Below are 72089 nucleotides of genomic sequence, written 5' to 3' on the forward strand. Positions count from 1 at the left end.
GATGTTGGAAGAAGCAGAGATGCGTCGCCTGGAGGAGCAGCTGCGAGCGCTCAAGTCTGCTCAGACACATGAGACGTACAGACAGATACAACACAACGAATATGTATGTATACATTTCTGACCAATTGAATTCGCCAAAATGGCGAAGCGACCGCTCCCCAGACATCTACAATTACTGTAACTAATCAAAATACTGTAACTTGACTTTTAAATAACTATCAAATTTATTTTATTCTAAATCTAGAATTATACGTAATAGATATGAAAAGATTTTTTTAAAAGTTAGTAATTTACAATTTTCAGATGAAAGAACATTCATCGGAATATGAGAAGAAAAGAGCCATGCTCCAGAATGAGATAGAGAAGGAGAAGAGAACTCTCCTCAGATCTACGTCACACAAACCTGTCAGCAGTGTGTCACGTGACATCACACAAACCTCACACAGCGACAATATTTCCAAACTACCATTTTACTATCAAAATAAAACAAATAAACCTCCATATTCAATTAATATTCCGGAAAATTCAATATTTTCACAAAACTACGACATCGAAAGTTATTTAAGAAAAAATCTAAATCCAAGTCGAGAAAGTCTCATTTCAAATAACTTGAGAGAATTAAGAGCTGAAAATACACAACATATAATCAAAGACAACAAAAATACTAAAGACAATTTCACAGAACAATATTCAAGAGATGATTACACAGAAAATAAAAATACCCGAGAAAAATACACAGTAAATAAAAATACACGAGAATCTTACACAGATAATAAAAACAACAATGTTATAATCGAAAAAGCTTTAATCCATACACAACCTAAACGTAACAAAGAGGATACTTTACCAATACCAGTATTAAAACATTCACCAATAAAAATATCAAATGATATTAACCAAAATACAGAATTAAGCAAAGAAATGCAAATTGTAGACGACAAATGGAAAATTCCCGCCGTACAAAAGAATATATTAAAAACATTACCAAAAGAAGATGGTAAAAATATTAATATATTAACACAATTAGGTTCAATAAGACGACAGTTACAACTGGAACAACTTAAACTTGATAATATGATTGCGAAGGATGATGATGTCTGACTATTCTGTTGTTTGGGTCATTTCAATGTGTAAAAAACAAAGATATATAACCTATGGATCAATCCGAGGCAAATACTGGGGCAAAAAATGAGGCAAAAAAGACTGTAGGAGGCAATTTTTGGGGCAAATTTCCTCATTTTGGTTCCAGAGATGTCAAAATTGTATCTATAGGTTATATATCTATGGGTAAGATGTTAAAAGATTGGAAAGGATTTGCTGGTCAAAGTACAAAATGGCGTTTTTTTTTCTATTTTACAGATTAATAAGACAGTAAATTAATTAAATATTCATTTTTGAAGTCAATTATGTGAAAAATTACACAAATATTATTTATTATGGTTTTAAATAAGTCTAAATAGCGATTTAAAAGCTTTATTGTGTTTAAAAAATGTTTAATTTTGTTTTAAAACTGATATTGAAGAGAAATGTAACGTCCAGTATGAAAATGTATGACAGATGAAGATGAAATGGCGCAAATAATAAAAAAAATATTCCTTCCAAATATTGGCCTAAATTGCTTCTAGGATTTAAATAGTAAAAATTAGTGGCTTGAAAATGTTGCCTTATTAAAAAAATAATAATTTTAGTCAAACGCTTTTTGTATAAAATTGTAGTCAATTAAAAAGTAGTCAGAAATATAAAAAAATAAGAAAGAGTAAATAAAAACATTTCTCTATTCCTATAAATATTAGAAAATTTTATATTCCAATAATCAAGCTTATCTTAATGAAAAATACAGATTAAAATTAGAAAATTTTAGCTTTGTTAGTAAAAAACTAAATTCAAACATTTCCCGCGCAATATGCTTATCGTATAGATTAAAAATAATCTTGTCTATGGAAACTTATTGTACAGATTCTTAATTTTTATTTAAAAGTTAATCTATCTGTCAATCTTATTCCTTTTTTAAATTTTGCAATATTTATACAAAATACAAAAAAAGCCTATTGTCTTAATAAAATTAAATTAAATTGGCGATATTTAAAAAAAAATTAGAAATTCTATTCTTAAAATCTATTTTCTTGTAGATTTTCAATATTGAATTACCTAAATTCTGTTTTAAATTTGTATGTTTTTTATTATTAATTTCATTATTTGATGTAATAGTTAATGTCTTTATGAAACTTTATGTTACCAAAGTTGTTCACTATTAGTTTATTGTTAATAATTATTTTATTGCACGTTGTTTGTAAGAACAAAAAGCATGTTGTGATGATATTTTTAAGTTTTTTTATGTTAATATTTTGTAATAAAATTTTAATAATTTCATTATTAGTTAATAAATTTATTATTTCTGATTTTATTACGTTTTTTTAATTTTTCCTTTTTTATGCATTTTTTATTATTTTAATAATTAATAATTTATTAATAAAGAAGTACATTGTCTAGCGAAAGCTAGTCAAATTGTACATTGCGATGGTTAATAAAATCTTTTTTTATTTAAAATCTTAAATGTAAAAATTGATTTAGTAAGAGAGAGATACAAACTATTTTGATGAAAAATCGATTTCTTGTTAATCACTCTCTTACAATTATTAATATAATAGAGAAAAACCTACTTATTGTAAAGTATAAAAAAAATGTTGGTTGTAATAAGTCGATCTTATTTTATGTAGGTTAACTTTTTCTTAGAAAATAATTAATAAAACTCAACTATGGAAGTGTCATGTTCGTGAGAAAAGGAAAAGACTGTAATAAGGGTAAGAGAAAAGAGCTTGGGAAGAGAAAGTGAGATTTTCGATAGGATAACCTAACCTAGTTTTTTTACACGCTTCTTTTGATGTATGCCAAATTATATAATATAAATGGCTTGCCTAGAAAACATGTAGATTTCAATGTAGTTATATTTTAATTAGACGATAATAGAGGTATTGTAGTTACTACAATAAAATTTCAGATATCATTTTGTTTTTTATTACCATGATATACAAAATGAAAAATGCTTCATATCTCTTTGGACAGAAATATGACTAAGTAAGGACTGGTCAGTGGAATAAAGACAAACAACTGCATCATATTTTTTATTAAATCACATTTTTTTTTGTTAATATTTATAGAAACTTTTTATACACTCATGTACATTTATCCTAGGCCAATTATCATAAACATACTTTACCTGTTTGTTAAAAAAAAAACAAATTTCTCATACAAATAAATCAAGAGAAAATTTAAAAAAATCATTTGCGTTACTTTTACATACAAAGTTCAAAGGTAATATAATGTATTGTACATTTCTCATACAGATACAAATTCTAGAACTTGACAAAAAAAATAAAAAAAAACAATACTAGATTTTTTTTCCAGCGACTTCACCCGCGTGGAATAAAAAATCTAGTAATAAACATAGCCTTTAATCAGCGATAAAGCTCTTTAATGGCAAAATAATTAAGAGATCCAGTACTTTTAAATTAAATCGAACAAATCATTTCTTTCTACAATTAAATATTTGAAATAAGGTTTTCTAAATAGAAATTATATTCTTTGGTAGTTTGTATGTACTTTATTATTTACATTGGATTTATGTATTTATTAATGGAACTCGTAAATATTAAGAAATGTCGAGTTGAATTCTAACCTAAAAATCTTTAAAGCGTTTTGGCGCTTAAAAGGTTATCAGTGTTTTAAAATAACTTTAATTAACATCAAGAGGTGAGGTGGTTGACTATGGCCTAGTCACCCTTCACTTAGGGTAGGCTCCGAGCCCCTCACTGGGGACGTATAGTGAGCTGATGATGATGATGAACATCAAGACTATTTATTCAAGTTTATAGAAATACCTAAATTTGATTATTTTGTACACATTCCGAATATAACAAACATATCTCATTATTAAAGCAAAAACTCAAAAATCCGTTCGGTCTTCAACAATTTTGTCCATAAACTCAGTTTTAAACATCAAAAATTATTAAGACCTTCTGAATTTGTACAGATTAAATAAATAAAAGTCCAAAAAGACCAAAGACCATAGATAACTATGGTTTAATCTATTTTGGTCTGATATAAAATATCTATGGGAAGAGCTGACACGAAATTTTCTTAAAATATTTGGAAAAAATACCTTATTTTTCCAAGAATTTTTTATAACAAGAAAATTAAAAAAAAATCTCAAATTTGTCTTTTAAATTGTATCTGTAATTTTAAAAACTATCAAACCAAAAATGTTTAAAAAAAGTATTTATGAAAAAAAAAATTCCAATACCATAACAATGGGCAATCTTCAAAAACCTTTAAAGTTCTATATCACAAGGTAACAACACATTCTATACACAAAAAAAAAATTAACACTTTCAATGCCACGATTTTTTCATAACACCTCAACTGGGCAATTAATGTGTTAATGTTTTAAAAATTGTTCTAATGTAGGTCCATTTCTGCCTAAAGGATCTTTGGGGAACATAATCATATCTCCAACCCAAGTAAATGGCAATAATCTGTTTTCAATAACGAAACGCCATCTTGGATTCTCAGAAAGCAAGTCTCTGTAGTTGTCACATGATACTATGACACCATCAAACGCGGCCGCGCACTGCACTATGTATCTGTTGACAATATATATAATTACTAGCTGAAACCCGCGACTCCGTCCGCGCGGAATTAACAAAAAAATAGTCTATGTGTTCTTCCAGACTTTGTTCCATATCAGTCTTTCCCAAAGTGGGCGACAACGCCCCCTTGTGGGCGCTGCAGGTCTCAAGTTGCGGGTTATATTAAAAATTTTGTTTAGAATTCTCCGTTAATGTACATATATAGGTCACAATAATTAATTAATTTAATTTGAAGTTATAGTGGTTTTTAAATATGTGAAAATATGGGGGCGTTAAAAAAATATTTATTCTCAAAGTGGGCAGTAGACAAAATAAGTTTGGGAACCACTGTTCTATATGTATGTTAAATTTCAGTGACATACATGCAGCTGTTCCGCAGATGTTAAACAAACATCCAACTACTAGGCAAATTATTTCATCTTAATTTATAAATAACTAGCTTAATAAATAATAGACTATGTGTACTTTCGGACTATGTTCTAGATTTATGTAAAATTTCATCAAGATCCATTCAGCCATTCCGGAGATACCTTCTAACAAACATCCATAAATTAGTAAGATTGACATCGGCTGGTTAGATTGTTTGCCGTTGAGCCGATCGACCTACCAAACAATTTGATGATTGGCCCAAACGGAAAAAATCCTTTTTAAACTTAATAACTATGAAGGCAATTTTGAACTGAACTGTAATTTACAATTTCATGTATTATCATTCAAAAATATATCAACATACATATTTTACTAATATTATAAATGCGAATGTTTGGATGTATGGATGTTTGTTAGAAAGTATCTCCGGAACGGCTGCATAGATCTTGATGAAATTTGACATAGACGTAGAACATAGTCTGGTAGAACACATAGGCTACTTATTTAATTATTTGTAAATTCACGAACAGAATCGAAGGTAACAGCTAGTCATTTATAAATGGAGATGAAATTTTTTGCTTAAAAGTTTTCTTGTGGTAGTTAGAAATCTATGTTAAGAATTTTTTACACAATTTTTTTTTTATCCTGGAATAATTTATCTATATTTACATATAGTATATATTTACCTGTCATCATATGAAGTTATCATCTTGCCCTGTATCTCTCTGGAAGGTGTGTACACCACCAGACCACTCCGCTCCAGACTGTCCAATAACCTCGGCTCAGTGCTCTTACCAAACTTACATCTGAGAATAAATTAATCTAAATTAACTTAAGAAAACTATAAGGCAGGGTAGAGGAACTTATAGGAGAAGATAAATTAGAAATATCCTTCCCCCTGTTCTTCAAAACTGCCACAAAAAACTTTTTGTTACCTGTATTGGGTACAGATCAAAGTTTTTAATTAATAAAAAGCCCGGTGTGTACAATATAATAAAGATTGGCCACTAATCTACTAACTTACTAATATTATAAATGCATATGTTTAGATGGATGATTGTTTGAAGCTATCTCCGGAACAGCTCAACAGATCTCGATGAAATTTGGCATAACATAGTCTGGAACGACACATAGGCAACTCACTAAGTTTTTTTTTAATTCTGCGCGGACAGAGTTGAGGGCAACAGCTAGTATTAATGTACAGTTCAACCTGGATAAGGGAGAGTTCAAGGAAACTATATTTTTTTGCTTATGGAGGTCAACTATTGGGTCCGGAGATTGACTTTTGCTTATATAGGTTTCTTGCTTACTCAGGTTCTTTGGTTTTTGTTTAGGATTTCAGATTGTTATATAAATTAAAGTATTAATATAATTTACCTGAACCGTGGTACAAAAGCTGTAACATCATGCCCCCGTTTCGTGAAATATTCTATACATATCTGTAGACCTTTCACTGAAAACTTCCTGCCCATTGTATGCCTACAATTTAAAATATATCAAAGAAAAAAAACGCATATCTATCATCATCAGCTCACTATACATCCCCACCCAGGAGCTCGGAGCCTACCCTAAGTTAAGGCAAAGCATATCTATAACTTGTATTATAAAGTTTTTAGGCCTGAATTTTTAAATCTTGTTTTATCTAGCTTTTGCTAGGAAAAAGCGTATTTTTGTTTTATATTTTTATTTTATGTCAGTATTGCTTAAAAATCTGTGAAATAGTGCTTTCTAATAATGTTAGTTTATTAATCACTCAGTTACATTATAATGGTTACTGAAATAGGTGCTTAGTGTAGATTTTCACACTAAGGCTACAAGACACCAATAAACACTATCTAAAAACTTCCAAGTATGACAGTAAACGTCTATTCCAAGTAAAATAAACATTTAGTGCGTTTTTCACTATCTATGTTATTCCTGCTGAGAACTTATTCGTCAAATAAATTCATCATTAGTATGTATATCATCAGCTCACTATACGTCTCCACTGAGGGGCTCGGAGCCTACCCTATATTACGGGTGACTATTAGTATGTAAAAATTTCCAAATCAGTCTAGAAATGCGAGGAACGTATTAGTTAATTTATTTGTTAGATATTTATCCAGCACTTTATTTGGTATATCATAGTATTAAATGAACACTTACTGCATAGCAACATTACTTCCATCAATAATAATTCTTCGTAGACCTTTTCTATTCTTTAAATCCTTCTCGGGATTGTAAATGTTACTTCCGATACTATTCCTTGATTTTGATTGGCCGAGAATCACTTCTTTGATATACGCATCTTCTACAGTTTCTGTTGCCCTGGTACTTTGTGCCTGAAATTAAGTGACATTTTTATTATTTATCAAAATTGTCAAATTAAGTTTTCATTGCTGAAACGACACTATAAAATATATCCATCCTTGTCATTTTCTTTGATAAAAATGAGATAGCTACATGTTTTTATACAGCAAAGACTCATCATCAACCTGCCCTTATCCCTATGGAGGGTCAGCACAGTATGTACGCTTCCATTCATCACAGCCGTCATATCTAAATCTACCCCTTTTTTATGCATATCCTCTTTCACACAATCCATCCATACTTTCTTTGGCATTCCTCTACCTTTGTAGCCTTTTTTTACAGCGAAGACTGACAAAAGGTCAAAGGTCAAAAATATGGCCTTATCTTGTAACTTGTCTAAAAGTTAGTTGAGTGCAAATGTTTGGATGGATGTTTCTTTGAAGGTTTCTCGAGAATGGCTTTATAGATCTCGGTGGAATTTGGCAGATATAGAATATAGTCTGGAGAAACACATAAGCTATGATATCAGTTTTATTTTAATTCCGCACACATGCTACAGCTAGTAATATCATATATCATGTCTTTTAATAGTAAGAAGAGATACATACCTGAATATTAAGATTTTTTTGACTTTGTTGGACATCACATCCGTTGAATACAGTTTGCATTATCATTTCTAATAATTTCCCTCTCTCTTGACAGTTCATCTTTGATATACCTTTTACATATTTCTGCATTTGTTTACTTTGTGTATTCTTTTGCATATTCAGTACTGTTACCTCTGAATCATCACTCATCGAGAGACTAACATCACTTATAGATGTAAAATTTAGTTTATCTGATGAATTAACTAAATCTATAACTGTATTTGTATTCTGTTGTGTACTTTCTCCTGTTAAATCTATTGTTAAAAAGGAATTCTGATTTATATCTTTAGTTAAATTAACATCTGTGTTTTGTGTCTTGTTACAGCTGTTTGATTTTTTTAATTTCACTTTAGAGTTAGGTGTTGATGAATGTATCGGAGGACTCATGTTTGTAATATTTGCTGTTGGATTTGTGTCATCATCGTCACATATTACTATTAGACTGTTTCTTGTATCTTTGCTCTTTACAGGTGTCTTTATTGTGTCTAAATCTATTATGGTATTATTTATTGAGCTGACGGAACTGTACGAACTATTCACTGATGAATTATCTGCTTTTAATTGTTGAAATACTTTGAAAACATTGTTTAATGTTTTTTTATTGCTTTTTCTCTTTTTGACACCAAGTTTCTTTTTTCTTATTGAATTATTCATTTTATATAAAGAATTTGAAACTGTTGGTTGTTCTGAATCTTGCTGGAAAATAATAAGTATTAGCAAATGTCATATTTAAGATTGTTTCAATGAAAAATGATTTATTTGTTGCTTGTTCAGCCATGAGGTGTGCACTGCTGGGTATAGGTCACTCATATAGATTGCCATGATGATCAGTCCTGGGCTACCTGCATCCAGGATACTGCCTATGATTTTTTTAAACAATTTGATATGATTGAAGCAATCAGGGCAATACAGTGAAACATCCTAAAATTATTTTTCATGCAATGACTTTATTAACATCTTTTAAGGTTGAATATCCTAGTTAAAGACAAAAGTATATATGAACACATTTAAATAATATTTTCATATATTTTACACACCAAAACATAGGCTTAAAGTGTGATCAACAAGTACGTTACACAATATTGTTGCAGTATATTTAGTTTCCCCACAGTATTTCAATGTTATCTTAGTGTTAGGAGGAGGAAATTTGTTAATATGATGATGTTTAAAATTACGAAATTAATTCGATCATGTAAAAAAGCAAACGTTTAGAACAACACATATAAAGCAAAATCTGTTAAAAATCGTTAAATACGTTCTTAAGCACTTAGGTAGCAATTTTTGAAAACTGGAAACCCAATTTTAAACATACTTTCTGACCACACCAATATACTGTGTTTTCAAAACATCAACTAACAGACAGACGGGTCGACGAAGGCTTTCCCATTTTACAGTCAGACAATGGTAATTTTTATTGTTGAAGAATTTAACTGAAAATACAAAATGCCAATATTTTCAATAATAAGCAATTAATCCAAAATGGTTGCGTTTTCAAACTTTGAAATCAATCACATTTCGACGCACGAAAGCCATAAACCACAGATTATCATCTGTCAATGCCATTGTCATAGGATAAAAATATAGTTTATGTTCAGCGTACAGATTATAGCAAAGAAATATAAAATGGATTATAGGGTAGAACTTATTGGGTTGATATAATTGCGAGTCTCATTGTTGTTGAGATCTTGTCATTTTACGCAATAAAATAAAAAAAAACTGATTTTGTGTTAATAGCGCACCACGTTAGAGTGACCTAATTATTTTTAGCGCTGTGCTATTTAAATCATTTAAGTGAATAATACAAATTAAGAAAGTATTTTATAAGTATAGATAAAACTTTTGTTTATTTTTAACAATAAAATTCTTGATTGACATAAACCCAGGAAAAATCAAATAGCGGACTTCGGTCTAAGTTGTAATATTTTTAATAATTTTTTTAACAATTTTTGAAGAGTATTACATAATTATTGTAATTTACAATTGTTATATTGTCTACTAACAATTCAAGCAATAAATTAGTTTTAGATTAAAAATAAATTAGCCTCTCTAGCAATAGTAACACTAAAGTCTAAAATCTAATATTTACAATTAAATAATAAACTTAAATAGGTGGGAACATATTCCAATGCACAACCAGTTTTTGACAAAATCAAAGTAGAAATTTGAAGGTACAATAGGAGTACGCCACTGTTTCTAAAACATTATAAGATAAAAAATAATTATTTTTATGACATAAATGCATCTATTTGGCAGTTAAGAAAATCTTAGAGAGAAAGAGATCTTTTGAATTCATAAACATTTTTGATGAATATTTTTAGAAGTACTTATCTTCCATAGAGTTCTAAACTACAAAATACAGAATAAACTTGGGGCTATTATTTGCAAGTGTACAATTCTACCGTCCTAACGCACGTGTTACAGTCGACTCGGCAGCACCAGTGGAACTTGCACTCGCAGCGCTCCCGGATTACGATTTTCTTAGTATTGTAGCCCCGGCCGCAACACAGCAGAGCACACCCGTCCATGCCCGCTGATGTCCTGTTACACGCACGACCCGCTGTGCCGGGGGAACCCTACACAATTGACCTTTGCTTAACAAACTTATTAACTTTTTATTAGCTACAGTTTCAACTATTCGACCTCTTTGGTGGATAAATAAAGCAAGTTACCAAAGAGGTTATAATGGTCATTAAGTATATTGTATAATAGTTTTAATTTTACAGAACAGAACAAAATAACGGTACAGAACAGAAAAGAAAAAAATTTATGTCATATTTATTCTTATCAAATATACAGCTTAAAAATTAAATTTCAATTACATCGGTCCAGTAGTTTTTATGTAAAAGAAGGACAGACAGACTGATTTAATTTCACATTTATAATATTAGTAAGGATTAGTTATCTAAGTTTATTCAAGATGAATAGTGAATTCTAGAGCTGGCAATTCGTTTCATTCCATTTTCATTATACTTACGAGTGTTTCATTCTTGATACAATAGTTTGGCGAGTCCTCTAAGTAGACCAAGTCATTAGCAGTGGGAAGACTGTAACGTGGATTGCCGAGTCGGAGTTTGCCGCGTCTGGACACTTTTACTTCTGTGGCTCCCTCGTATTTATCTCTGAGATAATCACCTAATAAACGAAGTGTTTTAAATTCACACATTTTAAAGGCGAATTACAATTATTTAACTGTTTAATGTTATATAAATAGATAATTTCTCTCGAAGAAAACCGAAAAATAAGACCACCCGAAATATTTAAATTAACCATTGTTCAATAATGAAACCATAGACAATAAAAAAAATAGTATGGTGTCACAAAAAACCTTTTTCGGCCAATCGTCTTTTGTCGGCAGATCGTAAACTCGACATTAGTTCATTATAGAATGTTCGGTTAAAAGCATTTAATGGCTAATAAATATATTTATTTATACCACAGCTTAATTAACGCGAGTATTTTGTAAGAGATTCATTCGAAACAATAAATTTATAGTCTGTGAACGATTTACCGTACAGGCTGAATGGAAACTGGTAGAAACAATTAAAAAAAAGATGTCTCTTTTTTATAGAACTTCTTGCTTTGAAATTTCTTAATTAATTAGACATTTTAACGTAGAATCTATGTCTTCACATACTTTTATCTTTGCGTGTTTTTTGTGAGCTTAGATTTTTTTAAAGTTGTTTGATGTTGCTTACAAAATAAAAAATAATATTTTTTTATTATAATATTTCTAGGGGCGATAGAAAATTTATAAATTAACTGAATTATAGTAATAAAAACAATATTAATTGTGAGTTAATTATAAAGTTTATGCTAAAGACACAATATATTTTGGGTGGGCCCGTTTATCATACGCCCACTAAAGGAATTTCTATGGGCAAAAACTTTTAGTGTAGTGCGGCCATAAAGTACAAAAAATTGTGGACATTCCATTTTACAATTAACAAAAAATTATAATCGTTGACTACAAATAAAATACCATTTTGTTAATATAGAAAAAATGTGTGAAAATGAAAAAAAAATCGTATGTGTTTTTTTAAAACGTGATTGTTGTTATACATGTATTTCGACGGTGGAAACTTACCATAAAATGAGTGTGATATTAAACATTTGTATAACAAATTGTTAAATTACTAGATTTTAATGTATTTCGCAATCATATCTTACTTATATTATAAATGCGAATGTTATAATAGATAGATGTTTGTTAGAAGGTATCTACATAACGCTAGCATCGATTTCGTCGAAATTTGGTATACATGTAGAACATAGTCTTAAAGAACACAAAGGCTACTTATTAAGTTTTTTTTAATTCATCGTTGTGAGCGACAGAAAGTTTAATTCTAAAGTTAAAAGGTTTATGAATCCTATATTAAAAGTTGAATTGGTCACCCTATTCTAAGAGCGTTTAGTTAATAGTTTCATAATTTAAAGAATGCATTTTACTTGTAAAGACCCTATAATTATATTAATAAATGTGCTTAGATCGCTTTAAATATTGTGTAATGTGTACACGTCTAATTTAGTGGATTCTCTTTGTTATTACTATAAAAATAATTAAATTGAACATCTTATTTTCTATTTTTTTTATATCATAAGGTGGCAAACGAGCGAGCAGCCACCTGAAATCGTTGAAATAGCGAAGTGACCGTTGCCCATAGACATACGCAATTGCATATGCGTTGTCTACCTTTAATAAGGAAAGGATGGGAAGTGGAAGTGGACTTTTCGGAGGAGAGGATGCATGGGAAGGGAAAATATTTCCTTTGTGTGCATCCTCTTCTCCGTCGATTAAAGGTAGGCAACGCATATGGAATTGCGTATGTCTATGGGCAACGGTCACTTCGCTATTTCAGCGATTTCAAGTGGCCGCTCGTTCGTTTGCCACCTTATAATATAAAAAAAAAACTAAAATCCCCTTTTAAAACATATTGTTATCTCTATTTTGTCAAAGATAATGAAAGGGAATATTTTGGTCTCAGGAACCAACGATTAACCGTTTAAGTTAGTCTCAGAGAGAGGTTGGGTCGTCTTTTGTATTCCAAATTAGATACATAACAAAATGTAAGTCTTGAATTGACCGGAATCATTAATGATAACCGGCCATCATTAAAATCCCCGCGAACAATGGCTTCATTTTAATGAAGAAATTAATTATAATGTACCAGAGCACCATAGGACAGGAGGGATTGCCTCATTAACTTTCACCCAAGATACCTTTAATGGAAGCGATTAAAAAGACAATTGGTTTAATTATCTGTTATGAAATCGTGATATAAATGCTTTTGTACATGTTTCAGCAGTGGAAACCGACGAGCTTACCAATCTCCCTAAACGAAGGCAGTTGTTGCCAGCACGTAATGAGGCTGCAAGATCCCGACACGCCGTGACATTTACACGTCACCCTTGACTTCTTTATGACTGCCTGGTACAAAAATTATTAATTTAATTAGTAATTAATTAAGATTAATTAATAAACAAGCAATTCAATAACGGTTGGTTTCTGAGACCAAAATCTCCATTTAAAACATATTGTTATCTCTGTGTTTTCAAAGATAATGACAGGGATGACGATGTGTTTTTGGTGTCAGAAGCCCACGGTAAGCTCGACCAATAAACTTATAGGTAACTTTGACATCATGACACTGTTTACAAGCATTTATCAAAAACCGTGCAAAATAATTATTTTAACACTATGAGTTTTCATTGGCGAAACACAAAACTAATTGCTATCTCATTTTTCTTAGTGGGAATGAAAGGGATGGCAATATATTGCTCTATTCTGAATGAACTTGTCACGTTTGAAGAATCTCACCCGTCTTCCAGCCTCGTTGTTATGTCTGTTCATCAGCTGTCTTCCTTGCTCCCGGCTGCCTCTCTTCACCTTTCTCTCTCGCTCACGAATGTCCACAAAACCTTCGGTGAACCTGAAGGAATATCAATGTCTTTAAAGACTCAATTTTTTTTATATTTTTTACATGTTAACATCAAAGTTCGTAAATTTCAACTGTAAAAAGGTTATAAAATGTAAATCACATAAAGACTTCAAAAGGCTGCACTGTTATTAGATTTTGCTCCTGGTACATTGCTACGTCATAAAAAAGAAAGGTCTTTTGGAAAGAGATAGTTATAGTTCGTAGATTCTGTCTACGATTTTTGCTACGAAGATATTATTGATTCGTAGCACAACTTTGGTATTAATCAGAAACCAATCGTACGGTATAAAAAATAAAGGTTAAAATAGAATAACGAGTTAGAACTGAAAGAAAAGATATGTGGATCTCTTTTCTGTCCAAGTTTAAGACTACATTAATTTGACACTTCGATATACATGCTATTTTATTAATAAAAAGTTGAATGGCGATTATGATTGACGTGTTTACAAAGAAGTGTTTCAGAAATCTGAATATAAGTATTTTATATGTGAAAAGTACATACTTGTACTTAGTAACTAAAATAGTGATTGACCTATATTTTAAATAAAAAAATATCGGCTTCTTAATTTAAAAAAGCATACCGTTTATTAAAATAAACAAACGTTTGCTTTTGTTAAAAAACTTTCGGAAGATAGAATAATATCATCGAGAGCGGATTATCAACCTTCTTCATTGTATGCTCGCCTGGTAGTTTTTCGCGGATAATCAGCATTAATGCGGGTTATCCGGCCGGATGAAGTTAGAAAGAGAGAAAAGCTCGGTTAAAGGTTTCAGTGAAATTTCAGTGAAAACTTGGAAAAAAAGTGTGTAATGAAAATAATTATAGTGGTTTAAAAAATAACTAACATAAAGGTAAATAATTTACAAGAACTTTATAACCGAATTAAAAATTAGAATTAAAAGTTTTTAAACTATTCCTTTACGGAATATACCTAATACGAAAGAATCTCAAATATTTAAGGAATGTCTTTCAAACCCTTTGCGGTTTCTTCTGCCCTAGTAAAGAAAATATTCGAGTGCGGGAAAATTCCTTGTTCGGAGAAAGCTAGCTATTTTTCCTATGTAAGGGTTCCACTCCCGCCTTTTATGTCAGCATTCCATTCATTTTTCAACCGCCTCAAGTCTATGCTCTCCCAATGAAGAAAATTCAAATGGACAAAATATTGGAAAATATTTTTTTATTTAAAATACTGTCTAGTTTTTTTTATGAAATCATTTTTTAAAAAAGGTTCGTTTGGTACTTCCTTGCAAACTTTCATACTTTCATGGAAATCTTGATGATATTGAACGGAGCATGCTATCTCATTCATTCTTTATGTTTTTTCTCTTTTCCTCTGGAAAGGGAATTTTCACTGCCAGTCCTAACCCTTATATTCCTGCTCTCCTGGTAATAAAACCTCGAGCGGGAATTTTCACCGCTAAATGCGGACTCGTTGCTAACTATAAAGGTTCCACAAATTTATACGTTACTATTTTAGAAATAGAGTTTAAAATCGATAGTATCAGTTCCGTTGACGTGGGGTTAAAGGTTATCCGGTCATTATGAAAAAGTTCACGTGCGGTCCACTTTAGTGGTTATGGATCCAGTGTTGTGTGTGTGTTCCTTCGCTATCGAAAAAAGGGAACAAACACAGTCTATAATGCACATGAGAAGATAAACCGAACGGTAAAAGTATCCCTGATGACTCTATTTTCTATAGTTTACATTTCAAATAGAAAAAGTTGAAAAGCTTAAAAATTGAAAACCACATGAATTGTTTTTGTGGGAAAGTATTGGAGTTTATTGTGATATTTCGCTTATTTATTTTCTTAATCTTGTTAATTTATTTCATTGAAAAAAAAAAATTTCAGAGGCAAATTAACCTTTTCAGTACGTGAAAACTTACCAGGCTCGTAGAATTCCGTAGGAGGACTTCTACGTTGCTACGGTAACTATGTAGCGGACGCAACTCGGTACGAAAAATTCGTACAAAAACTTAACGTAAATTTGATATGGAATTGGAAAATGTCATCAATTTCAATTAAATATTGTCCGTCATTAATTCAACTAAATGTAGCAATTTACTTAAGTGTAGTTTTTGTTTAATAATAGTATTAGTATTTGATAAATCATATTACGTTGGTATATCCAAAAATTACAAATTTATTACTTCAATTTTTTTAGTACTTTAACATTCGAGCAAATGTTTTTTACTAGACCACAAATCACTCGTTTTGTGAACCACGTTACATTCTGAAGTCGTATCAGTAGAGGTTTATGTATGCCTAGTAGAAGACCTGTCTATCGCCATGTTTGATAGGCGTGACGTTCCCTTGACAGCAGACTTAAATTGATAAGAAAGACCACAGGACTACAGATAAGAGAAAAAGGTAATTATTATTTTTTATTATAAAGAAAATTTATCATTTTATTGTTTGAACTTTTAAAAATTTCTAAACGATTAACTTTTTATTTAATAGTAATCTTTTTTATGGATATAAAAATCGTATTCGTAAATTAATTTTCCATGGATTATTTTTTAATTTTTTTAATACGATGACAGGTGTGGTGCGGCGAAAGATCCAGCACAGGTAAACCTCACCTGTCTTACATTCTACCCGAGTACTAGGAAACAATAAAGCACGTGATAGTAACTTTTCCACGTGAAACGTATTTTCAGGTAAACGTAGATTCACGTACACACAAGCGTAAATCTTGAGTTAGAAAGAGAGAGACATATATCCCTCTCTCTATTCATCATATTTATCGATCGCTTTGCAGGTGATATTGTAGTTGTGTGCGTTACAGGTAAATGGTACTCCATTCCATCTTTGATGCCCTGGTCCTCCAGGTAAGAAGAGAGCAGGTGAATGGCACCTGACACTTCCTTAAAAAAAAGTAAAAATAACAAACACATGGGTAACAAATAAATAAAAAGAAAATAATATTTTGTGACATGAAGTAAAATTTTAATAACTTTTTTAAGTTAATCTGATGATTAGTTAATTAATTAACTTGAATTCAAGCTTTAAAGGTAATATGAAATTCAAAATCGGTGTGTATTATTAAAAAGTACACGTCAAATACACGTCACAAGTATGACATCATGCCACGTCATCGGTGCGTCGATTTTCCGAGGCATTTCACTTACAAGTACTAGGCTACTATAAATGGTAAGTAGTAGTGAAAATTCTGTGGAAATCAATAGAAAACTAGAAACGACATTTATATCACCTGTCGTTGTTAAGATTTTTAGCGACAATATTGCTATTACTAAAAAGTTCCATATTTTAAATTATGGTAAAAAATATTTATTTTTTAGCGGGATTATTTGAAGAAATATTTTATCTTCCTCATATTTTTTCCTTTTTATTAAAGAAAACTTATGCCAAACATATGAATCGGACATGCTACATGCATGTCCGATTCATACGTGTGACATTGAAAGGGCTTGTTTTAAGACATTTGTAAAATTGTCAAATATTAACTACGTTATCCTCCTCGACATTTTTGATCCCCTGGTAAAACAACCTCCAACGGGAATTTTCAGCGGTAACCCCGATGATCGATCCTAAATATACGAATTCGAGCTATTTTGTACCTTATTCCGTGTACTATAAGGCAAAAATTGCAAATATACGAGAATATTTATTTTTGTGTTTCAAGAATTCACGTGAAACGTTTGAGCGCTATCTTTTCCGTTATGTTATCCTGATACCTAACTACAAAATATGCAGAAAATTTCATGTTTTTGAGGAAATTTATGGGAATTGGCGAACTTGGTGAACTTAATTGAAAAACTTTTGGCAGGTTTAATTTCATTTTTCAATGAATTTTCTCGGAATTTGCCTTAGCCTAAAATGATTCTAAGAAGAAGACAAACTTTGCTCTCTTCATGGTTGGCAGTTAAAATTTAGTTCTAGTTGGCGAACAAATTTTTTGGGCCTGTCAAAACAGTTTGTCCACCACGCGTTAGTTTGAAATGCCGTTCCTGCCAACGGATGTTCCGTTTCATACGGACGAAAATATTACCTAACATAACTAACTCGCGACTACTAGGTTAACATCACTAACAGTAGGTAAAAGGAGATGAGCGCCATTTTCCACCTTGCGTATTACGAAAACATGTACCAGGGTACCATAAGTTGTAATGGATTAGTAAAAAAAATTAAGTCATTTTTTTCTTCTCCCAAGAAGACATTTTGCACCTGACGCAATTTTATCTTAAGTACCAGGGCACAATAAATGTTTGGAGTTGCTAAACATGAAACAGTACATGAAAATGGTAGAACGGAGATAGATATGTAAGAAACCAACAGAATAGAAAAAGATAGATAGATGTAATTCGTTTCAGCAGGAATAATAGCAACGGATAATAATAATGCTATCCTCTTCTTCCTTATTTAATTATTTTAAAATAAAACCTGTCAACGGAATAAAAATCTGGATGGGATAAAATGCTCATTTTTAGTTACTTAAAAAAATACAAAAATAGTTAATAAACCCTACCATACCCCATTGATAAAATGCTAAAAAATTTGAGTTAAAAATAACGTCACTAATCAACTTCAAATTAGGTCAAGTTAGCTTCACACATAATACATGCGAAAAACTGTTTTAGAGGTACCCGGAATGTAGAAGCAAGTGTGTCAAAACCGTGCCTCCATACTTTATTTCTGCAAGTACTTACTTGTATCCATACTGCAGATTGTCTCCACAGCCGCCCCACACCCAGTCATCATGTAGGTTCTTAGGGCGAGCCGCACGACTGCAGCCACAGCTAGCAAGCCGGCCGTCACGACACGCGCGGGATATCGCCAGGGATACACCCGCTGATGTTATCGCGTTTGTAAACGCTGTCTCTCTTGATGCTGCCAAAAACAAAACATTGGGTACATAAAAGACTTTTCCGAACCACATTTACAGTGGGTCAACTGCCCAGGGCGCCCCTGAGTCGGATTTTAATGTGTGCCTGCAGCGCGCCCTAAAGTTGGGCTGGACTATAAATATGTATGGATGACGTAACTTGTAACATACCTAGTATTGGTTACAACAAATACAAGGACAACATAAAACATATGTAAGTTCTTAGTAACGTGTAACTCAATTTGTAACACAATATAATGTTCTAATATTTATGTTATCCTGGTATGGTTTATCTAAAACATAAAGTTGTCAAAGTCTGTCCACCCGCCATTTTGACTCTCACTAATAAAATTAAATAAAAAAAATATTTTGCTATATACAACAAAATTATTTTATTTGGTTTCATATTTGTAGCATCTTAATAACGCAATTAACTAAAATGACACCAGGCCTGACAGTTTTTCACTAATAGATGTCGAGGTTTTTCCTCTTTACATGACTTGATTCAAGGCTACGTTCATGAATACCTTTCACCTTCAAACGGCAATGAACGTGAAAGTCGACTCAAATTTGGTGAATAATAAAATAAACATGACAATATTTATAAATTAGCAAACATGCCGATTAATTAAAATGATTTAAAACTTCCATAAATCATGATCAATCACAAACTGCGTACAAGACTACATTTACGCTAAAATTCCATTCTCTTTGACAAAAGAGAGACAACAATATATTTTAATAAAAATGTCACTACAAGATTAAATAAGTGAGCGAGTCTAGATTAAACTATAAACATTTAAATAGATTTTCTCTTGGACCAGGAAATATATCTTTGTCGTAGAATGTGTAAAAGATTTGTAGCTAAGGAGGTAAAGAGCTATAAATCTATCAGACATGTCCCGTCGGGGAGCACGTTGGTAGCAAAGATTTAAGACCGTATTCTGTGGCGTCTTTATGAAAAATTACACTACTGTAAAGTGTAAATTTACACCGCTACGGTCCTGGTACATCTCACTCTATCGATATTTTTTTTAATCACATAACATAATATTTAGTAAATAATTAAAGCTGAAATAAATCCAAGAACAACGCAATATAATAAATAAACAATAAAAATAACTAAGTAGTTTGTGTCGTAAAGAGAAAAGGAATATCTTCTTGTTTACGACATAGTTATTCAGTTTTATACGCAATTGTTCCGGCCTAGTAATTCCTTTAGTCAATTTATTGACCTTTTTGTTATTTTATTCCTTCAATGGTATTATCTTTCGAATATGATTTTCGGCCATGATATTAATTTGAGCCAACATTTTTTGATAAAGTCCCTGTACTTCTTTGAAATCCTAGTACTTTGGCGTTCCAATCCAATCTTTTCTTCGTGAAAAACAAAAAAAACGTAATTAATTAATTTAAACTAATGTGAACCATTATTATTAAATTTTATTACCAATTTAACTAGAAGTTGTCTTCTGTTTAAAGACCAATTTTTTTCAACTTCTCACCATTATTCCTATCTCTGTTTTTTGCAAAGGGAATGAAAAGGACGACAATATGTTTTCATACAGTAAACTCACCAATCAAAGTCAAAGGCCCAAACACCGTTTCATCACCGGTCACCGTGCAGTTCCACCGTCGACTTCTGAATTGGTACTGACATTCAGTTATGCCTTGCTTTGCGCCAGCCCCCACCGCAGGCATGTGGTCCTGGTACCGCCGACAGACTCTTCGTTGACCAGGGGTCAAGCCGTGCAACTTAGAACACATGCGAGACCGACCAGAGAATAGATCTTGGTTCGACCATTTTTCGAATTCTAGTAGGCCCATGTTGCTAGAACAAAACAAAAATAATAATTAATTATGCCAAATAAAACTAAGTAACACGAGTAGATACTAGAAAAACCAAATAAGTACGTCCTTATAAAGTAAGTGAATATTATTTAACCATTTTGTTAAATGTCTAAACAACACCTAGATAAATGCTCCAATTGTTAAATAACTCAAATAAAGGTCAATAAGATTTTGTAGTCGCACGACTACAATTTAATGGTTACTCAAGTAATCCCTTCCCCTCACTAAAACTACACTAAGGGCCTAAGATTAGCGTCTCCGAATACTGCAGTTTGTATGTCAATAAATGGATCTATCCTTTAAAAAATATCTTACTGTTATAAGCTAGCTGTCGCCCGCGACACCGTCTGCGCGAAATTAAAAAAAAGACTATGTACAACATCTATGCCAAATTTCAGCAAGACCCGTCCAGCCGTTCTCGAGATATCTTCAAACAAACATCCATGCATCTAAATATTCGCATTTATAATATTAGTAAGAAATAAGATAGTAGGACGTGAATGTTTGGATGGATGTTTGTTAGAAGGTATCTCCAGAATGGCTGAATGGATCTCGCTGAAGTTTGGTATAGCCTGGAAGAACACATAGGCTATTAATAAAGTAATTTTTTTAATCCCGGCCGAACAGAGTCGCGGGCGACAGCTAGTTATTTAATAAAAGTAAAGAGTTTGGTGTGTTTTTCCTTTTCCATAATATTATAAAACGAATTACATCATAAATCATTTTCTTTAAATCCATGTTCATATAAATATATATTTGCAGTTTGACTCAATTTTCTACAATCGTGTTAATTATAAAACAAACATTTGCTTACGTTAAGTATTATTAAATAAATGAGACAATTATTGCGATTCTAGATTACTCAAGTAATAGTGGGAAATAACCAGAGATAAAAATATAGTTTCTTTTTATGTTTTATATGTCTGTAAACATGTGAACAGATAAGTGACCAAAGTTAAATATTATTCTTAAGATGTCCTAGAAAATTAATAAGAGGCTGGCAATCATTATTATTCATCACACCTAAAATAAAAATATACGTAAAATCTTACATCTTTGAATGAGCAATTCTTGTATATATATAATTGGATTATCGGAATCGGCTCCAACGATTTTCATAAAATTTAATATATAGGGGGTTTCGGGGGCGATAAATCGATCTAGCTAGGAATCATTTTTAGAAAATGTCATTTTATTCGTGTTTCATCGATAATCAACTTAAACATAAACTTAACTTTTTCTATCGGTAAAATCGAAAAATATTATTCATATTTCATCATTTTATTAGTAATTCGTACTTAAATATAATATAATTTCCAAAAAACACAATTTAAAAAAAAAATACCGAGCAGAGCTCGGTCATCCAGATTTTATGTATTAATTAAGCAGGATTCCATAATTAAATTCGATTCTTATAATCTGGAATTAAATAAAAACACAATAAAATGTTCTTTTAATTTTAATGAAAATAATTGCATAGCGTATTATAGATACTGCGTTACAATTTGCAGCGCCGGTTTAAACTTTACTGACGCCCTGGGCCTTATATTTGTAACGCCCCATTTTTACTGGTGTTGAGAGAAATCTTCCAAAGGTACGGTATATTAAGGGGCATCGCAGGAGCCCCTTAAGCTCGGCGCCCTGGGCTTCCGCCCCGGCTTGTCTTACCACAACGTCGCTAGTGACAATTTGGTCCATTGTTAAATTCTAAAATCCTACTTAAAGGTAACAACCAATATCCAAACTTTTGATTATTTCGTTAAAAAATAAGATTTCTGTACACAGTATTTTAAATACAACGTGTTAAGGCTTTAGGCTATGTCTTGACCTCTCAATATGCTATGTCCATTTTTGTAAAAACATTGTTTCTCAAGTTTGCTCAACACTAGAGTTGTTTCGTGTTCTATATTTTACCTGTGAATTCTTAGTTGAAACTATTTTATTAATGCAAAATATAAAAGATATATTTCCCCTTTCTTTGTTTTTCTTTCCGTATTTCTTTTTAAAGTGTCAAAACACATACTTTATTCACAACACTTTTATAAACAGAAATGGCGAACATACTCTTATACTTTTTTATCTTTCTATCATCAGCGAGTACCTTTTTATCTTTTTGACAAACACAATCTTCATTTATGTTTGTTTACGACTTATATTTTGTGATGTGTCCCTTCTTACACAAGGCGACGTAAATCTTCGCAACTATATCCTCGAATCGTCGACGCGAGTCGTATAGACTGTATAGATTTGCTCCGCCATCTTGAAAATTGAACTTTCCTCACAAAGATTTTTACTTTGCTTGTTTGTTGACGAAAATACGGTGTAACTCAAGATTTTATAAATATAAAAAAGTTTTTAATATTTGATAAACATGAGATGAGATGTTCATACGGAAAATGAAGGATATTTTGTTGAATAATATTATCAAAATGCGGGAAATCCCTGCTCTTTTATAAATAGGTATTAAGGTTTAAGCACATCTTACGTAGAAAAGTGTTTACCGTAGGTTACGGAGAGTAAAATCTCCATTTAAAACATATTGTTATTTCGATTATGTCAAAGACAATGCAAGGATAGGACTATATGTTTTATACAGAGAATTAGTCCTCAAAAAGCAACGATTAAGCATTTCATGTTTGCTATATATTTATGATTTAGAAGATAGAAAAAAACAAAACACTTAAAACAATGAAAAGTAACAAAATAATTTCGTTTTCTTTCTTTTCTCTCCTCTGTGTAGCATAATTATAATATTGAGTTACTTATTTATTTATTTATTTATTTATTTATTTAAGCTTTGTACACAGTTTAAAGTACATAGTGTAACACTACATAGAAATACAATGATGTACAGGTGAGCTTAACTCTAAAAGAGTTCTCTTACAGCTAACCTTGCGATACAGAGAGGATGTATAGTGAGTAATAACAGTATGTGTACAAGTAGACATAACTATATAAATTCTTACGTACTACTAAACTTAACTATTTGAATCTTAAATTTAATAAATATAAATGCATAAATTCATAAATATATAGGTAAATACATTAACAAATACATACATAAATAAATACATGCTTACATATAATGTTTATATATAATATAACTTATACATTTTAAATAAAAATAAAAACTTATAGTGATATAAGATGTTCCTTTAGACACGTTTTGAAGGCTGGCAGCGATGTACTTTCCCGAATGGAGGACGGAAGAGAGTTCCACAGCTTAACAGCACGGACAGTATAAGAGTTGGCATAGCGAGAGGAAGTGTGTGGGGGATACTTTAAAAGAGTAGACTTGTTAGACCTGGCTGGTTGGTTTTCAGGCACGAGGAAATTAAAACGATCACAAAGATATTTAGGTGAGTTGGGACAGTTTAAAATAGAGAATAAGGTAGAAAGGATGTGAAGGTCTCTTCGTAGCCGTATAGGTAGCCACTTAAGTTGTTTGCGGTACTCCGAGACATGATCATATTTCCGAAGGCCATAAATAAAACGAATACACGTATTTTGAAGTCTTTCTAATTTGTCAAGGAGGTCTTCATTTGCATCAAGAAAAACAACATCAGCATAGTCAAGCAAAGGGAGCAGGAGTGTCTGCGCTAAAATTATTTTAGTTTGAGTTGGGAGAAACCTTTGGAGGCGTTTCAGAGAATGAAGAGAGTAATAAAACTTTTTGCTAATGAAATTAACATGACAATTCCAGGACAGATTCCGGTCAAAGTGAACACCTAAGTTTTTAACACTGTTAGTGTAAGAGATACGGCAGCCGTCGTATAATACAGGCGGCAACAAATCATTGTTAAGATTGTTTAACTTGTAGGTGCTACCAATTAATATAACTTGGGACTTTTTTGGATTTACTAAAAGACCGAAGTTCTTTGCCCAAACAGAAATACGTTCTAAGTCGGCATTAATATGACTTACAGCTTCTACAATATCTTCTGGTCTGAAATGAAGGTACAATTGCAAGTCGTCTGCGTATAGGTGGAAGCGAGACGATATTACATTTGTAAGCGCATTAATAAAAATAGAAAATAATAAAGGAGATAATACTCCGCCCTGAGGGACACCTGCCTTAAGATTGCACCAATCCGACGAGTCATCTTCAAAGAATACCGACTGAGAGCGACCTTGAAGATACGATCCAAACCAACTGATTGCGGGAGAAGAAACATTGAGAGAAGCCATTATGCCAAGAAGAATGTCAAAATCTACCGAATTAAAGGCACTGCTGAAGTCTAACAGAACAAGTATAGTCAAGAGCTTGTTTTCAATAGCTAGGCGAATGTCTTCTGAGACATGAATGAGAGCTGTCACAGTGCTGTGATTTTGGCGAAAACCTGACTGGTACGGGCTGAGCAGGTCGTTTGTCGAAAGGAAGCGCGATAATTGATTCCGCACCGTGTCCTCAAGTATCTTGGATAATATAGGCAATATGGAAATGGGACGGAAATCGGATGGAGAAATAGGTGTAGGGCTTTTCGGCAGTGGTATGACAATGGCCTTTTTCCAAATAAAAGGAAACGAACTTGATTCTAAAGAGTAATTAATAATGTGAGTGATGATAGGAACAAGTTCATCTGGTAGTAATTTAAACATTTGTAAGTGTAGACCATCTGCCCCAATAGCCTTAGTAGAAATAGAGAAAAGAGATTTTCGAACGAAAAGATCTGTAACCTGGTTGAAAGAAAAGGCTTGGTATGAAAAATTAGTTGTAGAGGATAAAATTGAAAGAGTATTTTGTTTCGTAGACTCGCTTAAACAGAAAGGTGGTTTGGAGAAAAAGACATTTAATTCATCAAGGTTAGGTTTATTGAAAGTAACATCGCCATTGCTTGTTCCAATGCCTAATGATTTTAAAAATTTCCAGACGTGGGGGGAATCAAGACAGTTGATGGAATCATGTATATGGCGTCTTTTGGCATCACGGCACAGACGATTGCACCGGTTTCTGAGGGATTTATAAGATGACCAATTATAGTCGTTAGGTGTTCTTTTGAACCTTCTCTTCGCCTTGTCGCGTTCTGACATGTGTGTTTTTATTTGTTCGGTAAGCCAAGGAGCAGGTTTATGCCTAACTCTTACCTTTCTCAGTGGTGCATGCCTATCATACAAACCAGTAACTAAGTCATTAAATATTGTAACCTTTTCATCAATGTTCGTGGAATTTAATAATGGAGCCCAGTCAATATTAGTGGCATCATTTTTTAAGCGATCTATGTCAATACTCTGAAAGCTACGGAGTAGTATATATTTAGCTTTAGGTTTGGGTATTCTTAATTTATAAGAAACATAAATCAGGTCATGATATGAAAAAGAGGCAGAAAGTTGACCGTGGGTGAGGACTTTATCTGTGTTTGAAACTAGGATGAGATCTAGGAGGGACGGGGTGGAGTTCGGAGCATTGTGAGTAGGTTGTAAGGGGAGTATTGACATATGCACAGAGCTAACAAGAGAACGAAGCTTATGGCTGCGTTCATCGCTCTTTACCAAGCAAGTATTAAAGTCTCCAAGAATAATGATGTCATCGTACAGGAGGCACAGCTGTTCTAATTTGATTTCGAGGCTACTAAAGTAGTCAATACGGAGTGAGGGACTGTAATACACACCCAACAATATCTTAGTGTGATGACAGAGGACTTCTATGAATAAATGTTCAGCAAAGCCAGAATATTCAGACGGAGATTGGTCCACTATAGTAAACGGCAAGTCGCCGCGCAGATATACACCAACACCACCATAACCTTTACCGATTCTGTCATTCCGAATAAGCTTATAGCCCGGGAGTGCGTACTGGGTTGAGGGCAGGGATGGTTTTAAAAAAGTCTCCGATAAAAGGATTACATCGACTACAGCAGAGTCAAAGGAGCCGAGTAAATCAGGGTAGTGTGCATGAACACTTTGTACATTAATGTGCACTACATTTAAAAACCCTCGGCTGGTGGAAAATTGAGCTGCTAGCTGATCACGTAGCGGTGAGTCAACATCGCTGCCAGCACTTTCATAAACTGTGTCAGAAGAGCTAGAGGAACATGAGAAAAAACTATCATTGAAGCAATCCATTGCTATAAAAAATTAAAATTGTATAATACTAATAAATATATATATATATAATATAATTATAAAATAAAATTTGGTTAACTTAAGTGCAATAAACAATCCCTAAGTACACTAACAGATAATTATGAAACATAACTATGGTCTTTCTAAAAAAATTAACTTACAATCATCATTACAGTTATAATATAGCTGTTAATAAGAATAAAAAATAAAAAAAAAAAACACACACACCCACGCACTATTAATAAGGAACAGAACATAACAAATAGGAACAACACAAATGTATCGTTTTAACATCTAGTAGAAAAATAAAAACAGATAAGTAAACAATTCAGGCAGACGGTGCTTACCATTGCATAATTGAAAGTCAAGAGATTATAACTAAATAAATAGAACTATTATAATACGAATGCATATTTTGATAAAGTGCATTGCAATTTATATTTTACAATCAAAAGTTTTCGTAACAAACGCTCAACAGCAGGCGCAAACGTCATCCCGCACATTCTTTTAAGTAAAACAGAGATAGCAATATGCATATCTCAGTACACGCACCTCGATGGTGCAGAGTGGCAACCTACCAACGGTAATAAACAGTACTGTAAAAAAAAAAAAATATATGTAAACAAACCGCCGCAGTGTTGCGATCTTTGACTATAGAGCAATGGACTAAGCATAAGTTACTGCGCCAGCCATTATACTATTTAGATTCTGACACATATTGAAGGAGAAGATTTGACTTAAAAGTTTACAATTTCACATGAAGCTTACTTAAAATAGAAAGAACTTTGTAAATGAATACTGCCTAAAACAAACATAACAAAAGAAAAACCAAAACTAAGAAATAAATAGAATTGCAAGTTAAGAAATTAGTGGCCGATAACCGTTTAGTAAATAATCAGTTGTTTAAATTAGGTTAAAGAACAAGAGCGCATTTGACAAGTCCTGTCTTATAAAAGTCAAAGAATGCGACGATTGCTGACGCAAAGAAATGTAACATGTACCGTCATTTGAACGACAGAAAAAAAATATTATACAACTAATATGAATTGATAGAAAACAATTTAAATTAGACTTTTAAATTATCTAAGTAGGATTAATAAAACAACACATGGAAAGCAATTTAAAAACGTAGATTGATAAGAAAAACTATTAACCTAAACTCACAAAAAAAAAAAAAAAAAAAAGAAATTATATATGTACATGATTACTTTGATCTGGGGGGGCGTTTTGATCCTACACCGGTCTTCTTCGGCACTTCGCTTCCACGAGTGGTTGCCTTTGATGTCTCCTCGGACGACTCAGCTTCAGGTGTTGGAAATTGTGACATCAGCGACGTTAGCTCAGCTTCTGTCTCGATTTTGGACCGTGATTTATTTGGTAGCAGGATGACAATACGACCATCCGAGGTCCAGGAACGACGGATTCCGAAATGTTTTCTCGCTTGCATAAATACCTCATGCCGCGTCTTTGTAAGGAACTCTGATAGGGTAACCTTGGCACCCTTAAGTGACGTCTTGCTACTCCACACAAGGTTACGAATCCGATTGTTTTGAAACCGAACTAGAACTGGGCGAGGCTTACTGGTACTACGAGTTGCACCTAACCGATGACACTTTACGATTTCCTCGGATGCGACCGTCGAAAGTTTCATATTGGTATTGAGAATATTTAAAATAAGCGATTCTTGCGTCGCGTTATCTTCCTCTGGTATCCCATGGAACAGCAACACTTTGGAACGGGACGCCGTCTCGAGCCTGTCCAGACCCAGCAGCACTAGCTCCATTTGGGTCTTGAGCGTGCTCACCGTTTGCCAGATGAGGTGACGGAACTCCATGAAATCCCGTGACAGACCAGCTATAGTCTTGTGAACACTCTGCGAGTCACCCGAAGCAGCCATCATCAGTTCAGTCTCATATTGAGTCATACGAGACTGGAATAGTGTTTCTAATTTGTTCATCGACTCACTCAACTTATTGTAGATATCCATAGTTTATGTATGATATGCGGAGAATTTTATTGAATATAGTGCACACGGGATTACTAATCACATTACACTACTTTTTATCATTTAATATAACGTAAAAATATTTTTAAAAGCAACTTTTATGACGGAGCAAAATATAAGATGTTTACACTTAGAACTACCCACTTTTTTTTTTTCAGTTATTAATTGTAATTTATAACTAAAACATTTATTTATTTCTTAAAATATAATTTAATAAGGCATTACTTCTTTGTAATGCCTTATTAAATTATTTTCTAGTATAAAAACAATTTCTTTCTATATTTAAAAAATATATTTAACAACAGATAAAAACAACAAAAAATACATTTGGCACAACACTTTGATCTGAATAATATTTGATCGTCACCATTGTTTCACCATTTCAACTAAAACTTTAAAACTATAATCACATTTATCTTATTAAAAAGACAATATTAACAAACAATAAAATTTATTAAAAACAAAACAACTTTGGCAAATCGATCAGACTAATATCTTCCGTAAATTGTTACAGTAAAATTCAAACCATAACCTCTTTGGCTCTTCAATTTAATTTTCACGAATCTCTGACCAATACCACCAGCGGACACAGTCGGCCATCCTCCAGTCCCATCTCTATCGTTATCCTTGATAAAAATAGCTTTGATATACGCGAAATTTGTCTGTCCAGGTTCAGGATACTCCAGTATACTCGTTCTCACAAAGAACGGGAACCCATACTTGTATTCGTTGACTTTGTAAATAATGACATCACCGTATGTCGCCTGACCGAGTACAAGATCATGGCTTTGAGTGTACCCGGCGGCCAGGACACAGAAGAGTGTTAAAATGGTCAGCAGCCTCATTGTCGTTTCGTTCGGTAGTTTCACACTGATGCGCTAATGAATGTTCCTTTGTTTTATATATTAAATGGATGGTGTTATGCTATAGTGAAGCAAGCATTGGAACTCTTTTTTTAACGGCCATGTTTAACAATTACTTTAGCAGTAAGAGTAGATTTCTCATATAAGTCCTACACTAAGGGTCTTCTTTAGTGACCATTAAAGTGACTTTAAGTGTAGATATAATTGTAACTTTACAGTTCGTTTAACAGATTCACACCACATCTCTTTCTTCGCAGACGTGTGCAGTTGCAATTCGACGTTTTATTTTAATTTAATTTCTTATTATTTGTTACATAAACTTATCCCCAGATAGCGTATACAAACAATCGTATAAAAGAACCATCCTATATCCATCACGATCTTGACGTGTCACAAGACGTACGCGTTACGTCGTGACGAACAAACAAACAAACTCATTAATACATACATCTATATGTATATGCTAGAAACTTCCTTTGAAAACGTAAACATTATTTAGAATTTCCACGGAAAACGTAAGACATCCTACACAGGCTTTTTTTATGATAAGGTGGCAAACGAGCGGGCGGCCACTAGAAATCGCTGAATAGCGAAGTGATCGTTGCCTATAGACATACGCAATTGCATATGCGTTGCCTACCTTTAATCGACGGAGAAGAGGATGCACAAAAAGGGTGGGCAGGGAAAGAGGACTAAATTAGGCCTCCGGGACGCCCACTCATCAGACGAAACGCGGAATTGCTTCCACTTCACGCCTGTCTCCTGTGTGGTCGTGGTATTTCACGGGTACCAGATAGTATAGAAAAGAGATACTACACAGGTTTTCTGTCGTTCTAATTACGACCTTGGTCAGAGCTTAGATTCATTTTATACATAATAATAAATCTTAAGGTCCATTTTACGGACCGACAATTCGACTTCCATTTACACGCAATTCCTGTACCATTTTAAAAGAAAAAGATTCCAGCTTGATACCTTCAAGATTGGGTAGCTTCCAAGCAAGGGTCTTGACAGACGGACGGGAAACAAAGTTAACTATACTTACTCCGCTGGCGCATCGACCCAAAGTGGGTCTTGGCCTCCGACACAAGTTAACTATAAGGGTTATGATTTTTCCCTTTCGATGTATGGTAAAAATGACAAAAAGGGACGTAGAAAGATACTGAGATTTCTGATAAGGTAAATAACAACGAAATAAAGAAATTGAAGTCATGAAGACCTAAGACATAATAGCGACTAACAATTTATTCAATATCAACAGATTTCAGTAATAAAACGCACAATATTTTAAAATAAATTTAATAAACAAAGTAAAAATAAATAAAAATAATTACATAGTCACTTTTTACCATGATTGTACATGAAATAGCTCGTCTGAATAGCGTACACTTCCACCCAAAAGTTGTATCCGCGGAATACACTGGGACTGTCAAGTTCAATTTTGACAAATTTCTGTCCAATCCCACCCCCTTTTATATAACATTCGCCCCATTTATCATCCCTCAAGTCAACTATTTTTATAGCATTGATAATTTCATTTCTTGAACAGTTCACTGTGAAGGTTTCCGAACGAACCCATATCGCTGGATTTTCTTGATGTATTTTACTATAAATTAATTTCGAAGACACGTCAGGATATCCCAGAAATAAATCATGGGAATTTGTCACAGATAATAATAATAACACGACAAATATTAAAATTCTCATCTTAGCGACCATTACGTACTACCGTGTGGAACTAAATGGAGCAGAAAAAACATGTATTATACGTATTTGTGTATTTTTACAATTAACAGCTCTATGTGAATATGTCATTTCTGTGAATGAGTAATAAAGGGTGTAGTAAAGTTTGTTGATGTAATAAATTTATACTAGCTGTCGCCCGCGACTCCGTTTGCGCTGAATTAAAAATGGCCTATGTGTTTTTTCAGACTATGTTCTATATGTATGCCAAATTTCATCGAGATTCGTATAGCTGTTCTGGTGATACCTTCAAACAAACATCCATCCATCTAAACATTCACATTTATAATATTAGTAAGATATATATGTATATATTTCAAAAATCTTTCTGTCCGTTTGTTTGACTATACAAATTAAAGGAAGTAAACTTATTTGGATTTTGTGTTCGAATATCCGTTCTATTAGCACCTCTTACTATAATTATACCGAAATTTTTTTTTTATATAAATTAGATTTTCCAAATATACTTCGTAGTTTCTTCTTTATACGTGATATAAATAGATGAAGGATCGAGATAAAAAAAAATTAATCAATTTTAACACGTAGCGTCAGTTGTTTTACAAAGTATTATGAGATGATTCAACATTCATATGGGATGTGATTTCTGTAGAAAATTAGATGGCGATATATAATTGAAAATTAAGCTTAGTGTACATTATTGTGTTCATGAAAATACATATTTATTTCAATTGAATCATTAAAACAGAATAGTTTTAATTTGAGAGAATTTTAATATTATAAAATAATCATTTAATTTTTTTTTAATTCTGTCGTTCCAAAAATAGATAGGCTGCTACATTGTAAATCTGTTTCTGGTCGAAAAAAACCTTAATAAATTTTCTCAAGGTCATAATTAAATGGATTTTACATAGTCTTTTCTTGAAGCTGGAGATTATTTTTTTACTAGCGAATGCCAGTAACTTGCTCCAGTAACTTAGTCCGCGCTGTATAGAAAAAAGTATCCTAAGTTACAGCTGTATCGGATATAATATTGTAATGTAAATTTACGGACAGACGGACAAAAAAAAATGGATTATTCGTTATAGTTATCGCCAATAAATTACATTTGCGAAATATGTTTTTATATCACATACAATCCAATTTTATTAAATTTACAGATTATTATTTTTGTTACTGGTCGTTTCATGCCATTAAAAAAACATGCTCTATGTGTACACAACTTTATACGTCAATCATATTTTTAACGTATTAACATGAATCTTTAAATGGTCACTATGATATCACTACACTTGTTTGTTCCCAGATTATATAAGTGAGTACAATTATTCTAGTAAGATCAGTGCTACGTAATTCGTACTACCAAAATGTACGCGAAACTTTGTCAAGCAATTATCGTCTTAGTATACGTCAGTTCCTATGCGAACTGCAACGATATTCGTTTGGGATTCACTTCATCACAATCGAAGAAAATATACAGTGAGATTAAACAAGCTGATCCCGCGTTATGGAAGAGGACTGATGACGTCATAATAAACGCGCCTTTAAACGAAGTGATATCAGCTGTCTTTGTCACTGATTTAAGGGATGACAAGGATGGAGAAGCTTATATAGAGAGCGGTGGTGTTGGAGAGAAGAGTGTCACTATTGGTTTGAAGAGTCCGTCAATTCTTAGAGGTTATAAATTTGAAATCGAAGTTTTTACAAACAATCCCAATGCGCAATACTTTAGTAAAGGCGCAGCTTATTATCCAGAAATGTATCCTAGAAAATATTAGTAAAACATGTTTATAACCTTCCATCCTTTATTTATTTATTTTAATCAAAACTTAAAACTACTAAGTTTGCATACTGGCATGTTTATGTATTTTTTTTAATTAAAAACAATGAAAATCTATTGTAACTTTTTTTATTTTTTATTGTTATGGTTGCCAACTATTTTTTGGGGCGAATGACTTGCTTTCGTTACAAAGTCAAGTGTCAGAATGATTAGTGAGGGGACATAAACATCGACATTTTAGTAAGACTAGTGCTGTGCCAGTACACGGACACAGTGTCGGATTTTCTTCCTAACAGTTAAAACAAAACAAATTATCCTCTGTAAATAAAAAGATTGTAAGACGTATTCATAGAGTCATATCTCGCTTATAAGGAAAGAGGAAAACTGATCTAAGAAGGTTATTCGAGTGACATCATTTTCTGAGCACAACGCATTTAGTACACAGTTAAAGAATTAAATTCCCTTCCCAATTAGGATCAAACAACAAGATCTATAATTCCTTAAGTATATCGCTATACAAGTTTTCAACTTAATCGCATTGTTAGCTTAATTTATCTGGGTATAGTACATGTGTAGGAAATTTATGTCCTTAACTGCATATGACTGTAGGTAAAGTACCGAGAGGTTAATGTCACTCTTTGTTAAGATCTTATTAATATTATAAATGCGAATGTATAGATGGATGGATGTTTGTTTGAAGGTATCTCCAGAATGACTGTAGGTATATCGATGAAATTTGGCATAGATGTAGAACATAGGCTGAAAGAACACAAAGGCGCGGCGACAGCTAGTATAATAATAATATTACTTCCTAAATTATACAGTTTAATTAAATATTATTTTTTATCTCATTTACTATTGTATTGTACTAATATGTATAATGTTATTATAAAATATCTGGAAAAACTTTTTTTATTTCGTTTTTAAGTTAAAGGTTATCTTTGACTTTAACGAAACAAGTTATGATAAACAAAATTCATCGCGCAATACTCACTACATAAGTAATAACAGCTTTGTATGTAACTAATTCAAAAAAAATTAGTTTCAAATCTTATTTATTACTTAATCTTACTAATATTATAAATGCGAATGTTTAGATGGATGTTTAGAAGGTATCTCCAGAATGAACAATTATTTATAGGAATACATAAGCTACCTATTGAGTTTTCAACTCCGCGCGGACATAGACGCGGGCAATAGCTAGTCTTACTAATATTATAAATGCGACTGCATTGATGTATGTTTGTTTGAATTTATCTCAAAAACCGCTGTATGGATCTCGCTGAAATTTGGCATAGATTTAGAACATAGTCTAGAAGAACACTTAACCTACTACGGTTTTTTATTACCGCGCGGACGGAGTCGCGGGCTACAGCTAGTATCTAAAGTAAATGGGATGTTACAAAAAGTTACAAAAATAGACATAACTCTATATTTTATTGTTACACATATTCAAAAGACATATTAAAAAGAAATTAATATTTAAAACCTATTTTAAAATAAATATGAACTGGATATTAATAAAACAAAAATTTTTAAAAGCAGTCTATTTTAATAATAAAACAAAACACATCACATATCACGCGTAGATTTCAATGAGATATTTATATCCCGAACCACGTTCACTTTTCAATTTTATATTAACAAAGTTAAAACCCAATCCGCCACGATTGATAGAAGGTTCCGCGAGTCCGTTCTCCAAATCTTTGATAGCAATTCCTTTTATTTTCTGATCCCCTAGTGGGTATTCAAAATATACTTCTTGTTCTCTCTTTATTAATGGTATTCCAGATGTTTCCACAACTTTGTCGTACACTTTTCTAACTATACCATTATGATCGTAAATCTGTCCGACAATAACACTTTTACAATTAACTAAAGATAATAAAGCAATAAATACTAATAAAATTTTATAATTCATTTTAACACGTGTGTTTTGTTGGGAGTTAAAATGGAGACTGTTTTATATGTAGAGTCGCTGAGGCCAGTCAGGAGGTCAAATTACTACAAGCTATGTTGATTAATGCACGTTTATGTCACGGATAAATTGTGTACTCCGCCTGTTTAGAATGCAACCGTCGGATACAGATGACATTGAATGGTCCCGGAGGTCTAATTTAGTCCTCTTTCTCTTCCCACCTTTTTTCTTGTAAGGAAAGGATGGGAAGTGGAAGTGGACTTTCCGGATGAGAGGATGCATGGAAAGGGAATTTTCTTTCTGTGCGTCCTCTCCTCCGTCGATTAAAGATAGGCAACGCATATGCAATTGCGTATGTCTTTGGGCAACGGTCGCTTCGCTATATCAGCGATTTCAAGTGGCCGCTTGCTCGTTTGCCACCTTATGATATTAAAAAAAAACATTGAATGCCGACATATTACAATAATAATAGAAAATGACAACCCAGGAATTCACAAAGTGTATAACACGTCAATTTGTGAATGAATTCAATATGCAATTTGTTGAATCTTTACGATTTGCCTGGGTCATACGCAGATGTTAGTCCGCGATTTGTAGGTAACATTTATATAGCTCATATTTGGTTTTTTCCTTGTAACTCGACCACATCACGTAGTCGGTATGAGTAACACAATAATTTATTTATAAATATATACGAATAAACAAGTAGTGATTCGTTTTTTTTATCCTAGGTAATTTTTAAATTAACAAATGTAATGTTTAATTATCAATTTAATGCATTAAATCATAGATTAAAAAAGGGTCAAAATGTAGTATGGAAACCAAAGAGTATACACATTCATTGAATTAACTGTGAAGTTTTTTATTTAATATCCAGCGATATCTGGCATTAACTATGTACTGGTATAAAGTAAGGAAAGCCATTAAAAATTAAAAAAGAAATCAAATAATTTCACACGTATATTTCAATTAAGAAATTGAATCCGGAACCCCTTTCACTTTTTAATTTGATATTGACGAATTTAAAACCAAGGCCGCCTAATGTAATTGACGGTTGTGCCAAACCGTTATCCAAATCGGTTATAACAATTCCTTTGATTTTTTCATTTCCATAAACTTGTGGAACTTCATACACTTTTTCTGTAACACGTTTAAAAAACGGTATCGCGTTCGTTGAAACCGTTTCTTCAACGAATTTGATCAATTGGTTATTTTCATTATAAGTTTGACCAACTAATACACTTTTGCAACAAACTACAGTTATAACTGCACTGATTAGGAAGATGATTTTTAAAGACATATTTAAAATCGATATTTAATAAAAAATACGTCAATCGAGTTTTAACAACAGTTGTATACTAATTGATACGAGGTCAAATGTGTTCGAATAGATTTTTTGTATTTAGAACAGTAAAATTTACGTATAGGCTTCTTAAGATACGTTTACACTTAGATACGATTTAATTTACTTCAAAAAGAAGATTAAAATATTTTTTAATTTAAAATGATAAAAACTTAATAACTTAACTTAAAGTCTAAATTAGGGTGTTTTTGATTATTAAGTTTTTTTTGTATAGAAAACATAGTTAACATAATAATTCATATTTATATAATGATTTATACTAGCTTTTTCCGCGACTTCGGCCGCGCTGAATTAAAAAACTAATAAATATCTACGGTCTTTATTATAATACTTACTGTACTTTGTGATAGTGTAGGTTTCTAATAGCAAAGACACTTTGAATCGGTCTAGTACTTTTAAAGTTTTTTCGTTACCTACATACAAAAATACAAATCTTTTTTTTATAATATTAGTATATATGTCACAATTGGATATGTCTGTTGAAAAAGTGTTATTGACTAAAACAGGAAACAGGCGAACAGACAACCTCTATGTACTCGATCAAAGAAATTTAAGCATTTATTTTTTATATTTTCACATAATTTTTTACTAATTAAGACTCAAGTCGCCGACTCTACGTGACAGGGTACGGGATAAGGACAGGGAGATGATAAAATAAAAAAAAACCTCAATCCCCATGTAAACCGAGCCTTAACATTTTAATACACTTTAACTGAGTATCTGTTTATATCAACCAGGATAGCAGAAGGACAGAGGTCACTACTATCGATGACTGGTCCATTTGCGGTGTTGCCATTTTATTATCAACTCTATTCCCTTAAAATAAGGTAGGTTTTATATATTTTATGTACACAATTAATTAAAATAATGCTCTACTGTGGCCAGGCGGCTAGACTGAATAGTTTGTGCAAACGTTTGGACGTCTCTATTAATTACTCAGTCTGGGAAAATTATTATCATAGTAGCTATCGTCCGCGACTCCGTCCGCGTGGAATTAAAAAAGCTTAATAAGTTCCCGGTAATTATTCGAATTTTTCTCACTTTTTAAACATTCAATAGACCTCCACGAACATATTAAAATCAAGATAAGATGAATCTGTTAAGCCTGCTCGAGGTTTAGCGAGACAAACAAACAGCCATTGATATATATATATATATATTAATAATAAGATTCTTTTGTATTACCTAGAAATACTAAATAAATACAGTAAAGAGCAGTCCAGTAGAACAAATTAAAAAAAAAACAAAACAACTATATTATGGAATATTTTTGTTTAACTATATTACTTCGTATGAGAAGACGTTTTAAGATACTTTATAAATTATTAAAATATTTAAGAATATTTTCTTACTAATATTCTAAAAGTCAAAGTTTGTTAATAGATGGATGGATGGATGTTGGTTTAAAGGTATCTCCAGAACGGTTCAACTAATCTCTATGAAATTTAACATAGAAAATAGTCTGGAAGAACCCAATACTTATTAAGTTTATAACCGCGCGAACGCAGTCGCGGGCGATAGTAGTATTAAATAAAGTATTTGTTTCGTAGTGCAGTATTATAATAGAGAATAGAAAACAAATAATACATATCTTTCTATTTTATTTACACATTTATAATATTTTACGCGTAAACATCAACAGAAAATTTAAATCCATGACCTTTTTCACTTTTCAATTTCAAAGTAACACTGTCCATTCCAATTCCTCCCCTCTTGATATAACTCTCTCCATTACCTTTTAGATCTTTTACAACAACCGCTTGAATGGTTTTATTCTTTGGCGCCTTTATTTCAATTTCTTCTACTCTTTTTTGTAACGGCAAACCCTTTTTGGTGTAAATCTCATGATGTATCTTTTGCGCGCCGTATGTGTGGCCAACTGTCAAATCTCCGTTCCCTAGAACCAGTGTTGCTAGGTAGAAAATGCAAATGGTAGCAAACAGTATTCCCTTCGACACCATTTTGTCGTTTGGTAACATTTGGTTTTAAATCTCGATATTTATACGTACTTAATTGGTGGGTAATTTATTTTAAATTGTTCTTAATTTGTTTTTCATTTGTTTTAAATGGTTAAGCGAATAAGTAAAGATGTAGAATATATTATTATTAAATTAATAGTATAGTAGTTTTTTTTTATAAATGTAAGTACATAAAATAAATATATAAGTGTACAACTCATTGTATATATCGTTATGTGGTAGATTAAATTAAAATATTTATAAACATTTCTATTGTAGTTTATTCTAATGTCAGAATAATTAGACTGTAAATACTCCCCACTAAAGGCTCGGAGCATACCCTAAGATAAGGGAGATTAGGCCATAGTCAACCACGCTGGCCAAGTGCGGGTTGGTTGACTTCACACATATCTTTGAATTTCTTCTCAGATATGTGCAGGTTGCATCACGATGTTTTCCTTCACCGTAAGAACGTAGGATAAATGAACATATGTAAATCGAAAAACCCATTGGTACATGGCGGGATTCGAACCCAGGACCTGCAGATTGCAAGTCAAGTGCTTGACCTCTAAGCCAGCATCCTTGCCTTAAGATATTTCATACAGATTGTCATATTCCCTTATTGTAATATTAAGTAACAATTTTTTAAATTTTTCTTTTATCCTCTCAATGACATTTGTGGTTTCTATAACTAAGCCATTAGTTGTCTTATCAAATCGTACATTTAATTTAAAGTGTATCTTATCATATTTTTATCTATAACCTGATAGTTCAAACATTGATAAAATATTTGAAACGCATCAGTGACGTTGGTAATGCGTCTTTAAATTACTAAAACAAAATTCATTTGTTCACGAAACATTACTAATAATAGTGTTGCAACAGATTAAAAAAAAACGTCTTCGAAATTCGTTATTAATTGTGAACGAAAAATATTTAATAGTGCTGTGACAGATAAACGTCAAATTTTTTTATTCGAAATTTGAAATGTCAGAACGTATTTTTTTATTCCTTTTCACTGTCATAATTATGACGACGGATAGAATAATATCGGAAAGTGTTTTCGAAGGTTCTCGTTTCGTGAATGACAGATTGTTACATCGAAGTGACCATGTTAAAAGACCTTATTTTATAAGAAGTGAGGACATCGCTTTCCCCAAATATAATGAGGAAGGGGGCAATTTAATTACGTCTATTAATATAATAGACAATCTAGACAATGGTGCTTCGGCTGAAATTGATTACGGTGGGATTGGTTACACGTATTTAAATGTACATCTAAGAAGTGCTATGTGGAGTGGTTACAATTTTACTGTAGAAATATATGGCGTAGGAATAAACGATTTTTTGCAATAATTCAATGTAAGCTTTTAATTTTCTATAATTATTATTTCCTGTTATTTTATTTCTTTCACATTATATTATACACTGTATAGTAAAAAAGTGGCTCAACTCCTACCACGAAATAATAGCAAGATAATACGAATGCAAAATATTGCACAAAATAATTCATAAGGAAGCTTTTGAAAACAAGAAACCAAAATATTGAAAAAGGGATAAAAGAAGAAACTAGAAGAAATTAATATCTTTACAATGCTGACTTTTTTATACATATATTTATAATGAAACATATACTGACGATGTTTACTCACCAAATATATTATTATTTTGAATAACTTAAATATGTACGGTATTTTACTACACAATTGATTAAAATATTTTAAGTTTTTCAAAAGGCAATCCTAATGTTTTAGTCTTATTGTAAACTAATTAAGATGTTGCTTTCTACAGCTATAAATAACGATAACGCACCGACGTAGATAAATTAAACTATAGAATAAGAAAAAAACAAAAACGATATATTCTTTATATCAGTTTCTGAAAACTTAAGACTATTTATGTGGGTCTTATTTTACCTATAAGGGTTTGTATTTAATAAGAGTTGTTATACCACTATATTTAAATTAAAAATTAATTTTAATTTAGTGATTTTAAACACTTTTTGTTTATTAAATTATTCAAACTTTCGTGAGACATTATACTAAAATGATATAAAAACGACTAAACACTCAAGTATATTCGTCCCGTGGCGGCACAGACTAATTTCGAGCCCATCGGGGGCCCATCATCAGGATGAGTGGTACTGGTATTATTTCGCGGACGCGGCTCGTCGCTCAATAATATCAGCTGATGACTATTTAGAATTTAAGTATACCAATTTATTTAAGATTCACGGAAACCTTAGAATTTGTAAACTTTCAATACCAGAAAAATATATTTTCGTAAATAAAAAAAATGTTAGATTATATTGTAAGTAATCCTTAAAATTCTTTTTTTTAAATAAGAAATTAATAAGAAGTAATAACAACTCTATAGATATCCCTGCTCTATGCGTAGTGAGGCGTGAACATAATGACCCTGTAATAATATTTAAATAGACATAATGACAGGGATTCGGTATTCTTTTGTTTCGTACCTGTTCGAGTAGTGCCTATTAATTTTATCTCCGTAAACTCTACCCCAATTTAGTTGGATTTGAGTGTATATCCCATTTCAAACACCCATCCAAATCATGTACAAACACATCGTGAAATTTCATACACGCCGACTAATTCGATATACAGGTTAACATTAAAAAAGTAAAACGCTAGTTTTCTTATTTTTATTAATAGCAAAAGAGCAGGCAGCCTGAAGTCGCCGAAATAACTAAGCAACCGTTGCCAAAGGCATTAGTAATAGCAGTTGCGTTGAATGCCTTTACGACGGAGGAGGTGACGCACAGAAAGAGGATATATCCCCTTTCTATGTGTCCTCTCCTTTGTCAAATTCACCTCCAAATCCCATCATTTCCTTATAAAAACAATTTTAGCAGCCTATGTGTTTTTCCAGACAAGGTTCTAGATCTTTGCCAAATTTCATCAAGATCCAATCAGCCGTTCTGGAGTTACCTCCAAACAAACATACATCCATCCATCTCTATTTATAATTAACATTAAATGATGATTATGCATCCAAATGCCTAACAAAATAATGGCAAAAAATAGCTTTATTTGGTTTTAAAAATATCGTCCATTGTCAGCTTAGAAAGGTAAACAAATTTTCACAGAATTACGAAGCATTCCTGCTTTAATTATCTACGTCATTTCATTTTGAACACTGACTCTATGCCGTAATTTTACGTAATTCTTTATCTATCCTCATTAAAATCACACTGATATCAAATAAATTGAAATGGCATTTATCAAGAAAATAATCAATAATATTTTTAATCTACTATACCTTTTAGTTATAAAATATAATTATAACAGTTAGTTAAAGGTTATAAATATTTATCTTTATAATGCTTTGGCGTATAATTTTCTTTATTGTGCCTATCGTGTTTGTACAGTCATACCCAAGTAATATAGTTGAATTGGAAGACTCATATAGTGTACATAATACAGAAAATGAAATAACAAATGGCAGAATTCATATGACGTTAAAACAATATCACTGCGCATGGAATGATTCCTATAGTAAGTATTTTTTATAAAATATTACTATTAGTTGTCGCCCAAGACTCGGTCCGCGTGGATATATAAAAAAACTTAATAAGTGTAGCCTATGTGTTCTTTCAGACTATGTTCTATACGTAGTCCAAATTTAATCGAGATCCGTTCAGCCGTTTTAGAGCCGTTGCCCATAGACATAATTGCATATGCGTTGCCTACCTTTAATCGACGGAGGAGAGGATGCATCCGGAAAGTCCCTTCCATTTCCCATCCTTTCCTTATAAGAATAAGGGTGGGTAGGGAAAGAAGACTAAGTTAGGCCTCCGGATGCACACTCATCAGACGAAACGCGGAATTGCTTTCACTTCACGCCTGTTTTCTGTGTGGTCGTATTCTCCGGGCGAGCCGGACCGATTCGTGCGAAGATGTTAAAGCGGACTCTACCACTGTTTATACATTTTTGAAGGTACGCTTCGGAGCGAATGCACTTTGTCTAGCCCCTAAGTATTTTTATTTAAATATCTTAAGTATTATAACACATAATCATAAGTACTACGTGTCAAACTAGACAAACTCCACCAGAAGCTTTGCTTCTTATTATCCTGTCTTTTGATATATGTTAAATTTATTTATACTAAATAATAGGTTGCCTATTAACAATAAAAAGAAAAAATCCCTTACCTATTTATACTTTCCTTTGCTAACATCCCTTTTCATTCCCTATTGAAAAAGTGTTGGAAGGAGACGAGAACTAGAATTGTGTCACCAGCACATAATAAAGCAATACACTATAGATTTATCATCGCTATTTTGTTTTCAGATTCAAAGTTGCTGACATTCGGCGCCAAATCCTGGGTATTCCCAAAGCAAGACGTTAACTTAGTTCTGTCATATCCTGACAAGAATGTTGGTATATTTTTATAATAGCTTTAGTTACCAATGCGCATAAAACACGTTGTCTTTTTATTCTCTTTGAGAGAAAGAGAAATATCAATTTGCCGAATATTTATAGCATGGATCCAAATATTTGGCAAACATTTACAGCGTGGATCCAAACATTTGTCAAATGTTTGTTCAGTGTTGCGTTTTCACTGCCAAAAATGAGTTTAGAATAATATTGTTTTTTTCTAAAAAGAATGAGAGGATGACAATATACGCACTACCTTTTCATAAATGTTTTTTTCTCATTACCAGGAAACCATAAAGAGTAACGATGTGATAACCAAATTCAATGTACTCATAATGATAGATAGCACCCACAGTAGAGGATATATCACATCTGGAGGAATTCTTCAGGTAAATGAAATGTTAATATGTTTTTAAATATTTTATTATCATCTTTGGCCGTGAAGTTGTCCGCGCGGAATTAAAAAAAAACTTAGTAGCTTATGTGTTCTTCCAGACTATGTGCCGCATTTCATCGAAATCTGTTGAGCCGTTCTGGAGATACCTTCTAACAAACATCCACATACCCATCCATTCATCTAAACATTCACATTTATAGTACTAGTAAGACAAAGAATCGAAATATAGAAACGACATAATCCTAAATCCCTGCTTTCACTTGTAGGAATAATTTAAAAATAAATTTAATAAAAAATACGAATCGAATCACTTTACCTATTAAATATGATGTTTTTTACATGTCTCGAAGCAGTACAAACTCACCATAATGTTATTATTATATGTTTTCAGGATCACATATCCCTATCTTTCGTGTTTAGCGGCATAACATCTCTAACATATCAGTTCTGGCTGTACGGATTGCCGAATGAATATCTACCCCGAATCGATCCTTACACAAATGTGCATAACATGTGCTAGCAATGTAGTTCTAGCTATCTAAAATCATTTGGCAAATGTTTGGTGCCACGCTGTAAACTTTTGACAAATGTTTGGTGCCGGACTATAAACGGTTGACATATGTTTGGAACCATCTCGTAAACAAATTAAATCTATTAATTACTCTGATGTACAAAACGCTATAAAACATAAAATATTTCAAAATAAAGCCAAAATCTTCATTTTCTTACCACCTATTTATCTACTCCTTTTCCTGTTTTATATTTTTTAATAAACTTAAATATATATCAAGAGAAAAAATTATATTAACATTATGCTACAAGGTTTGATATCTCGCTAAAAGGGACGCAGTTGCAACGCGCATACAATATTGATGTACAATACTCAATACATTGGTCTTATTATTATCAGACTATGCCACCTGTGCGCGCCAGTCTAGACATGTCACTAGGGTTGCTACATTCGAATTTAAAAAGGCAGCCCTAGTAACTATCAAAGAGTAAATGTTACATATTGTCATCTCTATGTTTTAAAGAGAATAGAAAGAGAAAATAATACTTCATTGTGTTCTTAATTACTTCACATTTGCGATTGAATTGACATTTATATTGAAACATGTTGTCTCTGTTTTTATCAACGAGAATGAAAGGGATAACAATATGAAGTTGAACACAACAGTAATAAAAGTTGTTTAAAATTACTTACAACCAACTGCCATTAGTCCAGGGCTCCCGTCTCTTCCTTGTAGCATTGCCGGCAATCAGCCACACTAGTGATAGAAGCACGAGGAAACGAAAAACCGAACTGGACGCCATCTTGTTGCTGACGTCACAAAATGATCATCTCTCTCACATTATACACTGTCACTTCCCACTTTTATACTTTTTAATTAATTATTTTATAAACCATGTTCTATAAAATCACATCGTAATTATTGTAACATTAGGACTGCCATACACGGACTATAAAAATACAATCGGACATACAATACGTATAAGATACCCTTAATCCACAAAAAAGTTCCACATAGTATGATAAAAATCTAGATTCTGAACATATTTAAAGATATATGTTATTAAGAGTGTCTCAAGATATTCTATTAGGCGCCTGGAGAGTAATTAAAAGCAAAGATATAGCGGACAACAAAAATCCTAATACTATTTTAATCGATTTTTAATTAATTCTATACTTAATAAATGCTACTTTCGGTCACTTCATAGGATTTAATAACTTTATAATTAAAATTTATCCGCTTCGTTCATCTAATAAAAATAATTAGGTTAATTTACTATTATATCGGCAAACCGCAGATAGTGAACAGCGAACGGTGTGACAGCAAACGGTGTTACGGCTAACGGTGTTACGGCAAACAGTGTTACGGCAAACGTGTAACAGCAGACATTGTTACATCAAACTGTGTTACGGCAGTGAATACCCATTGTAACAAGAATCTTTCTGAATTTTACTGTAACAGCTCTATAAATATCTTATTACAGAGTTGTTACTACCCTCATAATGTTTTACAAATTAAGTAATATATTAGAGTATGCAATAAATCTGCAATATTGTAAGACGTTTATGGCGTAAACTTCCTATTTTATAACACACTGCCTACCTTATACGTTTTAAATAATCTTAACACGTTAAACGCCAAAGTATAAGTAGAAAATAATCACTTAAAAACTTTTTGCTGGAAATAAATGCGTAATGTCCAATCTTCAAAATATATAGTTTAGGGTTCAATCAGAAGCTGGGTTCCGCAGATAATAAAAAAAAACTTCATGAGGTCACAAGCCCTACGCGGCGTTTAAATGCAGGCAGGGATCCGGTCACCGGTGATCAAAGTGACGTATGTGTTAATAACTAAAATACGTAATTTTTAAAGTGAATTTTTATATTTAAATTGAAAGTAGTTAATTTGATTCTCGATAAAATTCGTTTATTCCAAGATAATTTTAATTTTATAAAATTTTATTTTATATTTTGAAAGAAAAATAAGCAATAATAAGAACGAGTAAGCTTTATGGATTAAATGTTTGATAATTTTGCCTTTTTAAATCTATAATTTGATACGGATTGTATACAATAAAAATTCCCAAGCACTCGTCGGCGACCATCCCTTATAATTTTCAATTTATTGAACACAATAGCAACGCAAAAGCGTAACTAATTCCTTTGTGGGAAGCTGAATAATCCCATTTAATGTAACGACACGACAAAAATATAAAAACAATTTAATTTTATAATAAATCAAGCAAACTTATAAATATCGTTATTTTTATCACTAGACTTTGATGTCGATCTTATGTTGTTTTAAAATAAATATTGTGCTTAAAAATAATTTTGTGTCATAAAATTCATGTAATAAACAGTCCGCGCGGGGAATTATAAAAAAATATTCGTAGCTTACGTGCTCTTCCAAGCTATGTTCAACATCTATGCCAAATTTCAGAGAGATCCAATCTAACCATTCTGGAGATATTTAACAAATCATAATATTAGTATGATAAATTTATATTTTTAGTACATACGACATAAAACAATATCATCAACCTGCCCTTAACCCTATCGAGGGTCGGCATAGTATATACTACTCCGCCATACATCTCTATCAGCCGTCATATCCGAGTCTACCCCCTTCCTACGCATATACTCTATCACACAGTCATTCCATACTTTTTTTGATCTTCCTCTACCTTTGTAGCCGTCCACATTCAATCTCATTTTAGCTTATATCATCATACCACGCTAATCTTTTACTCCTCAATTTCTCGATCATTGGCGCTATTTTCAAACTTCCTTTAATATACACATTTTTAACTTTATCCTTACGACATAAAACAATAATATTTGTAAAAGTATAAAATAATTTTCTTTTATTTACAAAAAAAAATTGTGATACAACTCCTCGATACGATGTCTTAACGATTTAAAAATCGTGACGTCTAAAAGTATTTTATTCATGATTATAGTCGAGTTATTCTTTATTGTTATAATAATAACTCTGTTCCTTTCTTTAGGGGAGTGCATTTTTATTTCGTTTCAATTAAACCTTTTTTTTTAATTCTTAATACTATCCAATTTGTGTTAAATTTTAATAAAAATTAAATACAAAAATGAATTTTATAATACTTGTCGTTAATTGGGTGAAATTCTATCATAATTCATAATTAATTTTTAAATTATAAATAGCGTCTTGCATTTTTTGCTATGGATAAAATAAGGAATACTAATAAAAAAGCTTTATAAATCTTTTATAAACTTAAAAGAATTAAACCGTAAAATATCAATTTTAATTAAAAGATAAATTTAAAAAATATAATAAAATCTAGTGTTCACTTTAGTATCTTTTTTTACTATTTAATTTAGCTGTAGCCCGCGACTCTGTTCGCGCCGAATTAAAATAATGCGTAATAAGTAGCGTATGTGTTCTTCCAGACTATGTTCTACATCTATGCCAAATTTCATTAATATCCCTTGAGCCGTTGCTGAGATACATTCAAACATTGATCCCCTTAAAACTTTCGAATTTATAATATTAGTAAGATTTAACATAAAATAAAAGAAATTTTCATAAAAATAAGTTTGGTATTAAACTTTTCAAATAGAGAACCTATGGTCATACGGCTCAATGTAGAGCCAAGTCTGAAAAAACACATAGGCTATTAATTTAGTTTTTTTTTAAATCCCGCGCAGACGGAGTCGCGGGCGACAGCTAGTTACTCAATAATTTATATTGCGAATTAGAAATTAAGAGAACTATTATATGAACTATTTGCAATTGACTATATACAATGATTAGCATCAGTGAAAGTGCAAAACTTTAAGTAGTTAAGTTAGTACATAATATATTAGCTTTAAAAAACCATTTAATAACTATATTTTAACACTAAAAGATAATAAAACACTTCTAAACATTTGCAACACGAAACCTTTTTAAATCACTTCACTGAAGTTCGAGTTAAGTTACGACTAAGTTACTAAGTGAGCACACGACCGGTCCCCTCGAGGGTCAAAGTCAGACTGTGTTAAGTTGGATTCCTCGCTTAGAACCTGATAGAGCTCTGGTGTGCTTTTATTTTTAATTTTTGGTTGAGCACTGATTTCTGTAATGCCAGCATTCTTAGGTCACTATTTTTTTCTTTAGTGTTAAATTTATTTACCAGTGTTTTTCTCTTAATTTTTTTTAATTTTTAATCTATGGCTTAAAGTACATTATGAAAGCTTTTAAAATTAAACTTTTAAGAATTTATTTGCAAGAATAATAAGTTTTTGTAATCAAGTCAATACCTCATTTTTAAGAAGATATAACATATTTTATTCTGTTTTTAACATTTTTTATCTGTTTCAGCAGTAATTAATCCTGTCCGATTAAAAATATTTGGTCTTCAGCTTTTTATCAATATTAAAAGCCGTAAAATCCAGTAAATGCAATGACTAGAAAGCACAATAAAAGAACGCGTAGCTAATGCAATCAGCTGAGATGTCGACCTGTGATGGTCGTCCAGTACAGGGGTGCTAAACTACGGCCCGTAAATAAAGTGCGACGTACGACAACGAATCAATATTTTTTTTACTAGTTGAATGCATGCATAGCAATTTCAAAGTCAAATAACGAAAAAGTTTTGTTAAAAACGAAAAATTTTAAAATTTAATTTTTAGATTTTCTAACCTTCTTTCTCTGCCAAAAATTCATCATAATCTTTAGAGTTCAGAACGTTTGAAAAACATTTTGTTTGGTAAATTAATCGAGAATTCAAAGAGATTGCCAGGAAACTTTAAAAAACACTGGACAGGACTACTTAATATGACCTTAGGCTAAACTTTAAATAGCCCTGAACTAGTGCGTAATATTAACACGCGTATAAATCAACGCGAATTACCCCTTGCTCTGTGAAATATTGAATCAGACACGCGATACTAAGGACCTATTTAAAATTATAAATTTAATTTCATTTGAAAATGTCATCTTATTCTTGTTCTTTACTATCAGCCGTCTTATTTGAGTTCACTCCATTCTTACGCAAACTCTTTCATTCAATCCAATAATTTAATTTAATAATGCATTTTGGTCAATTTTAAATGGAGATAAGCAAAAAAAAATGCGTATTACACAGGGCCAGATTTACACCAATTTCTATTTAGTACGTTCCTGGCACATCTCTCTCGCTTCCACACACTAAAGTGATATATATCCGTCCTTGTCCATCGGTTACAGGTCCGGACTCGGTCGTCTAATATAAGACCGAGTACCAGGATAACATAAAGTAGGCGAAGGTTGAATTGTATGATTTCACAAACTTTGGCAGCACTTACACTGTTAGTTTTTGTATTTGATAATAGATGGCGTTAAAATCAATCGTCTGGAATGGTTGTTTTATTTTACAAAATTGGTACTAGGGTTAAATAAAAGCAAAAGAGTATCGTGTATGTATAAGAAAAGAAAATAAAATGAAGGTCAGAGCCTGTTCCTTTGACCAATATAAATACGTCCTTGTTGACTTTTTAGATTTAAAACGCCTTGATAACATTTACTTTCGTATTTAGTGACCTAAGTATAACATGTTACATGCTTTTCCTTCTATTTACAATAATGCGAGACAATCAAGGTGGGCAGAGGTTACAATATAATAATTCTTATAAAAAATATAAAAAAAATTTTCACCATCTTTTCATTTTAAAATAGTTCATACTCTATAAGCTGCTTTTTTCTTTTTTTTTCAGTACATATTTTCAACCAGCATTTTTTAAATCATAAATAATTTGTCCTAATATTCCCCTAAGAATTTTTCTTATATAAAAATACACATGTTTTGGTAAAACTTCTAAAATCACAAATTAACGTTGGTAAAATGCTTTATATATATATAATATAATTCTTCTGTGCGTGTGTATGTCACTGAACTTCTCTCAAACGACTGGACCGATTTTGATGAAATTTTTTGTGTGTGTTCAAGGTAATGGTTTAGATTCACAATTTTCATCAAATATTAACTTCATATTAATTTATTCAAATTAAAGACATGTAGACAGGGCAACGTCTGTCGGGTCCGCTATATGCTATATATTATAAAATATATTATTACTCAAATATATAAAAATAGCTACGGCTTATTTAATGTACAACTAGCTGCCGCCCGCGCCTCCGCGCGGATTTATAAAAAATAAGTAGCCTTTGTGTGTCTTCCAGAGTATGTTCTAAATCCATGCCAAATTTTATCAGTATCCGTTCAACCGTACTGGAGATACAACAAACAAACATCCATCTAAACATTCGCATTTATAATATTAGTAAGATAGTAAGAAGTAAGATATTATTTAAATTTATCTCATAGTTTTCATAAAATAACGATGAATTTGACAAATCTCTACATAATTTTAGATTGAAATATACGAAATAAAAACTAGAATTTTAAAATGAAACGAACAATACAGTAATATAACAGATGTCTTTATAATACCGATTAGATCCTGAATTATAACACAATAGCACCGCATTGTCCCTTACTGACCCATTTGGCCAATTACCTACGCTTCAATACAAAACAGGAAGACGAACAAATGATTGGAAGACAAGCTTTTATGCATTTAAATAGCCGTCTAAGCAACTTATACTAAAGCAATACAAAAATTTTAGGACCTAAATATATAAAAAGAAAATTTATCTCGAATTTTAAAGTAAGAAAATATTTATTATACAAAACGCTTTAATTGCGGTTAAAAGCCATTTAAAGTGACTGACTGACCGTTTTTTTATTATAAGGTCGCAAACAGGCTAGAGGCCACCAGAAATCGCAAAAATAGCGTACGACTGTTGCCCATAGATATCCGCAATTACAGATGCGCTGCCTACCTTTAATCGACGGAGGAGGGGAAGCACAGAAAGAGATTTTTTTCCCCCTCACCCGGAAAATCCACCTTCACTTCCCATCCTTTCCTTATAAAGGGTGGGAAGGAAAGAGAACTTAAATAAGGACGCACACTCATCAGACTGTACTTGGAATTACTTCCACTTGACGGGCCAATTCGTGCGGATATGTTAGAGCGGGTTCTACCACTGTTATTACAAGATCGTATAGACGACTCGCGTCGACGATTCAACGCTGTGTGTACGGAGCAAAGCGACTCTCGCGACACAACCATAAAATGTTATGTGAACTTGTGTACGAAGGGTTTAAAAGTAAATCAATGCACTTTATATTTTTAATTGCATTGCTACAAACTGGAAATCTTTACTATTTATGGTTGTTTTCTAATTAACCATTAAGATGTATCAGATAAGAGATAATATATAATATCTGCATAGATTTAACTACGGGAAGCTGTTGTAAATAAAACCAGTACTTTATCTTATATCGAGATGAGGGATTTTAATTAAAGTTGTACTCACTAGTTGCATTTCTTTTAAATAATTAATTATATATACCGTACTATAGTTGAAAGAGAAATGTAGTAATTGTTAGTTGAAATTTGTACCTAGGATCTGAAAAGGCTGCAACATATATTTTTATTGTAAACCCAAAAATATAAATATTTCTATCGTACTTATTACTTAAATATTTTTTTTTTCTTATTCTTTAATGATGTTTTTGAACTATGTATGAAATTCGTAACATTTTTATCCGACTTCTAAAAGAAGGAGGTTTTCAATTCGCATGTATTTTATTATTTAAGAATACTATATTATAAGGATTCAAAGAATTCATTTAATTTGTATAACCGCCATCTAGGGGCTATGGCGACAATTAATTGAAACTCTTGAAAAAAACGTTTGAATTCGTACGCTTTTTGACACTAGATGGTATTAAAAAAAAGCAAAAAAGTTTTCGGTTCAATCAGTAAGGCAAGTCTATTCAACAATAGATGGCGCTGTGCAATTTCATATTTTAATTTATTACTTAAAAATTAATTTAAATTAGATTAATTTCATTGATAATTTAGCAATAATAAGGAAACACATTTATTCAATTTTTATTACCAACTATTTTTTATTCTATACGCTATTCTATAACTAACAGATTGTAATTACAAACTTATATAGTTTCTACTGATTCGATTTTTTATAAGACGGCATTGCGGTATTTTCGAGTCGAGTCTCCTTTTTTTTCTACCGTCAGGTCTGAGTCTGTCAGCCGGTTACGCGTCGTTTTTTGTTCTTTTTCTTCGTCTACCTGAGGCCATATGTTACATCGGGCAAGACGTGATATTGTGAACTTTAGTAAATACAACTTTTTTATCAAACTATCTACATCCTGCTTAATTTTAAATTACAGTTTTTTTCATAAAAGTTGACAGGTTAAAGTAAAGAGTTGAAGTTAGCAAGAAATTTTTAGACTCTACTATATTCTCTTTTTTACTAAATTACGACTTCGATAAAAGCTAAAGCCACCTTTCAATCAATTAAGTATTTATATTTTAAATTAACTGGAAAATAAATGAAATCAGCTGTTACTTTTATCTCGGACTTATATCTAACCTAGACAAACGATAAAAATGCATTCAAATTATGTAAATTGTTTATGGTCGTTCAGTTCGTTCACCCAGGTATTATCACTGGCTGGCGGGAAACACGTTTTAATCAAGATTAAAAAAAATGTCAGCTGTCATAAATAACACGCAAATAATATTAGATTTTAAAAAAGGAACGTCAAATTCGAATTAAAATAAAGGAACTTGCGTATGTGTGCGTGATGTCACAGCAAAGCTGATTTGTAATAGTTTTCGCTACACAAGCGTCCTAGAGAAATTATGTCTTATCCCGTTACATTAAAGTTCATTTTCGTAAAACATAATTTAAGCTTTTGTCTTATAATTTTATTGTTGCATTCAGTTAGTAGTTTCATGATTAATGTAAAAAAAGTTTTAATTTTAACTTACATAGATATGGCTTATGGTTATTTAAATTGTAGTCAAATTAATACAAATAAAAAAGTTTAACTTACCACAACAATGATTTCGGCGACATCCGAAGCATTATTAGTGAAACATCGTTACGATTCACATAAATAAAATATTTACTTAAAATGTATTGTAAATTATTTCGCCAATGAACCATAAATATATTTTTTCACATAATAACTATGTATCTTAATTAGAAATTAACTATATTATTTATTATCTTTTCATATATAAAACAACACACGCGTCATACAAAATTCAAATGTCAACTGACGTCTTTTCAAACAGCATACCGTCACTAAGAGCAAATAAAAAATTTTGGCTTACCTTTTGTTTCTAATAGATATTTGATGGTACTTTAGTGTAGATTTAGTGTAGGAATCTGTAATTAAATTATTATTTCAGTTTTAAAGACTATTTGCAGATAAAGCTTAATAAGAGAATATCTTGAGAGTCACGTTACTATAAAGACTGTAGTTAAAACCTCCAACTTGCTTTATTTCGTGTGTAAATAATTTTATTTTGCAATTTAAAATGATTTTAATAACTCATGGATTTTAATAAAAAAAACATACATTTTACTTTAAACTAAATTGTCTAATGCTAGAATCTAGAAAATGCTACAGGAATTCTCGATTTGAGACTTCCAATAGTAAGAAGCATTAAACCAAAAAGTTTTTAATGCATTTAATAAAAATTAAAAATGATAAAGTTTCGCATCGTATTCAAACTGGCTGGCAAGACGCGATTGAATTCGAATATCATATTTGGAACGCTCGTAACCGGTTGCCCTTGTAATAGTTGGCCGATGTTATCATACGACCAGTTATCTTGACCTATGTCACATCGCTAGACGTTCTTTATTCGAAAGCAATAAAGTCGTATGATGAAGTTCGGCAGTTCATCTTAAGTTGGTCATAAGTCGTCGGCAAGTGCAGCGCGAACGAAAATATACGACGCGCCGAGTTGTTTTGCTGCCTTATCACTGGGGGTCAAAGATTAACATCTTTATTAGGACTACGTAAGGACGTTAGGTACAATACTGTTTTGCTTTGTACAGACATTTATCTAATTTTAGAATTTACCTTATTAAAGTCATCATGTGTCATATACTGGTAGGAACGTTACACTTCAATGAAATTAAATTTATGTTATTTCGTTATATAACAGCGCTCCAACATAAAGAAACATAAATATTTACAAAGAAAGACGATGATTTATATTTAAATAATATTAAGTTACATTACAGTTTCGAGCTAATTTAGATTACTTACTACACTTATTTTATTAAAAATAAAATAAATTAAATTGAAAAATGTTAATGGCATAAAGTACACTTGGTGGTTTAGTCTATGTGGCGGGTTCTCGCGGGAGGCGAGGGGCGCGCGGGGCGAAGGCGGGCTCTCGGGCCGCCAACTTAAAAATGCCGCCGCAGAGCCTCCGAATCGATACGGCGCGCGTCACGTGCCGCCGAGCGCGACCAATAGCGCGCGCCGGCCGGCAGGGAGCGCGGGGCGGGGCGGGCGCTGCGGGTCGGGCGGGGGGCCGCAGCCGCCTCCCCCGACAGTCCACGAGGTGCCACCAAGCGGTGTGGACGTACGTCTCCCGACATTCGCGAACACGATTTCTCCCGAAAACCGGTCCGATGCGTCGCGTTGTGTTTTAGTTGAGTGACACTATGAGTGCGTGGACCGAGGACGTTCTCTCCTGGCGGGAGGAGAGGCTCGGCATCACTGAACTGACAGGCTCAGCAAGGAGGAAGAATCGGACGGCGCCGTACAGATTACATCGGCCGCATTTACCCGTGGCTCACACGGAGCTTGTGCCGGAACCCGTGGGCACGCACATATCAAGACTATACCCGGAGCTATTGGCTCTGATATTCGAGCGACTACCCGTGCGAGACAGAGGCCGAGCGGCCCAAGTGTGTCGCGCTTGGAGAGATGCCGCCGACCGTCGGTCTGTGTGGCGAGGAGTAGAAGCGGCTCTTCATCTGCGAAGGCCGGCGCCAGTGCTCTTTGCATCTCTGGCGAGACGCGGTGTGAGGAGACTACAAGTTCTATCGCTTCGGCGAGGGCTGCGAGACGCGGTTTCTGCGTTACCCGGTTTGGAATCACTGTCGCTAAGCGGTTGCTATAGTGTCACAGATGCGGCGCTGGCTAGCGCTTTCGCGGCCGAATTGCCGGCCCTAAAACGGTTAGACCTTTCGCTGTGCAAGCAGGTGACAGATTCCTCTTTGGGAAGGATTGCGCAGTCTTTGAAAAACTTAGAGGAGCTCGAGTTGGGCGGCTGCTGTAACGTGACAGACACCGGGTTGCTTCTCATAGCCTGGGGACTGCGGAAACTGCGCCGCTTAAATCTGAGGTCGTGTTGGCACGTCAACGATGCTGGCATAGCTCACCTGTGCGGCGGTGGGGAGGCGAGAGGTACTCCGGATCTAGAGTATCTGGGACTACAAGACTGTCAACGGTTGACCGACGAGGCATTGAAACACGCCGCATCCGGTCTTCCGAAATTAAAGTCTATCAATCTGTCGTTCTGCGTCGCGGTGACCGACGCCGGACTAAGGCATCTGGCGAGGCTTCCACATCTAGAAGACATCAATTTGAGAGCTTGCGAAGGAGTATCCGATACGGGAGTGGCGCATTTAGCTGAGAGTGGACGATTAAAGTCATTGGACGTCTCGTTTTGCGACAAAGTCGGCGACGAGGCGCTGTTGCATGCGACTCTAGGCCTATCTGGCCTGCGGTCCTTGTCGTTGAGCGCTTGCAGGATATCCGACGAGGGTTTGGAACGAGTGGCGAGGCTATCGCAGCTGGAAACTCTGAACATAGGGCAGTGCCACAGGGTCACCGATAGAGGACTCCGGGCGTTAGGCGACGGCCTGCAGAACCTGAAGGCCATAGACTTATACGGCTGCACATGTATTACGCCTCAAGGATTGGACCATATTGTAAAACTACCGTGTCTCAGTGTACTTAACCTCGGTCTATGGCATGTGCGGTGACCACATACGCGCTAGTCTGTGTTAAAACGTTTGTCTGTAAGTGTGTCCGCCATCTTGGAAGTGAAGGAGCCGCCAAGGTTGTATATTGGACAGCGAATAAATGAATTAACCAATTTTTAAGATATTAACTATCGAATTATATTTAGGAAACGGGGTTACTTTCTTTTTTTTAAATGATTCGACTTTTGTTATGCATCTGACATTGTTAAGTTGATATTCCATTCTGTGATTTTTGATTGTCCGTGTTTTTTTTATTTGTTGTGTTTGAGGAAAGTCGCCCCAAGGCCTAGTCGCTACGTTAATTCAGACCTTTTTGATTGTAATTTTTTCTATTAACAACATAATGAAATATAAGTAATAATGACACTGCAACTATTACAGAAGGTCTGGTTTTACACGTAATTGCTCCATTAGTTAGATATTTAGCCATTCTTCTAATTGTTTTTAATTTGACCTCTTGCAAACAATTGTTAAGTTAAATTTTTCGACGTTCTTTACATGTTTTTTATTGTTTTGTTAAATTGAAAAGATTGAAGGTGCATACTAAATATTATACTTGTTTTATCAAGGTTTTTACAGTTTTTATATTAGTTAAGACTGTATAACGAATCAAAATATACCATAAAAAACACAGTGATATTAAAATCATACAAAGAAGATGATATGCAGTCAATTCTAATATTTCAAACTTAAAATAATCCTAAAACAGTTCACTATTTTTTGAAAAATACGTAATTTTTATATAAATATTGTAAAAATCTTCCATAACAATTTAATTCATAGTTATAGTAGTCACTTCAATCTTTTAATTAATCAAGATCTCTATAATACGTAATTTTATATTATTCTTAGTTTTTAATCTACTATACATATTAGGTATTTTTATTGATTTACAAACTCTTTGCTAAGAGGTCGAATTAAAAAAAATAATGCTTGAATTATCTGTGCATCTGTCAAATGTGACATAACCTAGCTTACACCTAAATTTGAATATAAAAAAATAAATTTTATCCCTTCTTGGGCTTGGACAGTATGCTTGTCTATGTACTGTCAGGGAATTTAGCGGTATTCCAACTTCAAAGCGACAGTCGTTTGAACAATTCGCATAGCACGACACGGAAACAATTACCATTAGGATACATCTTTTAAATGTATTTGTACAAAAAAATAATTTATTTTTTACTATTATCCAGTCGTTTTTGCAACTGCTACCTTATTGGTTAAATATAAGAAGAGGCGGAGTTTGCTTCGTTGCAAGGAACGAGGCAATCTACAAGTGGAATACCGCAACCGAACCTGAATGTACATAGTTAACTCTGTTATCGGTTAGTTGGAACGAAAATAGATAAGTGTTTGTTGTCTTCAACATTATCTGTCTCTTTTCAACGCTCCTATCTCTTTCTGCATTCCAGACATTTACACAGATAATTCGATGCGTTGATACGTTGTATACTTTACCAATGCGTTGTTCTTGTACAAAAACGAATGTAATATAGGACAAAGAATGTATTAAAAGTCATTGTTTAAGTTACAAATTATATATGACATTTTATTTATAACCTTTAACCTAAACCACAGTCAAGGAAATAAGACTACATATTATATGAACTAACGCTACTATTAAAATAGTAAAATATGTTAGCTTATAGTAGAAATACTCAAAAGTATGTATTATTCCAAAGAAAGATACACGATCAAAGTTGAAATATGTCAATCGAGGGCGCGACAGTGGTCCCGCTGAGACGAACATAACCAAACCATCCTATTCTCGAACTGATTTAGATTAATTTGGTACCCTCAACCCTCAAATTTTGTAAATAATTTATTATAGTTTTATACATCATTATCATATTCAGCCTAAACTTGTCCACTGCAGGACGTAGGCCTCCCCCATCGATTGTCACAATGCCCGGTCCTGTGCCGCCCGCATCCAGTGCACTTTACTAGTTTTATACGTAACCATCAAAACACCTGCTAAAAATATTATTAACAGTACAGAATAAGTGCATATAATGATAATTCATTAATTTATAGTTTTAGACATTATAAGTTGGAATCCTTTAGCGCGAATGACGCGCTTTAATTACAAAGTCAAATGTCAGAATTATTAGTGAGGGGACATAAACGTCGACATTTTAGTAAGGATAGTGTTGTGCCATACACCGGCATAGGGCCGGAGTTTCTTCCTAGAAATAGTTATAAAACTCTGAATGATAATTCACAAGGATATGATGACTAATATGTTAGATGACACTTTTCTATTGTGATGAGATCATATTTTTCGTGCTGATGAAGACATAAAACATGACTAATAACTAAACGGAAAGATCTGCGGTTACTTAATCTTTGCCCATGCCATTAAATTAGTCAAATAAACCTTTTAGTCAAATGCACAAATGAAAAAAATGGTACACGGGTACGAATTGTTAGTGATTGAAAATAAGACTTTTTTTGTAGAAATCGTATAAAATCCATTTAAAGATGTGATATTTCTACACTTAAAAACAGCTTTTACTTTTAAACGTCAAATTAATGTAGACTCGATCTTAAAAATTAATCTATGCATCTCTCCAAAAATCTTGTCTATTCCCTTGCATACTTTTGTTAATAATACGAGTTAGTTTAATTAAGAACAAAAAACTTGTACAAGCTATTACGTTATTTTAGGGTCACATGGATTATAATATTTAAGACATTTAAATGTATATTTTTTATTAAACAAAGCGCAAATTCAACTTCTTTATCAGCTTGACATTTCGCTATGTCAAATAAATCGCGCGCGGGACATTAATTGTTGACAGTTAATGTCAAAGTGTTGGTATTAATGGCTATACAGCGGAAGTCTATTACTTATCGCGGTTTACTTCGAAATTTTTAACACTGTTTTATAGAATTACATTAATTTAATTGTTATTTGCAGTAGGTTTTATTATCTATATTCATAAACAATAAAATAAAATCGATGAAAAATTACTATCGTATTTAATTACTGGCTGGATGTGTCAAAATTTTATAACGTACACAAAAAAAAATATTTGCATAATTACAAAGAAATGTGGAACTTATTCTAAAACGCAAGTTTAGAAATTACTTCTATGACATTTGAAAATCGAAAACTATAATTAGGAGACAGTAATTTACGCCTAATTATAAATAAAACACTAATTTGAAAGATTATATTACGTTTAGTAATTTTAATTGCTTCTTCATGCGTGCATTTTAATATTCGCAAGAATATGAAAAATCCAAATTAAATAAAAAATAAAATTGGATTGTCTGTACGTAATATGGAAAAATAAATCATATTTCGTACAATAGTGTTTGTATGCGTCACTGATAGGGACATAACAATTTAATTGCTTACTAGCTTTCGACCGCGACTCCTGCGCTGAATGTAATAAAAAAACATAAGAAGTCTATGTGTTCTTCCATATGTTCTATATCCATGCCAAATTTCATCTAGATCCATGCAGTAGTTCTGGAAATACTTTGTAACTAACATCCATCCAAACATTCGCATTTATAATATTAGTAAGAGCAAGATAAATCCCAATTAAAGGAAAAATAATATAACATTATTTACTTGCTTTAGTAACATTTATAATCTGCATCTCATACCGAAATAGTAAAGCCATAATATTGTTATCTCTGTTTTATTTTTAAGTAAAAGAGGGATAGCACTATGCTTGTCAAAACAGGAATTATAAACCGTTAGTTTATTTTATTTTACAGCTTTAAAAACTATAAACTTTTGAATACGTTATTTCTCTATTATTTGTAAGAAGCAGTATTAAGTGGCATATTGTTATGGCATTAGTTAGGAAATTTTTAAATACTTTTATTGCTTTTAGAATGTTATTGTGAAATTAAAAACAAAAGGTACGATGACACTAAAATTGTAAAGTCATAAAGTAATTTACTGTGTTCTTTTTTGTTTTTAAATATCTTTTATACCTTATAGAGTTGTAAAATATAATCGTTCCTATAATTTGTGTATATTGTCGGCATTTTATAAACGAACATCTGTCACCGATTGTGCGGTCATTTGTTTATTATGATAGACTAGCTGTTGCCCGCGACTCCGTCCGTAATTAACAAAATCTTAATAACTAGCTTATATTTCCATACTATGTTATGAATGTGTGCCAAATCATCAAGTTTAGCTGTTCCAGATACATTCAAACAAACATCCATCCAAAATTGATTCAAGTAAGAAGATTAGTAAGATAAGTAAGATTCTAGAAGATAAAGTCTGTTATACAATCTCTTTTTGTACACAGAGTAAACGCGATCTTGTAGACAGACATACGGACAAAACCTTACGATATAGTTTTTCGTTTTCAGTAACGCAAATTTGTATGAAATATGAGTCTTTTCTATATATTAAATACACTATAATTTTATTATTTAAATAATCTCTTGAATAGTACCTATGTATTGCTAGGAAGAAAATCCGACACTGTACCGTATCGGCGCATCACTAGCTTTTTTAAAATATCAACGTTTATGTCCCCTCACTAATCAATCTGACATTTGACTTGGTAACGAAAGCGCGCCAAATGATTCTAACTAATAATGTCAAAAAAATGAAAATGAAAAAATCTTCATTGTTATACACAAGAAATTCAAAATTCAATGTTGCCTTTTTTTCTCAGAGGGGAATGCTTTATGCATACTCCGCGCCCCGGGGAGGACGCGGTAGTTATGTGGGATTCTCCTCCATAGCGGAGGCATACCCACTAAACCCCTCTGTTCCTCCAACGCATCGGGACGGGACCACGGGCACGCTTTCGCTCTCGTCCGCGGCCCAAATTCAATGTTGCCTTGACTCCTTAACTAGAAAGACCTGTACTTAAGGAGCAAAGGACTTCCCATACATATAAATTTAATAATTGTTTGTGTAGAAAAACAACTTATTTATGAATTATTAATTATAGTGTGTGTGTGTGTGTGAGTGAGTGTGTGTGTGTGTGTGTGTCTAAAAGTATTAATACTTTAAAGATATCTTCATCTAAGTTATGTACCTGTGTGCATATTTTTTATGTTTTATAGTATATGCAAGGTTGTACAGTAAAGTCGAAGGTCGTAAAGAGTACGTGGTCGCTCTGGCCTCTGTACGTATTGTCTGACGAGGTCGAACCCTTATTACCCTCACTATGTTCAATAATAGATAGATTAACAGTATATAAAAGTATTAAAGATATAAATATCAGCAAAAATTGAAAGCTCAAAGTAACTCAAATAAGAAACTTAAAACATAGCGTTTAGTCAACCTACACAATCTTACTTCTTACTTATTATAAATGCGAATGTTTAGATGGATGGATGTTTGTTTGAAAATATCTCCTAAACGGATCTTGCTGAAATTTGGCATATATGTAGAACATAGTCTGGAAGAACACATAGGCTACTTATTAAGTTTTTAATTTCGCTTGGAAGTAGTCGAAGTCGATAGCTAGTTTTAATATAAAAACCCTTCGATGTTCCAAATGTTTAGATGGATGGATGTTTGTTATAAGGTATCACCAGAATGGTTCAGCGGATCTTGAAATCTGATACAAATGTAGAACATAGCAGCACACTAAGCGTGGACGAAGTCGTGGGCGACAGCTTGTTACTAATATCAAACTTATAGAAACCTACGACTATTCCATTTGAATTAATAACTTTGTCAAGTGATGAAAATGCATTTAATAGTTTTTGAGTTTATCGAGTTCTTGTAATATGTTATTTACGTCTTTTAATAAAGGGTTACGATTATATTAGATGATAATGAAGTCCTGAACTTTCTTGGAGCTGGCGACCAGATGCAGATGTTAATGGAGTCAGAATAAGAACTAAGTATATGGATTAAAGTAAGTACCAAACCTATAACTCGAGAGGCTTATCTAATAGTGGGTTTCTAAGACCATAATCTTCGTTAAAACATATTGTTATCTGACTGGAATGATTTGTTTTGTACAGTGATTTTGGTCTCTGATATCAACGGTAAGCTTCTGAAAGACGCGCTTTGAAACATGTAAAAGTTACATTCAAAAATTAAGTTAAACTCTTAGTATGGCCGTAAAACAAAAAATGCTGATATCTAACATCTTATTACTGTTACTTATTACTGATACTATAAATTAAAATGTATGGATGGATGGATGTTTGTTAGAAGGTATCTCCAGAACGGCTGCATGTATCTCGCTAAACTATGACATAAATGAAGAACACATTCTGGGAAAACCCATAGACTACTAATTATTTCTTCTTTAAATTTCGAACGGACGGAAACGCGGGCGACAGTTAGTACAAATAAATGACAAAGTATAGATGGATGGATGTTTATTGGCAGATAACACTAGAACAGTTAAACGGAAATTAATCAAATTTGGCATATAGATAGATAACTATTGGGAATAGAAGCGCATAGAATATTTACTAAGCTTTTTTTTAATTTCAGGCGAACAAAGTCGCAAGCAAAAGCATAAGATTGAAATGTCAAACCATTCTTTTTAAATTATTTAAATTCGCTTTAAAACATCTTACTAATATTATAAATGCGAATGTTTGGATAGATGGATGTTTGGTACAATGTATCTCCATAACTCAACGCATTTCGATGAAATTTGACATAGATGTCGAACATAGTTTGGAAAAATACATACACAGGTTACAAGTAAAGTTTAAATTCCGTGCGGACGTAGTCGCGGGCGACAACTAGTAATTAATAATCCATTGATGTAACATATTTAATGACATGTAGATAAATTTAATTTTAAAATATTTACTCAGACGATTTTATGACGGATATAAATTTTAGTAATAGAATTTAAGAGTGTTTTGCAAACAGGAAGATGTTATAAAAATCCGACCGCATCCGGTGAGCGAGACGAGTGTTATTCAATCATTTGGTACAGACAGATAAGTATGGTACACATTTTTATACTTTTATAGTGAACTAGCTGTTGCCCGCAATTCCGTTCGTACAGAATTAAAAAAATCAGTAGCTTATGTATTCTTCCACACTATGTTTTACATGATCATCATCAGCTCACTATACGTCACCACCGAGGGGCTCGGAGCCTACCCTATGTTAAGGGTGATTAGGCCATAGTCAACCACGCTGGCCAAGTGCGGGTTGGTTGACTTCACACATATCTTTGAATCTCTTCTCAGATATGTGCAGGTTGCATCACGATGTTTTCCTTCACCGTAAGAACGTCGGATAAATGTACATATGTAAATCGGAAATTGAAAAACACATTGGTACATGGCGGGATTCGAACCCAGGACCTGTAGATTACAAGTCAAGTGCTTGACCACTGAGCCACCGACGCTCGATGTTTTACATGTATACCAAATTTCATTAAGATCTGTGGTGCCGGTCCGCAGGTACCTTCAAACAAAAATCCATCTAAACATTCGCTTTTATAATATTAGTAAGATAAAGTTAATATGATTAGTTCAGGAAATTAGCAGAGGATAAGCAATAAGAAAAATTATATTTCCCTTTAAAATGCGTCCACTCCCCTGCCAAACATTACCCGGAACAAACGCGGTATTGTGGACAGGTAAAGACAGAGATTTTTTAAAATTGCTTTTTCGTTGTAACGCAAATACATTATGTGTATAAAAATGATTTTTAAGTAAAACAGAAATTAAAATTATCAACCTACTAAATTTTGACGTCTTTGTCCGTGCGGAATTTAAAAAGAATAAAATTGTTAAGCTGCCTGTATCTAACTGTTTTGCTGGAAATAATCTTATATATAAAATTCTCGTGTCACAATTTTCGTTCCCATAATCCGAAACGGCTTGACCGATTCTCATGAAATCTCGTGAGCATATTGAGTAGGTCTGAGAATCGGACATCTATTTTTAATCCCGCGCGGCCGGAGTCGCTGGCGATAGCTAGTAATTCATAAAATGGGCGTTACTGAAAGCAGTATCACATTTGATCTTGATTGTCAACGATCAAGAACATTCATATTTATCAAATCAAAGAATTAATTACAGACCTACGTTACACAAAGAATATTTAAATAACGTTACAATTAATATTCCCTTTCTTGTCCGCCATTTTTATTATTCCTCAAACGTCAACAGCGATCTTTTCAAAAATTTAATTGTCATAAAGTTGTGTGTACAGTGTGAGCGATGAACTAGCGATTAATTTGCAAAATAAAATATCAGAGAACGACACATCAAGGAAGATGATACTTCATTATTTAAAATCAGTTTAGGTAATGTAAAGTTAGAAACTCACCTTCAGGTTTAACTTGATAGTCAAACTGTACAGTTAAAACTAACGCATGTGGGCCAAATTCAAAATATAGAAAAAAAATCTCTTCCTATATTCTAAACTACTATTGAAAGTGTTTTTAAGGTATACTCAGAATACTAGAATAATCAACAATTTATTGAAGTTATCATTTCTGTGTATAAATTCACTTTTAATAGTAAAGCATAGCTTAGCTTCAGTTGGAATGAATACTTTATATTCATAAGGAGGTTTAAAAAGAAAGAATTTGCTACTACAGCCAGTATATTGCAAATGTCATTTGTGTACAAAACGCGACATACTCTGTGGTCAACAGTTTTTTTAACTATAAACAGTTACGTGAGTGAATAAATAGCATTTAAACATTTTTATATTTAAAAAATAATTAGCTAATATAATAATATAACTTATATGTTACCGCGAGGGGTAGGCAGAGACTTACATTTGGCGTGACTATTGTCTCACCCACATTTTTATATCTACGCATGCAAAATCATCGTTTGCGAGAGTTTATTAACTTAAATGAGTATAATTTAATATACTAAAAAATTTAGTTAATATTTCTCGACACTGAGATAAAAAAAAACAAACTTAAACGAAAAAAAAGATACTATTTAGTTTTGCAATTTTAGTTTACTGTTAACCGCGTATTTGAAAAATAGCTGAACGGATCTTGAATGAAAGGGGATGAATTGCTATGTGGAATAGCACATAGGCTATGTTTTTAAAGTCGACAAAGTCTCGGGTGAAAGCTATAACATAGTTATGTTAGGTTTATAACTAATCTATCTATACTATAAACAATATAGAAAATATAATTGAATGCTTCTAATATTATTTCCAGTACGATATAAGAATTTTAACATTTTTTGTCTGTCTGTCGTTCGTTCGTTCGTGTTTGTTACGGATAATCTCCGAAACGACTGGACCGATTTAGACGGGACTTTTACTGAAAGGTAGGAGATGTATGGAGGAGTAATTTAGGACATTTTTTTTTCTCCTCGCGGACAAAGTCGCGGGCAATAACTAGTGTATAATTAATGGAAGTAATATGTGCACGTGTAAGCAACATTGCGTACTGATGTCGTGCAGATAATGAATATTAAATAATCTATGACAATTTTAGATAACTAGCTCTCGTATATTACGCACCTTACCGTGGGTTTCTCAGACGGAAATCTTACTAATATTATGAATGCGAAAGTTCGGATGGATGGATGTTTAAAAGAAAATGAAAAAATTATGAAATTTTGAATAGATGTAGAATATAGTCTGGAAGAACAAATAGGCTACTTAAGTTTTTTTTTTGTTCGAATTAACGGAGTCGCGGGTGATAGCTAGTCTGGGTGTAAAACATATCGTCATCCCAGTCATTATTTCTGAAAAAACAGTGATAACATCTTTTAAATGGGGAGTTTTGGTCTCAGAAACCCACGATTAGTGACTATTATAATTATTTTTGTTATTTTTCAATTTGTTTCCGATAAATTGCATTTTCGCCTATTTCATTAAAAGTATTGTTTTTTATATTAACGTGCTAATCAAATTCATTAGACATATTTTATTGGTTTAAAAATAAACCCGTAATAATTTCCTTTATATTAACTTACAATGTCATAATACATAACTTTATTTATATGAAAGAATAGTAGACTAATAACTGTTAAATAGAAACACATAATAAAAATAAAATTAGTTGTAAAACAATTTACTTTTAACTAGTTTACAACATTTCTTTGTACCCTTAAATTAAATTGTCAAAATTCAAACAAAACTAAGAGAAAGTTTCGGTACCTTTGAAGTTCTACTTCGGCATTAGTTTAATAACAAGTCTTTAAAACTGCGAAACTACGCAAAAGAAATAGAGAATTTTACGATATGACGAAAAGAAGGCTTTGTAAACGCCGAAACAATCCTGACCTATTGTTGTGTTGACATGGAAAAAAACCTAATTCATTTTCATATTTGACAGCGATTCCGTAGGGTTACCATGAATTAGCTTTCAACGGGATCTCCTTTTCATGTCTTTAGGATTAATCCTTATTGGGAAGAATCCGAAGATTGTTTTAATTTCTTTGTAAAATGGATAGACAATCTTTCTATCGTACTCCAAGCGAGAGATCAGGTTTTTCTATTTTTGCTATAACTGTTAGGAAGAAATTCCGCCACTGTGCGCTTGCGGTGTACTGTCGCAATACTAGCCTTACTAAAATGACGACGCTTATGTCCCCTCAATATTCATTCTGACACTGGACTTTGTAACGAAAGCACGTCATTCGCGCCAAAGGATTCTAATAAATAATGTCTAAAATTACAATAAATTAAATCTTAAAATGGAATAAATTAGAAGCAAATAATCAAAGAATTGTTTTTTATAATACAAATACTATAGGTATCAATATAGTTTAACTTTAGTTGAGGTGGTCATGGAATATATAATACATTAGAATTAGTTAAATATAAATTAAATCATTAAAATTTTGAAAGATTTTTTGTCAGTTTAACGTTATTATAACAGGACGTCCTGCATATTCATTTGACATGGTAACCCTTTACCGACCGGACGTCGAAAAAGGCCTGAGCGGCACATAAAAGCGGTCCTCGGATTTATCGTCCGAACGGGACGCCTCATGAATATTGACCGTCCACCGTTATGCAGACGGTTTGGGCTTTTTCATTGTCATACGTCATCCGACCGGCCCTAAACTGAAACTTCTCGGAAAGACAGCGACGCAACGGTTAGAATTTAACCGGGTTAATAATCTCAATATTTTTATTAATATGCAGTTAACAATATTTATGCCAGACTTACGACTTTGAGTACTTAATGGAAATTATAAATTAAACTAGTTGTCGCCCGCGACTCCGTCCGCGCGGGATTAAAAATAGATGTTGGCCTACTCAATATGCTCACAAAATTTCATGAGAATCGGTCAAGCCGTTTCGGAGGAGTATGGGAACGAAAATTGTGACACGAGAATTTTATATAAAAGATTATAAAAAAACATAATCTGTTTGCTGTCTGGCTGAACTGCATTTTGCCTTTGTCCAGATTACGTTTTATTAAAAAAAATACTATCCAAATAGCATTTAAAACATTAGAGGAAGATAGATGTAACATGTCCTAATCATTTCTCTTTAAAATACATTTACTTGCCTGTTTGTTTTTGTGTTTCCAAAAACAATTGTTTTCCGGAAATACAGTATAAAAAATTGGCCTTTCCAACATTTGGCAACAGTGCAAAATAAGACATGTTTAAAAAAATTAGCTTTAAATTAGGTCAAATTTAAACATTCTCTTCCAATACAGTTGGCAGTTCGACGTGAGACAATTTCAACTAGACAATGCCCACCTATGTAGTAGCCAGGTCGATAGCATTTTAAGGGTTAAATTACAATATTATATTTGCATTCAATATTAACCTTATGTCGTATTGGATAAGAAGCACATTCCTAAAAACAATAAATTTCATTTAGCAAAAATAACTATAGTATTTCCGTTAGACCTTATCTTCTTTGGATTAAAAGTTATATTCGATTGTAGACTGTTTAATTATTTTTGTCACTATCAATGGACTTAAATGCTATTAAATTAAAGACTAGTTTCGAAAATTCGAAATTAGAATATCCAATGGCGCGACTACGCTATTATACCAAATTTAAGATGCTTTCAAAAATTGTAAATGAGACGTTATGTAGAAGACATAAGGTCGAAACTATACACATCAAATGCATTGTTATCTTTGTGATGTGACACGACAGCGGGAACTCGTGTGCGACGGAATGCAACGACAGGTTTGCGATAAATGAGATTTCATACGCGAGATATTTGTATATTTTTAATTCCGTAAACAACGAAAATATTTTTTGAACTAACTATTTAGTCCATGGAGCAATATTTTTTTTTAAAAAGTCTCGTATATTTTCTGTTTTTTTCAATTTTTTTTATTAATCACATTAATGTAAGATTTGCTTGCACCTTGGTTAAAACTAAACTAATTTAAAATTACGGATATATTATGATAAAGATACTTGACAATTTTTCTCAGTTTCTTTAAATGAAATAACAAAAACATCACGAGCACTAATCTCTGGATCTTGTACCGTGTGAATCGCGCATCGCTTGACATGAGGCAGGCGGTATCGGCCGGCGAGGTTTTTTCCCGCGGTTAATATTTTTTTTTCGTCAAGAAATCTGTATTGCACGACATCGGACCTCGTTTGTTGTAAATCATTTTATGATATTAATTTTTATTAATAAAAACTAGCTGTCGCCCACGGCTTCATCTATAATTAAAAAATAAGGAAGCCTATGTGTTATTAAAGACTATGTTCTACATCTATGCAAAATTTCAGCGAGATTCGTTGAGCCGTTCCGAAGATACGTTCAAAAAAACATCCATCCATCTAAACATTCGCATTTATAATATTAGTAAGACGTAGGATTAAATGTAATAGTTTGTCGTAATATTTGTTCCTATAAAAAACATAACCTAATTTTATTAAATTTAAACGAATGTGTTGTAAAATAGATTAAGCCTTTGTGACCTGTTTACTGAATAATAACAATAGTTTAAATTTACATATAATAGTAATAGTTAAAGTACAAGTATTGTGCAACATACTAGTTGTCGCCCACGACTCAGGGAAGGGGCAAAAATTAAAAAAAAAAACAGAATAAAAATTATAAAAGGTAAAAATTCAATTTAATTTACCTATTAAAATATTAATTTTAACATATTCTGCTTTTTTTTTTATTTCCATAAAATGTAGTTTTAAAGTCATTCTACAGAAGTTCTTTTTTTTCACCAATCGGTATAACACTGGCCCCTTGCATTATATTATAACAAACCAGCTTTAAAAATATGAATCGTCTTACAAGTTAAGAAAAAAAAACTGTCACTTTGATTTTTAATCTGTAAATTATACATTTCTGAAATAAGGTCCGAGTATTTAACACTTTTTGCTTTTAATTAAACTTTATGACAATGCAGTAAGGTTGATATTCGCATGATTAATGTTTAGTTTTAAATTTGTTATAATAGTCCACAGATGAAATATATGACAAAGATCTACCCCAACGAAACAGGTTCTTTTAAATTATGGCTTGTCAATTTTTTTTCGTATCGCGCATGTGTGTTAGCTCGCTTGCCAAACACGGCGGGGGGCGCAGCAAGGGGTGTGATCGAGAAAGTTAAATAGGGTTGTCAAAATATTATAGGGGATTTTTTTTCGTAAGTTTACTTTAATAGATTAGTTCCACAATGCGTAATATTTTATTACAATAGTTGTCATGTTTAATAGCAAATCGAATTAAAATTCTTTGTTTTAATTTAATATTTATCGAGTATAATTTTACTACTCTTCTTAAAATAATTTTATGCTCACTAAGTGACAATTAAATTGATTATTTAATTACTCAGAAAATAATAGTTAAAATTGAAAAAAAAATATTTTGTTCAACCCTACATTCAGAATAGCTATGCACTACCCGCACTGCAGGGGTCGCCACCATACAATATCCCACACACACACACACATCCTGCGTACATCAATAACATTGTAAAAGTGTGCGTAAATTCCCAGACACATATCACTTATATTTGGCACTGTACATAGATGATTCATTATTTACCATAGTTAAACTATTTTATTAAAAAGAAATAAATTAAATAGAAAAGTAGATTAAGACCTTAATGGATTGTATGAAAGAGGATATGCGTAAGAGAGTGAATTACATACTTCTTACTAATATTATAAATGCAAAAGTTTCGATGTATTGATGTTTGTAAGAAGGTATCTACAGAACTGTTGAATGAATCACGCTGAAAGGCATTGATATAGAACGAGTATGGAATAACACACAGGCTATTACTATTTCTTTTACATCTTCATAGAGTAGACATATAGAGTAAATAGCAGGAAATCGATGACTAAATAACTGGCCTGTCCAAACATCCAATGTAGTAAAATGATATGAGAATCAAATTGGAAGAAATGAATTTTTATTTACATAAAACTATTCGCTATCCGTTTTCTGCTAATTAAAATATTATAATATGAGATTAAATATAACTGAACTGTAATAAGATATACATATAAAATGATACTATAATTATGTAAATTGTTTACGCCTCATTATTAGGGTTCGAGAGGAAGGATACAAAATCTATAGATTTGAACAAAGAGTATTTAAGGTTATTTTTAAATTATAAAAATAATGAAGGTTATAGTCTGTCTAAACGTGAGTTTCTGAGAGCGAAATCCCCGTTTAAAACATAGCTCTGTTTTGTCAAAGATAATGACAGGGATGATATGTTAAACAGAGATTTTGGTCTCAAAAACTCACGGCTAGCGAGAAATTAGTTGTTGTTGCGATTAGTTCTATTAGAAAATACCTTTACGAAATAACTGAGCATCAGTATTTCGACAAATATCTTGTAGTTTGACAAAGACATGGCGTTGATAGAAACACCCTGCTATGAGTTATTATTAGTTTGTTTCTTAGAGTTACGTTTGCAAAACCAGGTACGTTAGTTGCATTATAAAACAATTTTCCCCATATTACTAGATATCGCCCGCGACTCTATCCGTGCGCAATTAAAAAATTATCAGTAGCCTATGTATTCTTCCAGACTATGTTATACTTCTATGACAAATATTCAGCGAGATCCATTCAGTTATTCTGGAGGTAACTTCTAATAAACATCCATTCGTCGGTCTATCCACACATTCGTAATTATAATATTATTATAGTACGATTTCTTGTATACGTTCGAAAACACGCAAATAATCGTAAGAACTCTCATGAATCGAGTTACGTTCGAAAACTATCCTTTGTCGATTGTTTTCTCGGAGACATTGAGTTGTGAACAATTGAACGGTTTTTATACGGAACTCTACACAATTGAACAATGCTCCTACTTCGCCGTTGCACGTGTATTGTATGATAATGGAAACGTAACCTTAACTGAGAGTTTGAAACACGTTCTTTTAAATATATTAGAAAAATAGAAATATTCATAATTAATTCTTAAGGTTTAAGCATCAAGCGTTTTTTTTTATATCATAAGGTGGCAAACGAGCGAGCGGCCACCTGAAATCGATGAAATGGCGAAGTGACTGTTGCCCATAGACATACGCAATTGCATATGCGTTGCCTACCTTTAATTGACGGAGGAGAGGATGCACAGAAAGAAAATATTTTACCTTCCTTTGCATCCTCTCATTCGGAAAGTCCAGTTCCACTTCCCATCTTTTCCTTATAAGAAAAAGGGTGGGAAGGAAAAGAGGACTAAATTAGGCCTCCGGAACGCACACTCATCAGACGAAACGCGGAATTGCTTCCACTTGACGCCCGTCTTCTGTGTGGTCTAGGTATTTCACCGGGCGAGCCGGGACAATTCGTGCGAAGATGTTCAAGCGGGCTCTACCACTGTTACTCTACGTTTTGTATATTTGCATCTACGAATATTTCCACTCTTAATATCAATTAAGAAATTATTCTAAGTATAACAGCCGCACTCAAAGTTATTTAAAAGTTACTTACCGTAAGTTTCTGAGACCGAAATCTCCGTTTAAAACAATGTGTTATGTTTTATACAAAAATTTGGTCTCAGAAACTAACGGTTAAACAATTACTTATTGTTGAATTTTCATAAATCTACACTAAGGGGCTTTCTTTGTGATTACTTTAAACTGAATTTATATGCTTTAGTTCGATATTAGACCTCAATTTAAATAGAAGTCTAAGTATGGGCTCATTGGTGTTTGATGAATCATTGAACAAAATCTCATTTCTTTTCCGTTATGGAGGATTATCATTGGAAAGCAAATCAAGAACAACAATACAGACAGTGAAAATACGTCTACTATATATATTCAACTCATTCTGGCTGAATGTTGATTTGGCCGGTGGAATATATTGGTTTATAGACGGCTTAGAAAATGGAAAGAGCTTCATTGAACTGACGTACATCGCTCCTTGTATAGCGTTAGCTTTTATGGCAAATATAAAATCACTATTCATGATAGTCAATGAAAAGCGAATTGACCAAATGATCAATAGTCTACGATTGTTGGAGATAACTGGATTGAATAGTAAGAGAGTTAAGAAGAAAGAAGAGATAGTGGCAGAAGAAAAGAGTTTCTTGTACTGCGTTATCAAAATGCTGAATATTTTAAATGTGATAGTCGTGTTGACTTTTTCTATCAGTCCGTTTATTTTGATGTTTGTTAATTATATGAAGACAACGGAATTGGAGCTCATGTTACCATTTTTCATTATTTATCCATTCGATTCTTATGATATTCGATACTGGCCTTTCGCTTATTTGCATCAATTTTGGTCTGGTAAGTTTATATTTAGTTTTGTCAAGGCTCAATGTTG

The 72089-nt window shown here is 32.6% G+C and overlaps 7 protein-coding genes across 13 annotated transcripts in view; 4 read left to right on the top strand and 3 right to left on the bottom strand.

Annotated features, from left to right (window-relative positions):
* The window catches only part of LOC106115291 (trichohyalin), an 18456-nt gene extending 16768 nt beyond the window's left edge, over positions 1–1688 (top strand). Inside the window, exons 9-10 of the mRNA XM_013308644.1 lie at positions 1–103; positions 304–1688. Coding sequence (XP_013164098.1) covers positions 1–103; positions 304–1101 — 901 coding nt within the window. The 3' untranslated portion in view covers positions 1102–1688. The remainder of the gene's footprint in view (positions 104–303) is intronic.
* Positions 1689–4224: 2536 nt separating this feature from the next.
* LOC106115315 (NEDD4-binding protein 1) lies at positions 4225–9624 on the bottom strand. Of its 4 annotated transcripts, none has more exons than XM_013308675.1 (6): positions 9309–9624; positions 7913–8647; positions 7161–7336; positions 6393–6494; positions 5702–5821; positions 4225–4640 (listed from the first exon to the last, which is right to left on the bottom strand). In XM_013308675.1, exons 1-6 carry the CDS (start codon positions 9336–9338, stop codon positions 4436–4438), a joined length of 1368 nt encoding a protein of 455 aa, XP_013164129.1. In that variant the 5' UTR covers positions 9339–9624; the 3' UTR covers positions 4225–4435. The 4 variants fall into 4 exon arrangements, with proteins under 4 accessions (XP_013164129.1, XP_013164132.1, XP_013164131.1 ...); XM_013308678.1 differs by having other exon boundaries at positions 7913–8643; positions 9309–9623; XM_013308677.1 differs by having other exon boundaries at positions 7913–8643; positions 9264–9623.
* A 555-nt stretch (positions 9625–10179) lies between these two features.
* Positions 10180–53155, bottom strand: LOC106115251 (protein Wnt-5b). 4 transcript variants are annotated; one of them, XM_013308581.1, is made up of 8 exons: positions 53003–53155; positions 52755–52809; positions 20311–20564; positions 18558–18738; positions 13767–13878; positions 13274–13376; positions 10926–11083; positions 10180–10524 (listed from the first exon to the last, which is right to left on the bottom strand). In XM_013308581.1, exons 3-8 carry the CDS (start codon positions 20558–20560, stop codon positions 10327–10329), a joined length of 1002 nt encoding a protein of 333 aa, XP_013164035.1. In that variant the 5' UTR covers positions 20561–20564; positions 52755–52809; positions 53003–53155; the 3' UTR covers positions 10180–10326. The 4 variants fall into 4 exon arrangements, with proteins under 4 accessions (XP_013164035.1, XP_013164033.1, XP_013164032.1 ...); XM_013308579.1 differs by lacking the exons at positions 52755–52809; positions 53003–53155 and adding exons at positions 44235–44491; positions 47462–47608; XM_013308578.1 differs by lacking the exons at positions 52755–52809; positions 53003–53155 and adding an exon at positions 52472–52591.
* LOC106115252 (probable salivary secreted peptide) lies at positions 28962–29538 on the bottom strand. The gene has a single exon (XM_013308582.1). The coding sequence runs from the start codon at positions 29495–29497 to the stop codon at positions 29141–29143; it is 357 nt and encodes a 118-aa protein (XP_013164036.1). The 5' UTR covers positions 29498–29538; the 3' UTR covers positions 28962–29140.
* LOC106115253 (uncharacterized) lies at positions 41532–43765 on the top strand. Its single transcript, XM_013308583.1, has 4 exons — positions 41532–41750; positions 42547–42632; positions 42921–43022; positions 43422–43765. The coding sequence occupies exons 1-4, from the start codon at positions 41576–41578 to the stop codon at positions 43548–43550; spliced, it is 492 nt and encodes a 163-aa protein (XP_013164037.1). The 5' UTR covers positions 41532–41575; the 3' UTR covers positions 43551–43765.
* A 797-nt stretch (positions 53156–53952) lies between the features above and the next one.
* Positions 53953–55943, top strand: Ppa (F-box and leucine rich repeat protein partner of paired). Its single transcript, XM_013308666.1, has one exon. The coding sequence runs from the start codon at positions 54106–54108 to the stop codon at positions 55432–55434; it is 1329 nt and encodes a 442-aa protein (XP_013164120.1). The 5' UTR covers positions 53953–54105; the 3' UTR covers positions 55435–55943.
* Positions 55944–71454: 15511 nt separating this feature from the next.
* Positions 71455–72089, top strand: part of LOC106115216 (putative odorant receptor 92a) — a 4950-nt gene continuing 4315 nt past the window's right edge. Inside the window, exon 1 of the mRNA XM_013308535.1 lies at positions 71455–72052. Coding sequence (XP_013163989.1) covers positions 71455–72052 — 598 coding nt within the window. The remainder of the gene's footprint in view (positions 72053–72089) is intronic.

Source organism: Papilio xuthus, unplaced genomic scaffold, assembly GCF_000836235.2.
Source record: "Papilio xuthus unplaced genomic scaffold, Pxut_1.1 DF827870.1, whole genome shotgun sequence".
NCBI classification, from domain to species: Eukaryota; Metazoa; Arthropoda; class Insecta; order Lepidoptera; family Papilionidae; genus Papilio; species Papilio xuthus.

Bases quoted from the DNA above. Each gene is read 5' to 3' on its own strand.
- LOC106115315 (XM_013308675.1), bottom strand. From the start codon at position 9,338: ATGGGAAAGCCTTCGTCGACCCGTCTGTCT. The intron at 7,337-7,912 runs GTATGTATCTCT...ACTTAATTTCAG, and splicing joins AAAAAAATCTTAATATTCAG to GCACAAAGTACCAGGGCAAC. The intron at 6,495-7,160 runs GTAAGTGTTCAT...TTTAAATTGTAG, and splicing joins GGAAGTAATGTTGCTATGCA to GCATACAATGGGCAGGAAGT.
- LOC106115252 (XM_013308582.1), bottom strand. From the start codon at position 29,497: ATGAGGCTGCTGACCATTTTAACACTCTTCTGTGTCCTGGCCGCCGGG.
- LOC106115253 (XM_013308583.1), top strand. From the start codon at position 41,576: ATGCTTTGGCGTATAATTTTCTTTATTGTGCCTATCGTGTTTGTACAG. The intron at 42,633-42,920 runs GTTGGTATATTT...TCTCATTACCAG, and splicing joins TGTCATATCCTGACAAGAAT to GAAACCATAAAGAGTAACGA. The intron at 43,023-43,421 runs GTAAATGAAATG...ATATGTTTTCAG, and splicing joins CATCTGGAGGAATTCTTCAG to GATCACATATCCCTATCTTT.
- LOC106115251 (XM_013308578.1), bottom strand. From the start codon at position 52,584: ATGGTTCATTGGCGAAATAATTTACAATACATTTTAAGTAAATATTTT. The intron at 13,377-13,766 runs GTGAGATTCTTC...TTTTTGTACCAG, and splicing joins ACAACGAGGCTGGAAGACGG to GCAGTCATAAAGAAGTCAAG. The intron at 11,084-13,273 runs GTAAGCTCGTCG...TTCGTTTATTAG, and splicing joins GCCTTCGTTTAGGGAGATTG to GTGATTATCTCAGAGATAAA.
- Ppa (XM_013308666.1), top strand. From the start codon at position 54,106: ATGAGTGCGTGGACCGAGGACGTTCTCTCCTGGCGGGAGGAGAGGCTC.